The sequence below is a fragment of the Thalia democratica genome, chromosome 2 (assembly GCF_965202585.1).
Source record: "Thalia democratica chromosome 2, ktThaDemo2.hap1.1, whole genome shotgun sequence".
Classification (NCBI taxonomy): domain Eukaryota; kingdom Metazoa; phylum Chordata; class Thaliacea; order Salpida; family Salpidae; genus Thalia; species Thalia democratica.
In genome coordinates, this window is record NC_139166.1 from 33,195,154 (window position 1) to 33,267,242 (window position 72,089).

Consider the following 72,089-nt stretch of genomic DNA (forward strand, 5'->3'; position numbering starts at 1 on the left):
CTCCAAGGATACGGTTTAATGTCTTGTCCAGGACGACGTTGTATGTGTATGTAAGAAGCAGATTAATTAATTTTTTTTAAATATATTACTTTAAATACTTTTTTTTAACGTAAAAACTTGTTCTGATGCAACTTTTAAAATTAAATACTACTAAAAAATATAGTGCCTAAGTAAACCATTTAAACCTAAATAACAGTTATTAGTCTAATAAAGAAATTGACTTTGAAACTAATTTCTTTTCTTTATATGTAAATCTTTTTTTTTTAAATACTGTTATAACTAAAAAATTTGAGATTTGTTTTCTTTAAAATGTTTCTTATGATAAGAAGTGTGTTTCAATGTTAAACACTGTTAAGGAGAGACGTAGATAGTTACGTTGCTGTATAATTGCAGCATTTTATTGATTTTAGGATAGTAAATTAATTATTCCACTCTAGCTTTAAGTTTTAACATTTGCCCTCTTTAATGATACTAAGCAGAACTATATTATATACCCTGTTTAACTACGACTTTTTTTTTTTACATATATTCGGAAATCTTTTTTTTATACTTTTAAGCATAGTTGTCAGATTTCAATCAGCTGAAAGCCACACGTATTTATAAGACATGTATTGGATATACATGTGCAAATTCAAAAGCTCTGGCAACTCTGCTTTTAAGTCATTACTAAAGTTATTAGAAACATTTGAATTTTTTTGATATGATTAAAAAAATCGTACAAATGTTAAAACATACGATTTATAATTAGTTTTTTTTTGTAATTTGTTATAGGAGAGTGTTTTAATCCTTTTTATTAAATGATATGCTTTACTAAGCATTGATGTATTGTATAAGTAAATATAAGTTTTACATTTTTTTGAAGAATATGAAACATAGCGAGCTGTTTACATTAATCTAATAATAAGTATTGCTAGTTAATAATTCTAATTTCAATAAAACTATCAAAAATATTCATTTCAATATATATAAACTAAAATTATTATATCTAATTACTAAATGACAACTAGGTCTGTTAAACGACAACTTATAGTCAAAGTTTAAAATGCTTTGAACTACGCTGTACAAATAGATACTTTTGACCCAGGTTCAGCATGCGTAGTTACGCGGCAGACGCGTTAGATTATTCGGAAAATGTAATTAACTTACGTCTAGCACTAAAATATGTTTATTTTGAATAGTGATGTACCAGACTCACTATCCAGGTCCGGATCCGGCCGGATATTGCCCTTTTTGTCTGATATCCGGATCCGGCCGGATATTACCATTTTTGTCTGGTATCCGTTTCCAGCCGGATCTCGATTTAAAAAAAAAAGGTTTGGATCCGGTTCCGGCCGGATCCTAATAGAGATCCGGCCGATTCGGATCTAGTTAGTAAAAAAGAGCATACAAAAAAGTATTTTTTCAAAAACAAACCTTGAGTAAACTAAAAAGAGTCATTTTTGTCAGTTAAAATTAAACACTTACCGTGATTGGCTCATTTTGTACACGTGACTAATTTACATTTGTTTACATTTAAACTATGAAATAAACTTTTCAGAAATTCAATTCCTTATTTGTTTATTAAAATTAAAAACTTTACTACCAAATTGTCAACCTTATGGCTAGCTGTTCTACTGATTATTAGATTAAAGTAATTTTTTCAGTTTTTAAAAACCTCATTCTGGCTAGTTTATATTCACTCTAGCTAGTTTTTTTTTGACTTAAACAGTGGCAACCCTGCTAGTTTGAAAGTTTCTAAGAATTTTTGAAAATCTTAGGCTGCCTCAGGCTAGTTTGGTTTTTTTTTAAAACTCAGAGTAGTTTTTTAGATTTTGAATGAGTTTGAGCTGATCCAGTTTTCAATATTTTGTGATTTTCTAGTTAATTTTGTTCAAGAACTTGATTTTAATTGATTTTAGATTGGTAAGGCTATAGGGGGTCCCCTTGATTTTTACAAGTTGATCTTATTTAATAGATTTTAATCTTAGCTACCAGATATTTTTTACAGCTTAAGAAAATTCAATGTAGTTTTCGAGATACAAAGGGTTAAAGCCGGCCAGCTCAATAAATTTCTTATAGAAGGGGCAAACTAAAAAGGCGAAAAAAAACCATTTCATTAAAAATATATCTCCTCCTACAGTTTTTAAGCAATCTTATTCAAATTTTCACAGTTTACTCTTTACTAAATTTTAAATCATTTGAGTGTTGGAATTTTTTTATTTTGAAAAAAAGTCTCTTTTATTCATAAAAGGTTTCTTTTTTGAAACTTGGACCTTAAATTTGTATTTTTCAAATTTTTAGAAATTCCAACACTCAAAAGCTTTTAAACTATGTAAGGAATACTTCCTAAAAATTTGAGGTACCTAGCTTAAAAAACCTAGGAGAAGATAGATTTTTAGTGAAATGGATATTTCCGCGTTTTTAGTTTGCGCCTTTCATTAGGTTCCTACAGAACTCTCCGGCTTTGACCGCTTATATCTCAAAAACTATATTGAATTTTGTAAGCTATAAAATGCATCTGGTAGCTAAGATAATAAGTCTATTAAATAAGATAAAATTGTAAAAAAAGTGTTTAACCCTCACAAGCCTTAATTGTAAACACTACTTAAAATTTTCAACCTTGTGGCTAGCTGTTCTACTGATTATTAGCTTTAAGTAATTATTTTTTTAGTTTTTAAAATCCTTATTCTGACTCAGGAATGTTTATAATCACTCAGGTTAGTTTTTTGAATCAAAGAGTGGCAACCCTGATATAAGCTAAAATTAGGTGATGTTCTGGTTGCCAAAAATCATGGAAAGTTTATTAGTTTGAAACTTTAGTGTAAGAAAAATGGAGAAACTAATGTAATTTTGATTAAAAATCATTTAAAATAAAACTAACTAAAAAATGATAAGTTTTAATTTTTCGTGGAAAAGATTGATATGTGTTTAAAATAAGTGTGATTAATTAAGTTAGCTTAAGATTTTTTACCAGACTTTAAATTTTATCAGCATGATTTGTACAAAAGACAAATTTTAAAAATATAGAAATTAAAGTTAATGCATACATTTAATATTATTATTTACAGTGTTCATTTTTGTCTAAGATTATTATTGATTATGTCATTTGTATGGAGTTATTTTACCGTAAGCTCAGAAGATGATGCTATTGCTGTTTGCAAAATTTGCACAAACAAAATCAAAAGGGGTAATAATCCTAAAAGTTATAGTACTACTCCTTTACATAGACATTTATCTGCTAAGCATAATGTGATTTACACAGCAGCGAAAAAAAAACTTCAGCAGAAAATGCAGGAAGCAGCACTGGTTCGCCTTCAGCTACAAAGAAAATAAAGCTTGCTGCTATGAAGCAATCAACCATGAATAATTTTAAAAACTTCAAGCCTTGGGGAAAAGATGATCCAAAAACAATTATGGTTAATGAGAAAATCATCAATATGATCGCTTTTGACAACCAGCCGTTTTCAATAGTAAATGATAAAGGGTTCATTGAACTCTTGGCACATTTAGAGCCAAGTGTTTGATCCCAAGCAAAAAATATTTTAACGAGGTAATGCTTCAACGGGCTTACCAAAATTTGATCAAAAAATGCTTTATTCACACATTACAATTAATTATAAATGATTCATTGTTTGCGGACGAGGGTGTAGAAGTTTTACTATCAAAAGCACGAAAAATTGTTGGCAATTTCAGCCATTCCTCCTCAGCTTGTGAACAACTAAGATTAATTCAAGTTGGTCTAGATTCCACAATAACAAAGCAAACAGCCTTGCTACTTGTTCAAGATGTCCCAACGAGGTGGAATTCGACCTACCTAATGCTAAAAAGGTTAAATAAGTTAAAAATTAGTGTCCAGAACTATGTAGCTAGCCATTTGCAAGCTCTTATCATTACAGAAAAAGAGTGGCAATTGGTATGTCAGGTACTAAAGCTTCTTGAACCTTTTCAATTAGTTACTAAAGATTGTAGCAAAAATGATGCTCTACTCTCTAGTGTTATCCCGCATGCACGAGTACTGAAGAACTTCATAGGTCACCAAACACGTTGCGTGCTAGATTTAACTGCTGCTACAAACCTAGCAAAAAAAATGGAAGAGGCGTGCGAAAACAGGTTATACAGTACCTCCTCGGATTTAAACCTGAATGATAACAGTTTACTGTTAACCACAACGGCTGTTGATCTGCGCTATCGCCTTTCAGTTTTTCCTTCTAAATTGAAAGAAAAAGTTAAGACACTGTTGCAAATGGAGGTCAAAAATCATAGCAGCTGTGAGGCAAATGAACGTTGTGACTCTCCTACCCATAAACCGTTAGAGAGTTCAAAGTCACAATCTTCAACGTTTGATCCAAATGACTTTCTTAGCTTTTACTCTACTGAAGAAGAAGCTCAGAACGAGCAACGAAATATAAAAAGTGACGAGGTTGTTGCTGAGATTAACAGCTTCTTAACCGAAGTAAATTTAAAAAGTCATGCCAAAGAAGCCGATGTTTTAGAATGGTGGAACTTAAACCGAGAAAAATACCCCTATCTCGCAAGCTTTGCAAGGAAATGTATGTCTGCACCTCCATCTTCTGTGTATTCAGAACGATTGTTTTCTGAAGCTGGCAATTTGTATGAAAATAAGCGCGATCGGGGAAGTACCGGGGAAGAAATAAATCCAAATACGGGGTAAAAGCTTTTACTTCTTCACCACTACTTAGCAAAATAGATATTTTAGTGTTTTTTATTGTTCTTTCAATTCAAATTTTTTTTACTGTTTTTTCAATCTCTATTTTTTTTTTGTTCTTTCAATTTTTATAAAATTTAAGTGTAAATATTGTTCAGAAAATTAGCAGACATACCAGCTACTATTTTTAACTGTTAATCTTTACTAGACCTTAATAACATATCATAAACTATTATATTATTTAATTATTTTAGCAGCACATTAATATTTTTTTTCTAAACTTTTTTTTAAACTACAATATTTTAAAGTTCAAAAGGATATAGTTAGATATAAAAGATAAACTTCACACAATTATACTTAGTTAGTAGTTAGTTATATAAAATTGCTTTATCGTACATAGTAGTTTTTATACTATTTACATTACAATACAAATAAGTTAGTGTATTAAGAATCCTGATCCGGCCGAATTTTAATTTGAAAAAAATATCCGGGTCCGGTTCCGCCCAGATCCTAATTTGAAAAAAATTCCGGGTCCGGTACATCACTAATTTTGAAGCAGGTTAGTATCAAAAAAATTACATTGTTTTTTTATAAAACTAGTTAAGTTTTAGAATCTATATTTTTTAAACAAATACATTGCAATAACGAAAAACTAAATCAAAAAAAAAAATATAATACACTCAACTTCCTCATGAGTTCGCTTTTTTGTACAAAGTTAAAGAGGAAGGTGACTGTACATTTATTTTTCAAGTCAGTATAAAACTATATATATTTATGAAATTGTTGTTCAAAAAAGATCAAATTTAATAATTATTTTAGGATAAATTAGCGAGCACTTAGCAGTGACGTGTGTAGACTTTTATCGGTGGGGTAGCACAATATGTCTTTTTTAATAACAAACATTTTTCTGTAGTAGATTTTAATAATACTCTTTAGAAATTTACACATTTGTCTATCTAAAATTTTCTCCGGTCAAATCAAACTCGATATATAGAGTTCTGATAAATCTAAGTTAATGTAAGTATGTATAGTTAACAAGTCTTTTGTTATCATATTCTTATTAATTTAACTTTTTTTTTTAAGTTATTTTTTGAGATTTGACTCACAAAATTTTTGTATTACTTTTAATTATTCGATTTTGAATTGCTATGTAACTAGTTCATGGGTCAGCAGATTTTTGTAATTCGCAGGTTAATTTTCGTTGAAAAAGTAAAAAAAATAAGTTACATTAAAGTTGAGTTAAAGTTTTTAAACTAAATCTAGAAGACTATAAAAATAAAGTTATAAACAAAAATATTTTGTTCCAACTTTTTACAAGATCAGTAAACTGAAATTAAATCTTCTACAAGACTAAACGTTTACTTATTAAAGTAACTGTTAAAAATGGTTACTTTAGTAATTTATTTTATAATTAAAAGAAATAGTTTGAAATATGTAGCCTTTTTTAAAATAAAATTTTGATAAATACAAGATATACATTGAAAGATCAAAATCCGCTAGTCAACACATACACAAAAAAAAGATTATTTGTAAGTATGAAATTTTATAATTTTCTAAGTACATTTGTGCTGTCCATTATCTTTACCCGATGTAAATATAATGAAATAATTATTGTTTTTTTAATAAGTTGCTGTAGAAGATAAATAATTTTAAGTTTGCCAAAAACTCAATTTTTGTAAGCGATAAACAAAAGTACCTTTCGGACATCTAGCTACATACCACTCATTTACTTTAACTACTTTAAATTATAAAAAATACTTTTTTAATTATTTTTCCTTTTTTTAATTATAAATGTTTCAAACTGTATTTATATAGAAATCTACAAGTATATTTGTAATGAAATAAAAAGTGCAAACAAAAACAAAATTCATGAACCTGATAGTATAATAATTTTTCAGTAAACAAAAAAAAATTTTGGAACACATTTAGCTTTAGGTAGTCAAAACTTTTTTGATAACAATAAAATGCAGAACTAGTTAAATCTATTTACACACTTTTAAACTATCAAAGAAAATGCCTTACTATGAATGTTGAAAAAACATATTATAAACTTTTGGAAACTAAAGTGGACAGTTGCAATAAGAGTTCAATCAATATACTCAATAGCGACCATTGACCATGATAAGATATAAAGTAACTACATGTATACGACTAAAAAATATCAAAATTACATTCCCATGCAAATATTTTAAATCTTGTTTAGAACAATGAAAAGATAAAAAAATGAAAAGAAGGAAAATAAAACAGAATAGAGCAATAAACTTATGAAATTGAATAACTTGATAATTATATTTTATTAAAACAACTTATAATTGTAGTATTCTTGAAAAAAAATTATAGTATAAATACATTTATTAGTTTAACTTCAGCAGTTAAATTGTCTTGATAAGTTTAATATAATCTCAGTTTTCATAAAAAAGACGCTGCATTTTACAGAATATAACACTTTTCGAAAATTTGAACTTAGTAATCAACCAAATAGTACTAATTAAATTATACTTAAACGTTATAACAATGTTCGACATAAAAGATCAGTTATGTTCCATGAATTGTGTATAATTTTTTCTTTGGCATTTTTTACTTAAATTTTATTTTATATTACTTATAACCATAGTTTCTGGATTTTAATGGGAAAATCGCCTCACAGTTATTTGAACAAAATTAAGTTAAAATAAACTTTCTGGTGAGTCCTAATGAGAACGAAAGCAGCTCGCAAAATGTCGTTTGATTGTTGTTGATGGTCTTGCGGTTAGGTTTAATCTTAATATAAAACAAACAAACTTCTCTTAAAAACTATACATTCCTAGAGTTCTGGCCACGCTTTTGAATTTTGAATGTGTATGTGCAAGGACTATTCTTTGAATTTTGAATGTATTGAAACTAGGTCATGGATAAGACATCAAACGTGAATGTAAAGTTTCGCAGATATTCGTTTACTTTGAACATTTTTTGGCAAACTTTCCTATTTAAAATTTTGTCTATTACGCTTACTATGCTTTTTTAAAGTAAACAAGAAATATCATAAACAATTCTTCTTGCTTATTTTTTTATTTTTATTTAGATTACACAAAAAAAAAAGATTTTTATTCAGCCTTAACAGTCTTACTAATTTCTACGTGTCTATTTGTTACAAAAGTAAACACTTTTTGAAAAAAAAAAGATATTACAAATTATTATTCGACTTAAAAAATATTAAAGGATTTATCTAGCTATGTAGATATAGCAATTTCATAAAACTAACTAAATATATTTAAATGAATCGTACTAAACTTTTTTATTTTATCAGAAAATACGAGTCTTTAAACTTAGAAAAACATTTAGTTTTTGCTTCTTTGTTAAATTTATCTGTTTATAAAGTTTCAATAAAATTATAACTACTTTATTTGAATAATATATATATTTTTAAATTGTTAAGAATCTCTAGCTGCTAAAATTGAGGTCTCAATTTCAACTATTTTTTATCTGATGTTTGCTCTGTATTGCATAATTTATTTTATTAGATGTTATTTTTGAAAGACTCTTAGTAACTCTTTATACATCTGCACATTATACAATAAAATATTTTAAGTTAAACTTAATTTAAATAATTTTCTTGTTTTCTTAAAATATCATACTGTTTGATTTCAACGACATAAATGCCATAATTTTTCCGTCAACTTGTTGCTCATGTTGAATAAGACCTTCTTTTTAATCTTTTAGGCATTCTATATAGTCTTGGACAAAAATTAAACTGTATCCTGGTGTATGACTCAATAACCGAAAGGTTTTTTGGTACACCAGGTCTTTGGGTCAAAATTTTTGAGCGCTTTTTTTTGACGTTCAATAAACTTACTAAACTTATTTTATTTCCATACGCTTTTGTAAAAACAACACTAAATATATTGCAAACTGTTAAAATATAAGAATTTTTAGAAAAACAACATAAGATACAAAAAGCTTTATTTTAATTTAAATAGAAAAGTATACCTTTTTTATAGAAATTTGATGTGACTACTTGTTTGTGAGAGATCCAAAATGTAAACTGTTTACCGTTTAAATAGTTTTAAATGTTAGGTTTTTTACATTTAAAACACATTATTGATACTTATACTAAACTATTTTTACTTACATACAGCCTTTAATGTTTGTCATTAAGCTAAAAAATAACAAAACTTCATCACAGATGAAGAATTTTTCTGTGACTGAATTTACATTTTTAAATTAAGATGTTCATCCTCTTTGATAAAAATAGCTTCTGTTCGTCCTAGGAAATATCTAAAATTATTACTTGCAATAAATTTTTTCAGGAAAATTTTTTAATGTTTGCAATTAGTTTAATTTTTAATTAGGTAAATTTTAAGTTATAAGAACTGCGCAAATGCTAACAGTCTTTAATGACATATAAATAATACATTATATTGTATAAGATAACAAAAAATTAATTATGATATTTACATGGAATATAGTAGCACATGAATTTCACAAATGGCAGAAAATAAGTTTAACTAGAAGTTCCTATACAAATACATTTTTGGTGTATTTCTTTAATCTGAGAAGAAAAGGTGGTAAAAATAAAGCAAGACAAATGGCTTAATTTACATTTTATTTAAAGTAAATAGAACTGAAACCTCCATTAAATTTGTAGGAAACGTGTTTATTTTTGTCAAAAATAAACACTTGCATAATTAATTAGAGTTTTAAATGATTTAAAAACAAGTTTAAGGTTATTTTTGTTTAAATTGAAAAAGAACAGTAAGTTCGACTTAAATTATTGGAATTTTTTTTATTTTTATAAATAATAAACACGTAACTGCTAGTTGGACTTGACAAAGAAATAAGTTTTATTGGTGTTTTTGTTTATTCAAAGTATTAATTTAAATATATAAATATGAAAAAAAATGTTTAAAACATTTTTTTGGTTTAAATCAAATTAGAATTGTGAGCTTAATTAAGCTTATTAAAAAAATTGTTTACTTTTATAAAGAATAAACACGTGTTTATCAACTAATATTCAATTTTTAAATGTACTTTAAAATAATAATAAAATGTTTTTAGTATGTTTGTTTAATATATACATAAATTTACAAGGTTTTTGTTTAGTCTTAACCTAAAATAATATACCTACAAAGCAGGAGAAATCGATTAAGATGTATAACTTAAAAAATAATTTTGTAAAGATCAAGAAGGGTTGGAAAAACTGCCAAAAACAGTCCAAAATACACCAATATCTTATTTTGAACACCTGCAAAAATTCAACTTCAACACTTTAGTGTTTTTTAAATAGAATTTGTTATAATTTACAAAAGTTTAACGTGCAAAAGTGACGCTGTGCACTAATTCGACCTTCCTCGTTTTTAAGCATAAAAAAACTGTTAAATCATTAAAAATTTTTATGTAGTAAGAATAAGCTTAATAGTTATCTTTAAGGATTTTTTATTTAGTACAGTAGTTTATCCAGTCCTGGACAAGACTTTAAAAGGTATCTGTGGTGTGCGACTCGATAACCGAAAGGTTTTTCGTGCACTAGGTCCTAGGACCAAATATTTTGAGCGTCTTTTTGTTGTCGTCCAATAAACTATATATTATTGTGTAACATCTTATGTTAAACCAAATCAATATAGAAAAGTTATACGATAGGTGCGAACTTTGAATGAACATGGTCAGTTCAAAATTAAGCTTTAAATTGATTAAAAAAGCTGTTTGTCATTTTCTGCTGTAAAGCTTTAATAATATTACAAACTTACAACTAAAACTTATTTTTTGATAATATAAAAAAAACTACTACTTTTAATGCAAACTAATTGTAGTATATAAAAAGTTATTTTCATAACTTACTCGATATAAAAATTTGATGCACACAAAGTTTATTTTTAAGAAATAAAAATTTAAAACAAATGTCATACCTAAGATTCTGTTGTATGCCTTGATGGTAGAAGTGCTTTAACTACCAAATAACTTGAGAAGTTTAAAGATTAAAACCGCTTGCTGACACTTATTTAAATTACACAAATTTTCAAATTAAAGATACAATTTTCAAACACATTTGTGGTTTATATTGTTACTAATGATCTTGAACTGCTTTTCATTTGGTCTTTTCATTTAATGATTCCCTATAGTTGAATTCTCAGTTGTAAAACATTTAACAAACTGCTCATATTTTTTCGAAGTATTATTTGTAATGTATTATTTTATCTCCATTTCATGTAAAGTTCTTTTAAATAAGTCTGAGTTAATAACTTTTTTATATCAAAAACTAAAACTGTGCTATTTTAACTAGTAACGAAGAAAACATCGGCGAAAATCTACAGAGCTTAAGCCTGGACTTTCAGCTACTTAAACAAAACAAAAATATTGTACTGGTTGGTTGCAACTGGCTGACGAGTTCCTATAAGAACGAAACCTGGGTTTTAGTCTAACGAAGGCTTGTAGTCTGATGATCGAAGTAATATGATTAAACTTTTCAATTTAAACTCAGAGATTCGATGAGTTTAAATTGAAAATAACTTTTAAATTTTAAAAGTATTTTCTGAAATACTACTTTTGAAACACAAAAAACTTGGTCCAAGTTTTTTTTTTTTTTTAATATCTTGACGTATAATCTATAAAAGATTATTATCAAAATTATTTTACATTTAAAGCATGTAATTTTAAAGGAAGCATAAATTTTAAATTATTTCGATAAAGTTTTTTAGTTCTATAAACTAATATATATAGGTATCCATGTATAGAATTTTTTTTTTGAATTAGTTAAATTTTTTACCAAAGTACTTCTTTGTTGTTAAACTATGAATTAGAATAGAAATCCTAAAAAAATAATTTGATTTAAGTTTACCTTAAGTCTTAGTTTACATTTTAAATTAACTAAACCGAAGATTGATTGATAATTATTCAAAAAAGTGATTTTTTTCAGCTTTTTTCCACTAGTATTTTTTGTCTATTTAAATTCTTTACGGTTTATACTTAGACTTTATCGAAATCTAAATGTGTATCTAACACATACATTACAAACTGTCTAAAACTATACTTTTTTACTCTGACTGCGAGAACTACTGATTTTAGTTGTCTTTAAAATCAATTTTTATTTCTTACGAACAAAACTGAATGCAGTTTACAATTGGCATCGAAAATAAATTATTTTTTTTATGTATTGCTTATATTTTAAGCTTATACCTGATCAGCAAAAACGTCATCGATTATAAAGTAAAACATTAACAGAAACGCTATGATTATAGAACAAACTGAGTAAATTTGACTTTAAATTGAATAGAAATAAGGTAAATACATCATGGATATATAAGTTAAACAGTTACAGTGTTACTTAAAAAAAAAAATTAGAGTTATTTTTTTATTTTAAGTCTTATTATGGTATGTAAATTTCAGTATTTTTTAAGTTTATAATTAAAGCTTATTCATTTTTAATACTTTAACAACATACATTAAAAATTATTTTTAAGTTTTAAAAACTCAAAATACTAATTTATTTCACTTAATTAAATATTGTGTACAGCAAGTTAATATATTGGGTTGTAAAATTTCGTAATCACTGTGTACTTTTAAAATTATCCTATTAGTGAAAAAATACTAAACAAAAACTATTGTTTGAAGTTTAAGCTTATTTTCGATAACAGTTATATTAAATGCATTTAGTAAGCAACTTTTTTTTGCTCAAGTAAATACAATATTAATAAGCTTTTTTTTGCAATTATCAGCTTTAATAAATTTAGTTACTAAAAAATACATTTTCACTTAAACACAAATAACTTTTTTAAATTTCCATCTTTTTGACTAAATTATTGTACTACTGTGCAGTATTCTATTTATGAAAAAATTGACCGTTTTTACCTTGGTTTTATATAATAGTTATTTTTACATCACTTCTCTAAGAAAAGTTTAAAGTAGTTTATTGTTTTCAAGCATCGATTAAGTGGCACATTAACAATTTTAGAGTGAAAGCTTTTAGACTCATTTTTTAACTCATCTCTGCAGGGAAATGAACAAAATATAAGAATATGACATTTCCTTATGAAAGCATGATTACTACACATACACAGTACACACACCATGAATGAGTAGCTACAGGTGGAACTAAAGAGCTTTTAGAACAAAACAAGCTGTAAATATTTTTTTAACACGTGACCAAATTGATTGAAGCGTAACAAGAGAAGCATGCTTTATATTTTTTACAATTTTAACATTTGCATTTTTTTACTTTTTATTGAATAGGCGTTTTTGAGTTTACAGCTTTTGCTTCATGTTATAAGCTTGAACTTTTGTTTTAAATTTCTTATTGTATAACAGTATTACAACTTGATCTAACTTTTCAAAATTGAATTTTTTAAGCTAGTTTTTTCAGGTGTTCAAATTTTACTTTTCAATGTTAGCAAAAATAAAAATTTTGTAATAAGGTTTCAAGTAATTAATTCTAAACATAATATTTTCAGATAAGATAAGTTCTACTATTTTAGATAATAAAGTAGGCTTATTAAAAATATCAAAACTTAGACTGTTGAAAATGTGCTAAGTGTAACATAGCACTTAAGAATAGCATTGTGTGCTTTTTTGTTTAAGGAAATGCAGGTTGATTATTTTTTAATAAATCTTTGTTCTAACTTAATAATTGTTTCTGATCTTTACGTAAATAGTGTGAGCTTTGTTTGCTTTCCAGTCAATATTTTTTAGCTTAATAGAAAAATTAAATTTTAGACTTTTTACAAAACTTAACAAGTTGTATTAGATTTTTAATAATGTTTTCTTTAACTCAAAATTAACTAAATCAGAACCTAAATTAAACTGCGAAGTTTACTTGGAAGAAGTTTTTTTAAGTTATTTTTATGAACTTTTAAGCTTAAACATTTTAATTTAATTTAAAATAAAGTTTTATGACTAATGTTAATATAAGAAAAACTAAAATTCTATAACATGGGCAAATCAATATTTAATTAACAATATTTAAATTAAATTCATAATATTTATTAATCAAAACAATATTTAGGTTTATTGGGTATTTTATAACTTTTACTTAGTACAGTAAAAATAAATTAATTTCAATTTACTTTGATTATTTTAATTAGTTGAATAAACTGAACTTTAGGACATAACTTCGTATATTGATTGACAGAATGAAAATTTAAGTATAAAATTTCACAAAATTGAGTGTATAATGTCGAACGGGCTTTGTAATCTTTTAGAAGCTGCAGAGTTCTTAGAATCATCCGTAAGTGCTTCAAAAGTATCTAATGCTGATAAAGCAAAGGGAGTAAACGGAAAAGATCATGAAAGATCAAAAGTTGTTGAAAGTAGTTGCTTGTTTTTACATTTCTTATTAATCATTACACTAGTACCAAAAACAGTGTTTGCATTATATGCTATCATTTAAACTAAAAGTTTAAGTATAGGCAACGAATTAAAGTAATTGATTTATATTTTTAAACAAAACGTAATCTTTAGTAAACTAAACTAAACTTTACAAATTTTACAAAGCTTAAATATACACTAAAAAAACTGCTTTATTTAAATTTTGTAAAAACCAAGTTTTGTTAAGTAACTTATTTTTTTATTAATTGCAGATTGTTTGGCAACTTCCGAAAAAAACAAATCAGATTTTTTAGAATTAAAAACTGCTTCTTCTTCTCTTGTAAGCAATTCGTTTATTCAAGCTTTAAACAGCACTGTCACTCCTGATATTTCAGAAGTTATGAAGATAGTCAATGAAAAACCTAAAGTTCGTTGTTTATGTCATATTTAATTTAGTTGTTGATTTTACTGTAAATCTTAAGTTAATGTAAGTTTCAAGATAAATTTTAGTCTACCATGAAAGTAAAAGTATACTTTTAAAGTTTATAAGCTTTTGAATTACATTTTCAAATCTTATAATAAAAGAAAAAACTACTTTCACGATTTAAACGGCACAATGTTTTAAACCAATTAGTGTATAAAATAAGGCTTCAATAAAGTTTAAAAGACTTCTGATTACAAACAATTTTGTAAAGGTTCTGGAAGATACTGATCCTACCAGCAATGACGCAAACACAGGCGAAGTTGAAAGCGAAGCAGCAAAAGTTGCTCAACAACAACTACCACCTAATCAACCAATTTATTACCAGCAAGGAGGAATGGTATACCAGCAACCTCCCCCTGCTTATCCTACTCAACAGCCACCTAATAATACAGCTTTCAATGCACCACCTTCAGGTTTGAAATTCTAAGAGAAAACGGATATCTGTGAAACTTTTAAGAATTCAAAATAGCTGAAGAAAAGCTTTTAACTTATATACATTGTAAACATTCCGTCATAAAGTTCAATCTTGGCTTAACTGCTTAGAAAAATTTAAAAAGTTTTTTATTACTTCTTTAAACTGTAAAAATCAATTAGAATTAATCTATTAAGTAAAACACCTTATTTGTGCTTAGTCAGTATTACAAACTTAGCCACCCGCGGTCATAACGAAGCAGGGGTAACAAGTGCGCCACCCTATCTTTACACTGTTGCCCCCAACACCGGACAATGGACAGATCAACAACCTCTAATGTACGTAACCGAATACGGGGGAGTCCATCAGCAAGCTGCTTTAGCTCCGCCTGTTACCAAGCTAAAAGCTACCGCCAAAGAAGGAACAAAACAACGCAAGCAGGCAGCAAGTAGCAGTGACAAAACCAAACCGGTTACAAAGTTAGTAAATGAAAAAGTTATATATACTTTTTTAAGGCAACTCGTATACAAATTAAATTGTGTGTCACATTTTTTCGTTGAACTATACAAATAAATTGAGCAATTTGTACAACTAAGATATCGAAGTGATATAGTACATGTAAGTGAAAGTAAATTGTAGCAATGAAACTGAGCTAGCTTTAAAAAACGTGGTACAAAATTACTTTAATGGTCTTTTTTAAATCTTTTTACATAATTTACAGTCTCTTTAGACAATATTCTTATTAAAAAAAGCAAATATCTACGTTCTATTATTCCAAATTAAAGAGTTCATTAGTTTAATTTAATCTTAATTTTTTTATATAAAACTTTTTACAGTTTTGTTTCAGTTCTTGTATTATTTTAAAAAATCAAGCTAATGTCTGTCATGCATAGTGTATATCTTTAAGTTTTTTAGCTAATAAATTACGATAAGTAATACAAAATAAAGACAAAAAATGTTTACGAATTTAAAAAATTTACCTTATAACCAACTATTTTGTAATGCATCTGTTCCTAAAAAGTTTTTTTTTTCAAATCACGTTGAACTAGTCTTCAAAACAAACTAGACTGACCTTTCATACTATTCTCGTGTGTTGGTTTAGCTCACTGCTTGTTTTTATGTTATTTAAATACCTAATTAGCTTGATTTATAGAAGTGTTATTAAAATAAAAAGTAGTAACATGATTTTAAAAAGTAATAGTTTTAATATTTAAATATCTTTTTCGTTGATAAACCTTTTAGTTAGTGTTATAATTTTTAAAACCTTAAGGCATTTTTGCATAACAAATAAAGGAAGATAATTTACTATTGTAACTATAGAGATTTAAACTTGTTTTCAGAAAAGAAGCAAAAGGAAATCTATCGCACAACGAACTTGAAAAGAACAGGTCAGCGATTTTTTTGGTTTTATTGTATAAAACTAAGTAATTAAGTTACTTTGTACTACATTCTTTAATATTTATACAAATTACAAATATTAGAAGCAATATTATACTTCTTTGTTTTTCTTTATGAAAAGTAAGTTTTGCAAAGCATTATAAACTTTTTAATAACAGGAGAGCCCATTTGAAACAATGTTTTAACGAGTTAAGACAAGTTATTCCTACCTTGAAAGGAACCACTCGTAGAGATTCAAACTTTTCTATACTCACTTCTGCTTTTAAACACATCCAGGTAATGAAACTAACTAACTTTGACTTAAAACACAATTTTGTGTTAATTAAGTTGTCTTTATTACTTGCATGCCCTCAAACTTAAAATATCAATTATCAAAAAAGTTTTAGCTAGATTTTTCTTTTAAGAAAAAAAATTAAAATTTATTACGAAAAATATTTTTGTCGAGACTTAAAATTTTGATTTTTTTGATGGCAAATAGTGTTAATAAACAAGTTAAAATTAATATAACGCACAAGTTTAATAACTACATATATAAGTGTTATGCATATGAGGTAATACCTCGTCCATACATTTAGTGGTAAAACTTTTAACACTTGATGAAAGAGAGCATACTAGCTGCATGTAAAAACAACTAACATGTTTGTGGTTGGCGGCTTTCTACAATATAACACGTATAAATTTTAGCAGCGATTGAGCCTCAATATCACGTTAAAATGTTTACAAGCATTCTATCTTTAGCTAAAACAAAGTTTAACTTTGTGCTGTGTTTTTACTTGAGTTGATATAAGTATACTTTGCTTATAAGACTGTAACAAAGTTTTTCTATGTTTATTTTCAAGTGTATATCTTAATTTGATCTTTAAGCAAAATTATAATTAAAGTACTTAATAAATATAAAAAAATATTAAGATTTAATTGTATATATGTTATACACGATATTTATTCATAAAATTAAAATCAGTATAAAAGACTACAAGTGTTTTGTTAATACTTAGCATCTTAACAACTAACAAATTATATTTTTTTAATGATAACCAAATTTACATTTTTAGTTCATAATAACACTAAACAAAATATTCTTTTTTTTAAGAACTATTTATATTGATTCTTAGTTTATTTTATACGCATTTTTGAAAATATTTATTTTTGTGTAAGATCATTTTTCGTCAACTACTAGCTTTTTTTAACGGTGCAAATAGTGTTATAATAAAGTAAAAGAAAAGTTTTGAATTTAGTTTAAAAGGATTTTCCCGTACTTTTATTAATTTAAACTCGAAAATTGTTATGAAACAATCAACCAATACAAACTGTTTTAAAAACTTAAACATAAGTTTAGTATTCTTTCTTCAATCAGAAAAATAAAAGCTATAAACAAACAACTTGTAAAGTATAAAAAGCTCAAACTTTTAAATTAAGCTAACAAAAACGGCTTATCAGCTTCTAAAACTGTTAAAAAGACAGTATTAAAAATCATTTTAGAAATTTGGTTCTGCATGTTTTAAAGTTTTTACGAAGTATCATAATAAAACATTTTTTTTGATTGCAATTAGTAGTAAAGTATTTTTACTAACATATTTATAAAACTTATTTTATAAAGATTATATGTTGGTAAAAAAGTACGATTGCTGTTTTTAGTATGCAATTGTTATGTAAGTAAAATGGTTAAAAAATAGTTGATTTATTGGTTTTTAAAGTTATAAATGTATTTTATTGATACAGTTTTTTTTTATTGATTTTGATGATCCTATAAATTCATTTCGTGAATATAGTTCTCACTTTTCAGGGTTTAGAATTTAGAAAAAGAGTGTAAAAATTAGCGAAATGCTTTCATTTTTTTAAAAATACAGTTTTTTAATTATTTTAGAAACACAAATAAAGCAAAGTGTTTTTAAAAAGGGAATCTGTTTACTAGAAAATACTGTGGTGATTGTGTTAAAATTTATGCAGTACGACTTATAGCAGTAAATTTTGAAATCTTAAAAGTAAAAAAAAATCTTAGACTTTGGAAGATATGATTTTGTGTAAGTAAATATGAATTTGATTTAGTTATTATTTTACTTAAATATGTACTATATTGGCATCCATTTTATCAAAGTTCCACAAAGCGTTGTTGTTAACTTCAAGTAAAAAGCTACGGTTTTTAGTGTTTAATGCTCCAATTTAAATTTGTTTTATAACAATGTATGAAATAATATATATAACAAATGAGTTTTTTTTTCATCTTTAATTTCTTAAAAGCAAGTAAAAATAAAGTATTGGCAAACTTTTGTTATCACGTGTTGTATATGTAGCGGTTCTAGTCAATACATTTTGTCTCTCAGTGCCCAAAGGCATATCATTTAATTTTCTTATATAATTTTCTTAAGCACTGTTTTAACCGAAATATTCAGTATTTTAACTATATCACGTTTATAAATATCACGTTTTTACTGTATGGTTGCCTCTCAGCCGTTAAAATTTTTTTGATTGTACGTATCAACATTTAACTTAAATTCATATGGATAACAAATAGTTCTATACTTCTTAATAGCAAAAAAAAAAATATTTTACGGTGAATTTATTATTAGTTATAAAGACTAAAAAATTTGACCCTGTTGGGACCAAAACTAATTTGTTATATACTACTTACTTATTTTATTACTTACCATTATACTTTTGCAAGTTTTATTGGATAAACTTTTTAGTCATACGTGATTAAGTATAAATTAGTCTATATAATAAAATCCTTAAACTTTAAAAAAGAAAACATTAGAAAAGTTTATTTTCTATTTATTTGAATTAATTAATAAAAAAAAGTTAAAAAAAAACTTACTTGAAGATTTGGAAAAAAAAAAATTTCAAGCTACTATACTTAAAGTTTACAACATACTTTAAAGGTTTTTATTTACTTTAAAAATTCACAAAATTTAGACTTGTGTATGATTATCACATTGATATTTTTATTGACAATTACTTCCTATAGGTAAAATACTAAATAAAGATTCCAAAAACCAACTTTAAAATTGATAAATACCATAAAATAGTGATAGTTACAAAAATAAAAAATAAAGAAAAAATTTAGTATGATTTTAAAGTAATTCGTTTTTTAATTATCTTAAACTTGAATCTTATACAACTTAATACTGTTTAAATCTTTAATGAGACTATTTTAGTGAATTTTAAAGCATTTTAGCCTCTAAGGTTCCTTAACTTATGTTTAAAATGTACTAATATTTTCAACTTAATTTGATTGCTCAATTAGTTACTGCTCACAGCAAAGTTTTAATTAAGATATATTGAGTAATTTCACTTTTTTATATAACTTATAGATTAACCAATAATTTCCAAGTTTCGTTCTTAAAAAACTAAAAGTGCTTAACACGCCTTGAACAGACAAAAGGACAAAAACTGCAGAAGAATTTAAACAATTAAAATGAAACGACCATTGAAAATTAAAACAGCATTTAAAACATTTTACAGCAAACTTCGGTACCCTTCTCTCAAACCTTTCATTCTCTCGAACTTCGACAAACTTTTCAGTCACGTGATCTAGCAAGCTGCTATGCGTTTTAACGCTGCGAGGCATTAATACCTCAGTACTAGTACTTGATTTGCTGAAATGAGCCACGTGTTAGATAATTTTCACCCGCTTACCTTGAACAGCGTCACTTGTATTTATACAATACAGTTTTCGCCTGTAAACACATCCCATCTTTTTGTGCAAACTTTTCATACAAAATGTTCGTTTTTAAAGGCTTCTGTCTATAATGCTTAGTTCTCTCACTGAGTTTATTTTTATGTCGTTTACTTTGTTGTAATTTTTTTAATTTATCATAAGTCAAGAAACTTTTAAAGGTTACGAATCAACTTCTTTTTTTGCGAGTAAATTTTTATTAAAAGTTATGTTGTTACAAAAAAAACAACCAAATTACTATGTTGTAACCATTGATAAAAGTTGTTTAAAAGTTATTGAGTTTTTTAATACTTTAAAATAAAATGATTAATTAGATAGGTAAGGTACAAAATATACTGATTAATGTTAAGTAAAATGCAAGCGATAAAACCAGGAATAACAAAATTTTACAAAAAAAAATAAAACATTTCCACTTTAATTTCCTCTGTTAAACTTTGCACACTGTAGGTGGGTTTTAAAACGGTAAAAGTTTGCGATGAAGAAAGTAACAAAAGCATAAAGCGAGTTTGAGAGGAGGCTAACAGTGCACACTGCACACTTTATAAAGCTCATTATTAAACCATAACTTCACAACGAGCTGCTTCTTTCATTCTCTTGTTTTATCCTTCTTCTGTTTCTCCCTCTAAAACGCTGGGCACACGTTAATGCTCTTTCACGTGCTACATATACAGCTTTATAGCAGTGGAAGTCAAGCTTACAGTGTAAGCTTACAATGCGTGTTTTTATATAAGCTTGCGTCTGTTTTCATTCTCTTTTCGTTTCTAATGGAAAAATTGTGTACTAATTGTAAACTTTTGTTTCTTACTTTAGTTTACGATTTTTGACTTGAGCTAATAAACTAACTTTTAAGAATAATTTGTCAATATTATCATTTAAATTCAAAAATTTTTTTGTTACTAACTTTGCTTTAAGATTTATTAAATAGGTTTAAGTTTTATAAATTATTCTGTAGACTGTACCTGAAAAAAGTAAACTAAACGTCTGTGTTCTAAAATCTATGGAAAAATTTGTAATGAAGTCATGATCATTAAAAGAAATTCAAATTTAAGTGTAATCTTTGAAGTAGTATTTATTTGCGGAGTATTTTTATTATGTAATTTATTTAAACTTAAATTAGTAATCTGTTATTTTAGTTATGCAGAAGAATACTAAATACTTAAATAAGTTATTAAAAAATATTTAATTCTAAAAAACAATTTAGAAATTCCTTTGTAGTAATTGTTTTTTCATGATAGTTTGTCAACCCCTAATTGTAAGTGTGCCTAATGGCAAATAAGTTTAAATCTTTTTGGTTGTGAGGAAACAAGCAAACTTTAAAACTTAAGATTTTTTGAGTAGTATAAGAACAAAAGTAATTCTATTTTTAAACAGAAAAAAATGCATAAACTGTTTATTTTATTCTTTAAACATAAATACCAGAAGTTAGTGTGAGCTTTTGTTTTTTTTTAGTTTTATGTAACAAATATGATAAAGAAAGGGAAAAATTCAAAATATATAAGTTTTAGTGATAAAGTCAAAGTAAACGACTTGTAAAAGTCTTTAGTGCCAAAACTTAGAATTTCATGTTTCGTGTGTCAATGATAGAAAATTTCTTAAAAAAAGTTTTGATTACACCACCTGGATCATGAAATCACACGCTCTTGGTAACACAACATGAAAACTGTTTGTAAATTGACGACTTCGAGTGTCTTCGGTTACCACTGACTGATGAATATCAATAAAAACTAAACCTAGGTCCAGCGAGATCTTATGGTCTGACGATCCAGGTGGGATGATTAAAATTTATGAGCATTGCCTCACGACACATGTTTCGGCTCAGAAAATTTTCACCAACTTTTTTTTCGATCTTATCACCATCGACCATGCGAGCTGTCTTGTTGGTGGACAATGTATTATACATTCACAGAAATCAAACAAAGCTGCCGTAAATGATCTTACCAGCAAACAGTAGCATTGTGGTGAAAAATAAATACTGTAAGAGATTGACGACTATAAGTTTCTGCGGTTGCGACTGACAAATGAGTTTCAATAAACACGAAACACAGGTCTCAACCTACCGAGAGCTTGTGGTCTGATGATTAAGGTGATATAATAAAAACTGCTAAAAGTGATATAAAGTATTCGTTTATTTTTTTTTTAATAATGAAAGTAGCTTATCTTGTATAAAAAATTAAATCGACTTTTCTAAACTTATTAAAAGTTTTTAACAAAGTTAAAACTCTTTTTGATCGTTTATGTCAAGTGCAGGTTTTTAATAGTTGGAATTTAGTGATACATACCACTGTTACAGAATTTTGTTACGTAAAGTAAAGTCTAACGTTTCGTATGAAGATATTAAATTATTTTTATGTGTTTTATAGTGGATTCAACGTCGTTCTGAAGAGTTTCAAAGGGAAATTGCTCGCCAGAACAAAAGAAAAGCTTCAAGATTACTTCATTTCGATTTTTTGTACAACGAACTGAAAGAACAGCACGGAGTTGAAGCAGTAGATAAATACCTTGAAGAAAACAGAACAGAAATACAAGGTTTAGTTACTTTTTTAATAGTAATTTTCTTTTAATTACAGTGACTTTTGGTTTAAATAATTCAACTAATGTATCAATTTAAATTTTATTAAATTAATAAAAGTTTTTGAGTCTTAAGGGTTTATAAGTATAATTTGTTTTTTTGTAATGAAAATTGTTTTGTGAATTTTGCAATATTTAATTCGTATTCATTTTATTTACTTAAAGAAAACTAAAATAACTTAAACAAAACTTTGAAAACTCAACTACTAAACTAAAACTACATAAGTGTATTTTTATATAGTATGATCAACTAGAAAAAATATAATTTAAATTACGTTTTTATTACAAGATTGTCAAAGTATGTTTTGTAAATCAGATTTGGACACAGTTCCAGCTCATCTTATACCAAGAGTAGAACTACCAACTCTTTCATCTGATATCGGTTTGTTTTGTTGTAAAATTTAATACGGCAAAGATATTACATAAGTATTTATAGATAAATATTTATGTTTTTAAGTAAAATTTATATTACTATAATTAACAACAACTTCATCTAGTCTAAAAGCAGTTTTTTTTAAAGTTTGAATAATTTTAGTTTTTTAATTAATACTCTTACAGTCTCAAACAGATACAAAGTTCTATTTTTCTAAAGTTACTCAGTTATCTTTTAAAGTTATAATGAAAAAAGCTGATTTACAATTTTTTTGAAAACATTTGACAAAAAGTAGTACATTAGAAATTTGTGTATGTTATAAAACCTACTTTCATAGAAGTAATAGAGTGTTAAAATAAATTTTCTTAAAACATTTTTTTGTTTTGGACAAATGTTTTTTTTTTACACCAGATATAAAATAATTATTTTTAACAAGCTTAATATTAAAAAAAATATTTACAGTTAAAATATGATTTTTAATGAATATAAGTAAATTAAGCTAAAAGATAAATGACAATTAATAATTTTTAGTTATTAAAAAACAGAAAGTTAAAACAAAATTAAACTTTAAAATAAGTACTTTTTTTATTAAACTATAATTATTAACCAGAACATATTCATATATAGTAACCTAAAAAAATTTATGTACAAAAATAATTTAACATTAGAAAGTTAAAAATTTCTAAATGATCTGATCTAACCGGATCTTAACTTAAACAAAAAAGATCCTGATTTGACCGGAACTTGATTGCGATATAAGACACGGAAGTGAATCCTAATTTGTGACTTAAGTATATCACTATTTATGATACTAATTCTTGCAGCTGACAAAGGAGTAAAGAATGACAACTTGAAAAGAAAGAGCACGAGCGAAATGTACTATCCGCCAGCTATCAAAAAGTCTGCAAAACACCAAACAAAGAATCTTAAAGAACACAGTAAAGCAGCTAAAAGCGTTCAGGAGCACCCAGGTCAACACCCCACAATCAGGCTGAAGAAAGCAAAGGACAAAGCGCAAGACTGGACTCAGATAAAACAACAAGAAACAACAAATGGAAATAAGAACCAACAGAACTTCCAGGCAAAACCAGATCAGAAGGCGACATTTCTCCACAACGTAGGTACAAGCAGTGTAATTGGTCAACCGCAAGTCGTTTATATGTTAGCTCCACAATACAACCAGCAGGCGGCAGCAGTGCAGCACCAGGTATTTTGAAAAAAATTGTTCAAATAAGCTTATTTATAAGAGAAACCTTTGATGATTAACTAAATTTTTATAATCTTTGTTTTTTTGTAGAAAATTAATAAGTTAATTTAGAACTAAATTATGTTAATAATAATTAATGAAAAACTCTAAATTTGTTTAATTTCAAAATTTTTGAACAAAATTTATCAGAAACACTTTGGAATACACTGATAAAAGATTAAAACCCAAACAACTTAGATTTTGTTTAAAGGATAGCTAACATTTATGTTATTTTTCAAAAAATATTCATGTTTTTTAACACAGGTTATACCTCAGATTCCTAACATCGCAGCGAGCCGACAACCGCTTCCTGCTGAAGCCTTGCAATCCAATAACAAACTTGCACCAAACGCAGCTACATATCAAAGTGCGGTAAAGGCAAATCACATTAGAAGTGTGACACCAGATCCAGTTTCAAATGGAAATATTTGGTTTAGTAAGTCATTTGGAAGTGGAAGCCCTCCCCTTCACTCGGAGTTCAAAGCGCATGATAGAAAAAAAAGAAAGAAATCTTCGAGTGAAGACAATAACTCATCAGAAGATCCAAAACTCACCAAGCTTCAAGAATTTAATGGTTAATATAACTAGTATTCAAAGTCTTGTTTTAATCTTTACTAATTATTTTTTACCAGTAGAATACCAGTAGAGTTAGTCAATTAATTGAGCAAAGTTGTTTTAAAATATTTCCTATACCTTAAAAAATGGTAAGTAATCATTTTTAATACTAATATTAGACAAAATATACTGTTTTTTGTAAAAATTTTTTATCTTTTAAGTGTTCTTAGACAATTATTTTACTTACAAATATACGTAATTGATGCTAATTTTAAAAACCCGAACAGATTTTACTGCACTTTTGTCTTTTAGTAAAGTATGTGCATTGTGCATATTTATATTTTAGTTTTTAGGTTGTACATTGAAGTAGTAATAAAAACTTTAATCTTTTTTTTTTGTTGCTTAAGTTGTAGTTAGGTAAGATAAGTACAAACAAGGTAGTGTTTAAGTAGTACAAAGGTCCTAGATGTTTAATTACTTAAGTTTTTATACTGTAAAATACAATAAAATGTTATGTAAGAGAACATAAATATACTGAATATTAAAACAAAAATTAAATTTTTTATTTTAAAATTAAACTAATCTGTAAAAAGTATTAAAATGAAATTAAAAGAAATTTTGTTTTTTAAAACTCAACTACTCTATTTTTTTATTCCAAATATATGATAAAACAATGTTTTTACTCTTTAAATGATATTATTTCAAAGCTTTCACTAGTTGACGAGCTTTTCACTGAAAGTTTACTTTTAGGAAAAAACACATTTTCCTGAAGGAGCTATAAAGAATATAGATTTTCCTTTTACAGCACATGTTTTATAATATACGTCATAACTATTTACAACATAGCTATAATTTTTAAGATCCAACGGCTGAATCTAAGTTCCCTGGTTACGACGTGCAAGTTAGATACGACGAGAAGTACAAGTCACAAGCTTCAAGCTCCGCTCCTAAAAACAGTATCGCGTCTTCCGGATCGATATCCAGTGCAAAATCAACATCTTCATGTTCTAGTTACACTTCCCTATACGTCGCAGCTTCTGCTGATAACCTCGGTGACCTGGACGATGATGCTGGTAAAGCTCAGGAGAGGAGGATGAACAATCACTGGAGAAAACGGATAATCGAAGCGAGTTGGCAGGAAAAGAAGGAAGAGGATGACCACATAAACACAAATAATAACAACAAGAAAAAACTTGAAGAAAACAAAATTTCTCCTGTTAAAAATACGAATAAAGACGTATCATTAAAGAAAATTAATGAAAAAAATGGTTAGCATTATTAATGAAAAAAACTTTATACTAAGTTGTTGTACTGTTTTTTTTTATAATGCTAAAGTCTGAAGACTGTAGTAGACTGTTATTTTTTAATGCTTTAGTATAATTAGCTATACTATAACAAATAGTAGAATTATTTTTAGGGAGTTTACGCAAAAAATTATCAGTCTATGTAAGCTAATTACATAATACCTCACCATACCTAGGTTAAAATCTTATAGCTGTAATATTTAAAAATGCATCTTGATTTAGTTTTTTTAATAAAAACTAAAGTAAACCAACATAATATTTGTATACAAATCTATATTTTTAAATAACAACAAATCATCATTAAAACAAATGTGCTCTCAAACATTTTAATATGCGTGATAATAAGAAATTATACAATTTTGTAAGCTTCTTTTGAAAATTATAAATCAAAAAACTAAAATTACTTTCAATGTCAATAATCTAGTACCGTTTTTAAGTTGGTTGTTAAAACTAAAAATCTAAATAATGTATTATTACATTGCTTTAGTTATTTTAATTTTTCTTCAACAAGTATTATCTTCTATAATGTAAAAAAATAATTTAACTGTTATGTTTCTATCACTTTTAACTTGAATGACAAACTTAAGAACTACGCGAAATCATTAAAAACTAGAAAGTTTTATTAACGTAAAGTACGTAAAACAAAACTTAATAAATAAATACATGAAAAACTAGAACAGTAGAAAATTGTAAGCTCAAAACCCTCTGTACGACACAAATAAATATTAGCTTAGTACAAAATTTTTTACTACATATCAAACATAAAACTCAACAGTTTTCAAAAAAGCTTTATGCCAACATTATAGCTTGATTTTATTATTACTAATCATAAAAGTTAAATAGACCATTTAAATACTTTTAAAAGTTTTAGCACTGGATTAAGAACAATATTTTTTTATAGAATAAGTTGGATTTCTGTAAGTTATGATTTAAACTACAACTTTTACTAATTATTACAATTCAATAATATATTATATTTCGTTTTACATAAAGTAATATAAGTTTAGTTTATTAAGTAAATGGCTTTCTATACAAAATAGTTGCATTAAATAATCAGTTATAAAGTTAGACTTAGAGGTTAGTGTTTCTCTGTGAAACAAACACATACCATTTATCATGCTGATAACACGCAAACTAGACAGATCATTTACAACTTGTAGCTTGGTTATTGCGAAATATTCTATATCAAAAGAAATTTACAGTAAATACTATTTTGTGTGTAATTTTTTTATACGTATTTTAAATACTTTCTTTATGCTATTTAATCATTTTGCTGGTAGTTAGACATATTTAAAAATTAAAATTAAAGTTTTTAAATTTTTAAAAGATATTTTTAATATCGTTCCTTTTTTTAGTGTTTTTACTTGAATAATTCAAAAATTATACTTAGCTTCATACAAGCAATGATACTTCTAAACTAATACAGCAAAGATTATATTTTTAGTATTTAAGTTTCATATACAAAAAAAAAACTTGGTAGCAGTTAAACTGAATAGTTTACTTATCTACTAAACTTTTTACTATTGAAGTTATTTTTTCTTTAAGTAATTAATTTTAATGTTTACAATCTATTAAATATTAGATATTTTTGAAAGATATATTATACTTATAAATAACAACTCTTAAAGATATCTTAATTTTGTCAAAACACTTTTTCTATCTAAAATAGACTTAAACAAGTCAGTTTTTGATCAGTAAATTTTTACAATTATTTCTTTTTTGTGATAATAAAAACACCAGTTATAAATAGTTATAGTAAAACTAATGTAAAGTACATATTTTTAATATAAATGGTAATTTATTTCAAGTTAAAAAAACTTCACATAACAATTTAGTATTCTAAAAAGTATAATTATACTAAAGGGCTAGTTTTTTTATAGTGTAAACTATCTTACATATGTATTAATTTCATTTTAGAAACAAAATAAAAAACTTTGCAGAGAAAGTATTAAAAAAACTTTTATTCAGTTTATAGCTTTTAATATCATTTATAGTTAGTTCTAGAAACAGATATTGTACTTATCTAGTTAATTATGAGTGTAAATAAAATATGTTTTTACAACTTAATACTGTTTAAACAGGAAAGGTTTGTTCGAACTCCACACAAAGTTCAACTAACACTGATGTTTCTTCTAGTCAGGTGACTCAAATTTATTATTATTAGCGGTGTTATGAAAAGTCATGAATGAAATATGTATAAATTGAAATTGATATATAAAAATGTAAAAACTTGTTTAAAAGTAACTTATGTCTTTTTAGTACAGTCTTGTAGTAGAAAGTGTTATACCAAAGCATATGTTTAATACTAAATGATTTGTAAAATCAATTTTAACTTGGTTAAAAACATAAAAATATTATTTCAAAGATGTACCTACTAAAATAATCGCAGTTTTAAAAAGCGTTTGATAATTAATACTTCTGAACTATTTATTGAATAAACATTTGTAATAATTTTTAATAAATTGAAAATAAAAAATGTTATTTATATAAATGCCTTATATTACCTAGTTATTTATTATTCATATACATAACCTTATAAACAAAGACTTTAGTAAATTAAACCTTATTACACTTGTAAAAAAGGTATTTGTCATAACTTTTAAAACTTAGTAATTATTAACTTTTTTGAAATAAGAGTTTAGGCGATACGCTAAAGTTTCGAAATTACTAAACAATTTATATATATTATAGTAGTAGTATAAATATAAAATTATAGTCTAAAAAAATATATATGTAATAAAAACTAAGAGATAAGCAGTAGCATACAATTTTATATAACTAAGTTACGTTGCAATTTTAACAAAAGAGTAAGCATAAAAACTAAAAAGAAATAAAATCCAGCACATTTTGCTCTTCAATTCAAAATTCTCCCAACTTGCCACGCTGCAAATATTTTACTAAAAATTTAATCAAAATGCAGCTCTCTAACGCCACAGCGGTGAAATTCTCAATGTAAATTAAGGACTAGTTTCAACCGGCTGAAGTCACGTGACTTGAATTTTCGACCAAATGTTTTTCGTTTTTCTCTATGACCGCAACGCATTTTATGATTAAATAAAAGATATAGAATCTCGTTTCGTGTGTACCGACTTTAATTTTTGAGAACTACAACAAAAACTTAAGAAAAATTATGTTGTTATTTAGATTTAAAGGTTTAAATTATTAAAGAAAATAAACTTACACTAATAAATGTATATCTATACTAAAAACAGAACATTTAAAAAAACAATAATTAAAATAATTTAGATAGAGAGCATGTTTTGTAAAAATTGAGATTCTAAAGATAAAAAGTATAGCAAATATATTGAAACTCTTTTACAGTAAAAGATTTTTTAATAAAATAAATTACCATGCTTAATTTTTTTGTTTTCAATTTAAATTTTTTTTGGAATAAATCAATTAAGTACCGTAAAGTTTGAAAGACAAACTACTTTAAAAAACGAAAAAATTTCATCAGGTTCATTAGCTTGAGTATATACAAAGTTTTGTGAGATTTATTACTATAAAGTAACTTAGAACAACTTTTTGAACTAAAATAAAAAAAAAAACTATTAAAAACAATCTAGTTAAAACCTATATTTAATAGGCGTACATTGTCAGATAAAACGTAGGTTTTGTTTTTATTATTTATATGTAGCTATAATATAAAAATAACTTATAAAATTTAAAATAAAGTATTTCTTTTAGAATTATGTAGTTTAATTTTGTATTGTTAATGTAAAACAATTTGTACCTTACAACAATTTATATGGTTTCAATAATTAAAAGTTAAACGAAGCAATGAATTTTACAGACTAAAACAAATGCAGCTACTTCAGTAGCTTCAGGAAATGGTAAAAAACCAATTAGCTTAGTAATAAAAAATGGCTCAAACCAACAATCAAATACTAATACGAATGCCTCTAAGCAAGGTAAAATGTAGTTTTTTCATATAGTTTCAAAAGGTATTGATTTCTTAAGTGATTGCAATGAACTTCTTTTTTTATAAATGTATCTAATATTAAATAAACTATATATGATCTGAATATTTGTTGCTTATGTGTTACACATTAAGAAATATACTAAACTAAAATTATGGTTACAGAAAATTAAAAATGTTTAGTAAAAACTTATGAAAACAAGAAATTTTTTGTATAGTTTTAAACATTTTTTTTGGAAAAACTATAATAGTTAACTATGAATTTTAAACCAGGTACAGTTGTCACCTCTCAGCAATATTTAAAGCAACCACAAGTGTCACATAACAGTCAGCAAATTCAGACCAACCAGGTCATAATGACCCCAATTCAAGGAAACCCTGAAATCCAACAACCAATAATAGTCCAGAACGGTAAACAAGGTCAAGGACAGATCGCGTACCAGGTTATCCAGCCACAGGTCATTCATGGAGCCAATAGTCAACCTGTATTCTACGCCGCCGCCCCACAGCTGACGCAACAAGGGGCTAACGGAAAAGTAGATGCTCCACAACAGCAAATGCAGTTAATATCTTCGCAACAACGACCCACTCTTGTACAATTAGCCAATGGACAAACAGGTTTTGTGTCTGCACCTATTCAGCCTCAGCAATCTGCTTACATGCTGCCTCTAAGCTACATGATGCTTCCCCAGCAATCAAGTAACAATGGTAACAATAAGCAGCAGCAGCTAGTTGCCGCTCCCATAATCATGCAAGCTCCACAGCAGGTTAATAGGTCTTTTATATGTATATTTATAATGTTTAAACATTCTATTACAACATCTTTAAATAAACAGATACTTTGAACAACTCCGTATAAAACAGTTTTGCTTATGTTGTGTGCTTTTGTAATTATAGTTGGTATCTTTTTTAGCTAGTCAGTGGTCACTCAATAAAGTCTTATTTTAAATGTCTATTTTAAAAAATATTTGGAGTTACAGTATGCCTCATTATTAGTTGTAAAACAAAAGTAAATTTAAATATTATTTTTAAATAGACTAAAAAACTAAAACATTTTACATGTGTTGCTACTTTACTCAAAACTGAAAAGAAATGTAACAGTTTAAACCAGAAATTCATAGCTTCAAATTTTTAGCCAATTGCAACCAAAACCAATGCAGAAGTACAAAATGGAAAACCAACGAATTCAAACGACAAGCAGCCACAGCAAATTGTCTCCCACCAACAAATACTGCTTCCGCCCAATGTCCAAATGCAGCAAATAACTAATGGAACTGCACAATATGTCATGACTTTGCCCCACAACCCTAACAATAATGCTAGTAACGGGGGATACGTAATGGGCTACCTTCCAACCGCTCCTGTTGGTCAGAACGTTGTTGGAATTGCTGCCAGCAGTCCTCAAGTTCCTGTTGCACAGCAGCAGTTTGTACAAAGGCAGTGATACGAATATTTGCTGGTATACAAATGCTTATTTCAATATTCTAATATATGGCAAATAATTTTGACTTGTCCTGTATATTAGATTAAGCATAAAAAGAAGTTTTAAAGTAAAAAAAAGGTTAAATTCAGGTCTTTTTTAATTTTGAAATTTCTTAAACTTAGTTTTCGACTTATATACCATAAAAACGACTATAAGTTAAAAGTTTTAATATATTTTTTCTCCCTCACACTTTTGTAAGTTTTTAATTATAATTTCTAAACTTAAATAAATTAAATTATGATATGTTTTATTAATTACTATAGACATAGAAAAACACTAAAGGTAAATACTTTATAATATATAATTTTTAGCTGTAACACTAGTATTAACTTATTTACTTTATAACTGTTTTCAAATTACGATTTTTTCTAAACAGTTTTGTTATAGTTATGATACTAAGATTACAAAAATAAGTGCTCGTTTTAACAACTTTTTTAATAAATACATGGACCATTAGTTAAAAACATAAGTAAATTTAAGGTTTGCCTTTTATTTATTTTATTTTTATCTACTAGTTAACGCTTTGATTTAAAAAAAAAATACTTTTTACTAAGACAAAGGTTTTGTTTATAAAAATTTAAAACTGCTTTTACGGTTAACTACATAACCTACTTGTTCAGTAAGATTTAAAAAAAAAAAATTAATAATAGTTACTGAGAATTTATCATAAAAAGTATAAGCTTAAGGATTAAAATAAATTAGATATATTAGTTAGTATTTTTTCACGCTACCAAAATATGAGATATACATCAAATCAGTTTATTTTAACTTTATAATGTTTTGGTCATAAAATGATAAAAAGATTCATTTTTCCTCTATAACAAAATTAAGACTTAACGAAATTTTTCTACGATTTATTTTAAATGAGATACATTAGTAAGCTTAAATTCTACTTAATTTTAGCCGCAAAACATTTCCTTGAAACTCTTTTATGCAAAGTGTTTACCAATATGCTTTAATTTAATAAAAAATATAATTTATCTACTGGCTAAACTTTATATTCATATCATTTGCTTAATTTGTGAGTTGACTTTCGTAAAAAATAAAATAACTATTAGTATTAGCTATAAAAATACCTTTTCTAGAATAATTTAAGCATTAACCAAAAGTACCTTTTATTGTTTTTACCTCTTTCATGTTTAGTTATCTTGCAGCTTAATATTAATGTTTAGTGTGTTGTTATTTATTTCCAAACATTTGTTTTCAATAAACCATATATTAAAAAAATGAATATAACTACTAGTTTAGTTGTTAAAAAATATTTAGATAATATAATGAACTTATTAGCTTTAACATAATACTTAAAAAAATATAATTTTAACTTTTTTCTCTTGCTTTGCTAAAACTTTTAAGTTTTAAATCAAACTATTTTTATAATCAAAGTAAGTTAAAATTAAATACAAATACAAGTATTTTCGATAAGCATCTTTTATTTACGGCTTGCGATTATAAAACTTAATTGTACTCATTATTTACTAAGATTATAATAAATTAAAAAAAACTATGTAATTAACAAAGACTTCGTTTAAAATGTATTAAGTATACATAAAACAAACTTTAAAAACAACATTCTGTAAAATTTCATTTTAGTATGTTTTACGATTTTAAACTTTCTTTGATATTTATCTAAAGTACTCTTTTTTTTCAGTAAAACAGAATGTTTTAAAAACTATGAACAAATTACAGTCAACACAAGATACATACATTTTAATGTGATCCTAGTGAATAGAAGTCCTACTTGCGGCTCCTTTTTTCGTTTTAAAGTAAATTAAAGTTGTTTTATAAACTGGAACAAGCTAGTTTTAAATGATAAAAGTCTCAAACTATGATATAAAAGCTTAATAGACCACATAGCAAACTGCAAGAAACAAAATGTTTTGTAAGTGAGGACCGTATTTAGATAAAGGTACATCTTTTTGGTATTAGCAGCTACGTTTCGTACCTTTAAAATAAAATTTATTTTCAAGTCATCGTTTTTTATTTTAATTTTTAGTTTAATTTAATTAAAATACACTTAATTAAATATAAAGTGTCTTATAAATGTTTACTTAAAATTTTGATAACTAATGGACATTTAATAACACCAAAACCTATTTAAAAAAATAATTTTATCTACTTATTCATTTTGAACAAAACTTTCTATTGTAAAAAATAAATACAAGCGGTTTATTAAAAAAATCAATAGTTCATATAACTAAAGATACAAATTTTTTTTATATATATACTTTGAGACACGAGGTAAAACCAAACATTTTAAAATTATTCGATATACTTTTTATACAAGTTCTGTAAAGTATGAACAAAATTTAAAACAAACAAGATTAGCATTTTCATAAAATATTTTACATATAGTCTTACATTCACTTTTAAAGTTTTGTTAAACAAACAAATTCTGTATAAAAAATAAAAACAATTGTTTAATAATCGTTTTAGTAGGTAAAAGCGGTAAGCATTAGGTTTTGATCAAGAAATTAGGTAGTTTCTAGTACATTTTGACTTATATTGTCACTTATTTTTGTTATGTTATCAGCTTTAACTTACCATTGAAATTACTTTTAAATCTAAACTCCAACTGTAATAATTAATATTATTTTTAGGTATTAACTTCTAAAATATAACCAATAACGTATCATAAAACGTTTTGAGATTAAGCAGTTTTTTATTGTTAAATCAATGGTCTAAAACAATTTTTGATTGAGAGTCAGTCTGAAGAAATTTGCTTGTAATTTTTTGTAAAAAAATGTAATCACGTTCATCTCCAGATAAAAATTTTTTAGTTAAAACTTGTGTAAAAACTTAAAATTAAAAAAATGTTTCAGTGCTAACATTTTGTAAATTTTTATATGTACATGCATGGTTGTATGTTTTAGTTGTTTATATAAAAAACAGTTTTAGGACACCAAGTTCTTTTTTGTTTCATTTAAATAAACTTAAATATAATTAATTTAAATTTTCCAAAGAACAATTGTTCTTAACTTATTTAATGTTAACCTTTTACTTATTTAATCTGTTTAAATAGTTTATATTTAACAATACCAGCTTAATATTAACAATAAGTTTAGTGAACACAAAAAAAATCAAAACCGTGATTTAAGGATAAGGTCATTTAAAAGATCTTTCGGTCATTGATACTAATTACTTTAACTGAGCAAAATGTATTTAAAACCAAAAACGTATATTTATTTTTAAAGAAACTTTGTTTTTCAAAATGCTTTTTATTTTAAATTTGAACTGGCTGAAGATAAAGACAATCTTTTTTGTCGTTATAAAACATATGTTCCAGTATTTTTAAAATCGTAAATTTCAATAAATTATTTAAAAGCCCTGCAAGAGGGCTCAGTAGAAGGTGTTCAAGTTTGAATAATAACCTTATTATATATACATATATATATGTATATATTAATAAAACAACGTTTTACAAACACAATTGTTTCACTTTTCTGTTAAACTAAACAGATCTTCAGTTTGTTTATTGTGATAATATTTTAAAACATAAGTCAAAGTGTACATGAAATAAAGCAAAAACTTTAAGGATCGTTACGTCACTAAGTAAATAACTAAAAAGTATAAGACACACTAAGATTGCATATATGTTCAAAACTGTTTAAAATAAAAGCTTGAAAAATGTTTACAATTACTAAAAAGTTCATTTCGTTTATTTAAAGCTAGATTTGAGTTAAGTTTTGAGATCTCGTGTTTTTCCATATTGCAGAGAGTACAGCCATGTTTTAAATTGAATTTGTTTTTCGTTCATGCTAACATTTCCCATTTAATGCTGAAGTTTTTATTTCTATCCTTCAAATCCCAGATATATTTATATTATATTTAATTGATTAATTTCACGTACACTTTGACTTAAGTATAAATATTTATTTATATAAAGATGTACATTTTACAGTTTAAAAAAATCAACATTTTATATTTTGGGAGCACACAGACCTTAAATATTTTCACAATGTAAAATAAATCAATAGGTCTAAGTTGTTATTCTAAGCTAAAGTTAATATTACAATTTAAAATGTCATTTATTTTTTTATTTTAAATTATTCTGAATAAATATTATATCGTGTATTTTTAATTTTTTTCAATATCATTAATTCTTTTTTAATGTATGTTTTCTTCTTTATGTGTATCTTATGTTTGTAAAAGTATAATTTTCCTTTGTTATATCGTTTTGTTTTTGCTTTAGAAAAAATAAAATTAAGTTTGTAACTAGATGTCTGGAACGTATTTCTACACACTAGGTCCTTTGAGCAAAACCTTTGAGAATTGAATGTTCTGCCGTGTTCAATAAACTATTGTGAAAGACAGCAAATAGATTAAACGTAACTAATTTGAAATTTATAATGATTTACGATGACATATTAAGTATAATTTTATTAAAAATTAATTTTTAAATAAAACTTTTAACATTTTGCATACTATTTTTAACTATATATAAATTGTACTAATAATAATAACATTTTTAAGCAACTAAAAAAGGTGCAAATATTTCTGAATTATAAAATAAAACTTTACTTTGATAATAATCAATACTGTATAATCAATCTAAATTAAGTCTATTTACTATTAGATGGTAAGGTTTTATGGACTCATAAATTTTTACTCATTTAAGAAATTTTTATTCATTTGTGTTTTATTTTGTTTTATGAAAATTTTTCTTAGTTTTAAGTAGTGATCTACCGCATCCATTAAATTATGATTTGATCAATATATATTTTTTTATACTTTTAATTTGTTAAACTACACTTTAAAATTATTTTTTATATCAATTTTCATACTTTGGTATGTTCTAGGGATAGAAAACTTTCTATCCGATGGGCAAAACTTACAAGTAAAGCCTTTTTGGGTCGAGGATATTAGAAAATAAATCTTAGCGGGCTGCGTAACTTTAAAAATGTTTGATTATTTTTTTAAGTCTTTAATTGGAAAATTGTATTAAAATAGACATTTTTAGATACTACTGTATACGAAAAATATTATCGATAGCACATTTGAATATATAAAGAACATTTGTTGTAGCATTATTAATTAACCGATAAAAATAAAAACGCTCAAAATATTTGGTCATAGGACCTGGTGCACGAAAAAACCTTTTAGTTATCGAGCCGCACACCACTTGGATACCTTTTAATGCCTTGTCCAGACAGGTCTTGGTTATAAAAAAGAGCTCAATTTTAGTTGTTTTTCACAAGTTTTTATCGAGCTAAAAAGTATGTCGCAAGCCAGAGGTTTCTATTTGGCGGGCCAGATCCAGTCTACGGGCCATACTTTGCCTATCCTTCACTAACGAGTGTCTTCTAGTTAATAACTAAAAGACCAGATGAACAGATTATGGTTTATTAAGCATTAAGTAACTTCAGAAATTTTGTAAATTTTTACTTGAAATTTTATTCATGTCATGTTTTGTATTGTTTAAATCTTATTACCATTTTTTACAATCTTTATATATGTTTTTTGAATCAAATTTTCTCCTCTATACCTTTAAGAGTATATCATTTTAATAGAACTTTTATTTTTTAGTACATTAAATAAGAGGAGCACTATTAATACTCATTTTAGATAAAATTGCATAAACAAAAGAACTGAAGTAATGATTTCATGTAGACATATATACAAGTTTCTACTTATAAGCGGGAAAGAACCCAAACGCTATTAAATGTAACTGGTATAAGTTCCATTTAACCGTAGATACACTATTTGACACATTTGTTATTTTAAACTTGATTCTTTGTTGTTACTTTTAATACCTTCTTTAAAATGATTTGACTATAATCAACATTTGAAGAATACTTTTTAACCTCCTTTAAACTTAAAATTAGCGATCTACCGGATCCGCTACTTATGATCCGGTCGGTTCCGGTTCCGGATCTTTTTTATAATTCAAGATCCGGCCGGTTCCGGATCTAATTTTTAATTTAAGGTCCGGCCGGTTCCGGATCCTAAATGTTTTAATTTTTATGTAGTTTCAATAAAGTATTAACTTAGAATTTAATTGATATAGTACTATTAATTAGTAAAAATTGTTTAATACAAATATTTCTTGTAAAAACATAATGTTATTGTCTAAATTTAGACTCTAAATGATTTATTTGAACACTAGGAAAAAGAACGTTGTAATAAAACAAAAAATCTACCCATACAAATCTCACTTAAAATGTTAAGTTTCAAGCTACTTATACGACTAGTTTTGAATTTTGTACTTGTATGATATAAAAGAAAAATAAATTAAATGTTACAATGCTTAAAAAAATAACGAACTTGTAATTTAAATAACAACTACTCATATCAACGCCAATAAGCTACAAAAAAATATATTCTTGTTTTTCAAGTTGTAATAAAAAAAATAAAAGTTTTTCGCCTATTTTTCGAAGCAATCGATTCCGCTTTTTTTCGTACAAGTTACCAGTTTCTGAAAATAACCTTTTAGAATAAACAGAAGATGGTGGTGCCGAAAGATACCTTCTTGCAAACCTAGCAAGATTTTTTCTTGTTTGAGGTCCACAAAAACAAGACTTCAGCTTCATTTACATCTTCAGCAGATAAATTTTCTCCAGCCAAAAAAGACTTAACTTCTGTCTAAATTTCCTGATCAACAGAATCTTGTTGTTTACTTTTGTGAATGTTTGCACTTATTTCCGATTTAACTGTATAAAAGAACAACAAAAATTTTTGGATAATTTTTATGTAGTTGACCTTTAGGTTTATTAGGCGGTACTAGAGGAACTTGACCACATTGACCAGTCTCACGACAGCTTTGATTTTTTACTTCTGATTTCAGTAGCCTTACAACCTTCTGTTTAAGGTTAGCAGGGAAAAGTCAAGTCGATACCGTGGATTAACAGCTGTTGTGAGTAAAAACAAGTCGTTATCATGAAGGTTTATTCGTTTGCTGTCATTAGTAGTATAAAATCTTCTTTCGAAAGCCTCTTCTTTATTTTCTGCCAAAGTTGCTAAGGTTGTAGAACTACGTTGACCTGGCGGACTACTAGCTTTATGATTTCAAAGCTTTTTTAATACTGCTGCATGCGGGATTAAACTTGACAGCAATGCGTCGTTTTTACTACACTTCTGTGTTACTATAAAAAAAGGCTCGTGCTGTTTATTAAGGAGGCTAGCAAGTTTCTATTCATCAGCTGTAAGAATATGTTCGGGTTTAAACTTGTTCTTAGCCACGTAGTTCTAGAAACTTGTTTTTGATATTTCTAATCTTTTCAGCATTAGGAAGGTTGAGTTCCACCTTGTTTCAACATCTTGCACAAGTTACAAGGCTTTTTGCAATCACACTGATGAACCTAAAAAGACCTAGAATTTTTTTCGTTAACTTGAATAATTTAAAAAAGTTAGAAATACATTTTAAAGCATTTGATAAAACTCAAGATGACTCAGTACAGTTTTATTGGAAAAAAGAGTGGCAACCCTGTAGAAATATAAGACTAATCATATTAACTTTAATATAATCAATTTCTAACAATTGCATAGTTTATTACTCCTTAATTAAAAATGTAAATTGCATGGAAATTTTTCAGCGTAAGTGAGAAAACCCTTATTATGCAATTTGCAGTCTTTGCAGTAAACTCATTAAAAAGGTAATGTTAACTCGTACAGAACTTCTTCTTTACTAAAGCATTTGAGTTTAAAACATCAAAGAGAAATTTCAGAGGGTAGAAAGTCATCATCATCATCTAATAAAGCAGTCAACGATAGTTTGTCCCCAACACTAAAACAAAGGAACCTAACAGCAATTAACCAAGCTAGTATTGAGAGTTATCAGCCTGTTAAACAATGGAAAATAAACGATAAAAGAGCAATTAAAATTCATAAAAAAATTATGAACGTGATTGCTATGAAAACCAATCATTTTCAATTACTAGCGATCAAGGTTCCATAGACCTGTTGGCTGATTTAGAGCCAGGTCACTTTATTCTGAGCACTAAGTACTTAACTGATACAATTCTTCCTCAGACTTATGAAAGTTTTAAGATAAAAACTGAGTTACTAGAAACTTCGCATTTGTCTTTTACAAGTGACATATGGGCAAATTCGAAGATAAAGACATCATATCTTTCTTTAACAGCGCTTTGGAATTCAACCTTCCTAATGCTGAAAAGATTAGAAATATTAAAAACAAGTTTCTAGAACTACGTGGCTAAGAACAAGTTTAAACCCGAAAATATTCTCACAGCTGATGAATGGAAACTTGTTAGCCTCCTTAATAAACAGCACGAGCCTTTTTTTATAGTAACGCAGAAGTGTAGTAAAAACGACGCATTGCTGTCAAGTTTAATCCCGCATGCAGCAGTATTAAAAAAGCTTTGAAATCATAAAGCCAGTAGTCCGCCAGGTCAACGTAGTTCTACAACCTTAGCAACCTTGGCAGAAAATAAAGAAGAGGCTTTCGAAAGAAGATTTTATACTACTAATGACAGCAAACGAATAAACCTTCATGATAACGACTTGTTTTTACTCACAACAGCTGTTAATCCACGGTATCGACTTGACTTTTTCCCGCTTACCTCAAACAGAAGGTTGTAAGGCTACTGAAATCAGAAGTAAAAAAATCAAAGCTGTCGTTAGACTGGTCAATGTGGTCAAGTTCCTCTAGTACCGCCTAATAAACCTAAAGGTCAACTACCTAAAAATAATCCAAAAATTTTTGTTGTTATTTTATACAGTTAAATCGGAAATAAGTGCAAACATTCACGAAAGTAAACAACAAGATTCTGTTGATCAGGAAATTTAGACAGAAGTTAAGTCTTTTTTGGCTGGAGAAAATTTATCTGCTAAAGATGTAAAAGAAGCTGAAGTCTTGTTTTTGTGGACCTCAAACAAGAAAAAATCTTGCCAGGTTTGCAAGAAGGTATCTTTCGGCAACACCATCTTCTGTTTATTCTAAAACGTTATTTTCAGAAGCTGGTAACTTGTACGAAAAAAAGCGGAATCGATTGCTTCCAAAAATAGGCGAAAAACTTTTTTTTTTATTACAACTTGAAAAACAAGAATATATTTTTTTGTAGCTTAATGGCGTTGGTATGAGTAGTTATTATTTAAATTATAAGTTCGTTATTTTTTTAAGCATTGTAACATTTAATTTATTTTTCTTTTATATCATATAAGTACAAAATTCAAAACTAGTCGTATAAGTAGCTTGAAACTTAACATCTAAACTGTTATCATGTTATGTAATCATGATTTAATCAGTTAACACGCTTTTATTGATATAGTTAAGGTAAAAATATGCTACTAAAGACCTTTTATACAAAATTTATTTTCAGTATAACGCTTAAATCTGTCCAGGACACAGTAAATATTTGTTTGTGACATTTCTACGACATGAAGTTAATAAATAAAAAATCAAATGATTGTTTAGAAAAATCTACAAAGCCTATAAGCTTATATATGCATTAAAACTTTGTAAATTTTTCTAAATAATTATTTGACTTTTTTTAAAATACCTATTAGAAAATTTTTCTTTGTTTTTTCTTCAAGCATTATATAAGTTTTGTGGCAACGAGAACGCAAAGATAAATATTTCTTAACCTACCACATACATCAATTAAAAAAATGTTAAGTAATAATAAAAATGTACATCTGTTTATGCTCGATAGATTACATGCGTCAATTCAAAGAACGTTTTGTTACAAACTTTATGTTATTGCTTCTTTAAATAAAGACATTTTTCACAAAAAAGTGTCTGCTGGTTTTTTTTAAACAGTTGAATCTGGATCCAATTTAAAATTAAGGTTTGAACCAGATCCGGATCGATATTTTAAAATATTATCCGTTAAGATCTAGGTCTTAACCAGGGGTCGGCAGGCAGTTGGTGGTCGCGGGCCAAATTTCAAGTTTACAAAGTCTTCGCGGGCCACAGTTTTAGTTCTAATGACATTTGAATAATCTTTTGGTTTTAGTTTTAGTCGCACTAGAGAAAAGTTTTACTTTTATTCACCTTATCATTTTAAATAACTTTTAGCTATACATAGAAAGACTATTTAAATTAAATTAAATAAAAATAGAATAAAATTTACATTGACTAATATACTTAAGTGTTAATAAACTATGTACTTTCATAAGCACTTACTAAGTTAAATTTAATACTTTTGTAATTTTATAAACAATTTAACTCTCTATAAAAACCAAACTTGAAAGACAATTTATTAGTTACTTTTATACATTTTTTATATTATCAACCCCTTTTTTCATATTTCTAAGAATATTAACTTCAAAAAAAAGTTTTTGCGTGTTAAATAGTTAACATTCATTAAAAAATTTATTAATTAATTAATTTAATAAAATTAATACCTGTTTGTATTATAGAAAGCTAGAACAAATTCTTTAACATAATTAATTCTCCAACACTTAAATAGAATATCTCATTAGTAACTAGTCTTTTACATGGTTGTCACTTAAAAAGCAAAAGTGTCTGAGTTGTATCAAACCAGCCTAAGTTCATTAAAAGTTTAAAAAGCTATTAAATCGTTGTAAATCAAGCTCAAGTACCTAGTAAAAATATCATCATCATTAAAAAGTACACAAAGTGTAAAAAAACAAAAAAAACTACAATTAGTAAACTACACTACAGTCATAAAAACTTTTCTGGGAATTCTAAGATTTATTTTAAGTGTTTGAAATATAAGTTTCACACACATCTGAGTTTTCAAGCTTTTAAAATAGCCTGTTTATGTAGCAACCTAGTTAAAACAAAGTTCACAACATAAAGAAATAACGAAACTTATTAACACTAAACAAATTACATGCCAAAAAAATATAAGTTAGCTGGAATGGACAATTAACTTTCTTAAACACTTTTAACAAAAGTATAAAACTTAATTGAGTCATTAGCGAAGAGAAAAACCTCTTTTTTAATTAAGTATTACAGCAATTTTTTATCTGCAATAAGAATTTAAAAATATTAGTTGTAAAATAAAAGACGAGCAACAAAAAAAAAACGTTAGTTAGGAGTTATTGCGAGAAGCGATAAAAAACAAATCACCAAAGTCAGTTCCAACAAAGCACATGATTATCTTCAGTAACTACAGAATTATCAGAAAAAAGTTGTTAAGACAAGTTATAAAGTAGCAAAATTTATTATTAATAATGAGATACCGTTTATAATTGATAACTTTTTTAAAGAATTTTTGTTGGCTGTAATGAAAAACTTTTGTTTATTTCTTCAATGACAACAAAAAGTCCTATTTAGGAAATGCATTAAGGTTATAAAGTCGCATAAATCAAATTATGACTTTAATCAATATGTTAAGATGAGAGCACTGATATAAAAACTATTGCTCATCTGAAAATTTTTATTAGAGATGTTTTTTTAACTTTGACACTTTAGTATAATTTCTTGGTTTAGTTCAAACACGAAGCACAACGATCAGTAAAATTTTACAAGTAAAGGTGCAATGCACCAAAAGTTTTACAGAAGTACAATTCCTTCTTTTATTTTTAGTATAAAGTTTAATTAAAGTTTAAAAAGTCTCTTATAAAATATATCAATATTAAAAAACACTGTTAAGCTACTTTAGTATATTTTTTAATAAAGAAATGTTTATTTGCTAAATTTTTTGTGTCAAATCGAAATTTTACTACTTTACATGTAAAAATAGTTTTAAACTCCAGGCGTTTTCAAAAATTCTCAAATTCAAGTTTTTTTCCAAAATTTTTAAGGATAAATTTTCAAGTTTAAAGCTTGAACTTAATATATTATAACATATACTATAACTGAAACTTACACTTTGGATTGAGCAAAACTTACATCATAAGTTTAATTTGCCGATCTTTTAAGCAAAAAAAGCCAGCCTGAATTAACAAAAACATTCCTGATATTTTTGTATACAAAAATCAATTCTAGCCAAAAACTTATAAAATGACTTAGTTGGCCTGAGATTTGAAGTCTTCAAATAAAGATAGTCTGAGTGTGTGTCAATGTTTATAAACTATCCCTAAGTCTAGTTTATATTAAATAGGTAGCTCCGAAAAACAGCAAATGTGTGTATTGATATGCAAACCATAAAAGTTAACTTAGTTAGACAAAATCAATGTTTGAAAAATGAAAATGCATATTTAACAAAAACTATATTAGTTTATGTCATATACATTGTTTTAATTGTGTCTGTACAAATTTAGATATTATATGTAGAAAAAACAAACTTAGAAAATTATGCATAAACTTACAATTATGACAAAAGTTAAATTGTTAAAAAGTTTATTACTTAACAATTGTTTCATGCTAGTGCGATGATCACAAGTAAAAGTAAACAAACTAATAAGTTGCAACGGACAAACATTTTATATAGTTTTAGATAATGTTTTTTGATTGATTAGTTTTAGATGGCTCCTTAATTGTGAAGCTCTTTAAAAATTTATTGTTAAAACAACTTCAATATAAACTAAACTAAAACTAAGTAAAGTATTTTATAAAAAGTGGTTTAAAATATGAGCATTTTTTTAAGTTGGTGTGCATATAATTAGTTCAAGTGCAAAGAAAACTTCTAAAAAATTAAAATGTGTCAAAACAAAACTTAAATAAACCTTTTTTTCTTATTACTATGTTATTTTAAATGTTTTTACACTAAAACAAAACATTTACAACTAAAAAGTTTATAAAAGAAATTTAGGTATAAAAAATATTGGAAAGAATATCTAAGCTATAAAGAAATGGCATTTTAGTTAATTACTGTGCATTGCTTTTGTACAAAATGGAAAACATTTGCATTTAGTTTATTTGATAAATAGGTATAATATAACTAACTTATTAAATTCAAGCACTCTTTTTTCAGATAATTACTTGCTGTTGTAAAATAGATGTTATTATAAAACTCAGAAAAATATCCTGTTAGAATGCTAATCTGTCTTTTTCACATTTTTAAATTAAAGTAGAAACTTCTTCTAATTATTTTTAAATGTTATACAGAGACTTAAAACGAAACTAAACAAATTAAATCGAATTACCGAAAAAAAATTTACTTGAAATATATTTTTGCTCGGCGGGCCACTTTTACATGCTCGCGGGCCACAAAATTTTCTTTCGCGGGCCGCATTCCATTCAAAAAAATAACGTGCTCGCGGGCCGCAGATTTACCCTTCGCGGGCCGCAATTGGCCCGCGGGCCGCAGTTTGCCGACCCCTGGTCTTAACAATAAAAGGCCGAATCCTGGATCTAGTATATAACTTTTTTTTTTGAATTAAGGCTTACCGTTTACCGAGTTTACCTAATTGTAAGATCTGCTCAATCAAGCACGTCTGTTTAGTTTAGATCCTGTATCAGCTGATGAAATATTAAAATAAAGTGTATAAACTTTTTTAGGACTAAAAAAATCGAATAAGGGTAGAGCAATTTCAAAAGATAATGTTACCCAATAAACTAGAGAAAACCTTTAGTTAAGTTTAACAATATTCAGCGTATTACAACTTAAAAAATCAAACTTAAACTCTATAATGTAAAAAATTATACCCAAAAGTTTTTTTTTTGTTTTTTTTAATAAATATTTTTTTAACTTCTTTCTAATTTATACTTTTTATTAAGATTTATTATCAAATAATTTTATAATTAAGGTTTTATTAATTTCCAACAAAACAATTTAACCAAAATCAGTGTTTTCTAAAAATGTAGTTTACATTGTAACTTGATAATTTTTACTTTTAAGCTTGATGCTTTAAGTGTGCGGTTTTTAATTATATTTATACATATATATAAAATTATCGAAGGAAATTTTATGTTTTGTAATGAAAATTTTAAACTTTATGTATTTACATTTAAGCTTTTTACCTCTAAAACTTTAGTTGAGTGTTGTTTTTTATAAAATTTAAAATGTTCTATACCTCTCATACAAATGCTTAAATTATTTTAATATTGTTATATCCTACGATTTTTATGGACATTAAAAGAAAATGTTTAATATTAAACAAAAAATAGAACAAGTTAGCAAAGAGCTTTATTAAACACTATTAAGTTTCTTAAAAGGCTAAATTTTAAACGAGCTAGATTTTTAGTACTATTACAAATATTCTTTTATCTAATATGTAGAAATAAAAATTATTTTGTATGCTGATACTATAGCTCAGTTAAAATCGATCCGTTACTAGGTGTAGACCAGGGGCGTAGCGTGGGGAGGGACACTGGTGCATGCGTGCCACCCAAAAAAAGAAAAATGTAAAAAAAAAGAATGTAATATCTTTATTCTTTATAGTTTATTTTTTCTGCTTAATTTGCCTTTTTTCAACTATGTTTATCTAGTATTCAAAAAGTTAAACGAAATTTTGAATATCAATTAGTAACAAGTTTGGAAAGTACATGTTATTACTCAATATACTGATTCGGTGCGTAATTGCAAATGCGCACCGATGTTGATGAAAAACTCCATAAGGAAAAATTTTATAAATTCATTAATTGCATAGGAATTTAGACTCAAAAAGTACGCAATTAATATAGCGCACCGCTGTAGTATAACCTTATGGCAGATTATTTTTCTACAAAAAGTTTACAAAAATACGGCACGCTTAAATAAAAATTAAACAATTTTACAATTTTTTTTTATGCTACATTGTTAAGACTACTGCTAGTTTTCTGAACTTTATTTTTGTAAACATACAAGATAAGCGTGTCGGCCTATGAGAAATAAACTTTGTATGTTATTTTTATTTTAAACAAATACATTCAAATGAATTAAATTTAAAAAGTATACTTTTAACTATTTTACAAAGTTGTAATAAACTGTAATAACAGTTATAAAGTTGGTCTATTTTAACTTCTGTGTAAATTTATTAAAATTATGTGCAATGAGGTGTTGTTATCACTGTTGTATTATATATTAAAGAGATTGATATTTTTTTCGTAAATAAAACAGATACTTTCGTTTTATTGAATATATTAGTTTTCAAAGATATTAAGTTTACTATAAGTAATAAAAACAATTTTTGTTTAGTAAGTTGACATTTTTGCAAGTATAAGTAATTCTAATGAAATTTATACTTTTATTTAATTGTTTAATTTTGTAATGTATAAATATTTTTTAAAACAGTTAACGAACTTATTTTACTTAATAAATTTATTTCAATTATATTACTTATAAAAAGTTTTTTTATAGCTAGTTACAAAAGTTTTAATTTAGAGGTTTTTTGAGAAAAAAATTTGCGCACCCCCTGACCAAAATACCACGCTACGCCACTGGTGTAGACTTGTAAAGTAATTTTTCATTATGCCAATTATTCTTATATCTCAGAACCGAGCCAAACCTGAAGACTATGCTTTTAAGTAGGTCAGTGTGTAAAATGAGACTAATATTTCTCAGCACTTTTTTGTTGTTAACCTGTTTGGTACCAACTTAATATGAAAACAAGACGCAGACATCGTTAGTGAAAGGTCTACTTTTATCTTTTGTGAAATTGATAGGACAATGTTTAGTTGCCATACAGCAGAATACATAACCAGCACAGGAGGCTGAAAAAATATATCACGTAAAAACTGTTTTTTTTTTGTGACTAGAAAAACCAAAATATCAAAGTAGAAAATGAAACAGAATTTAATTTAGTTGTGTAGAGCTAATTTTCTTTTTCCTTGTTTTGTTTTTTTTGTACCTAACTATTTCAGAAGCTATTAAGTGCGCTCGAAATATTTAGTTCTAGGACTTTGTGCACGTAAAAACCTTTCGGTTACCGAGTCGTACACCACGGATACCTTTAACGTCTTGTCCAGGACATTAGATAAACGATTAGGTATCTATGGAACAATTTATAACAACATTACCAATAAGTTAGCACAAAAGTTTTCTCCTAGTTTATTTATATCACACATATTAAACATATTATTAAACCATACTAACAAAATCTAAGGTTAGGGATGGACATTAAAAGACCTGCGGCATGGACCTGATTTTCCAAACAGAAGCGTTCGACGTATTTTTAGCTTAAAATCAACTTGTATTGATCTTTGGAAAATATTTCATTGTACTTAGTATTATTTAAAAAAAACAGTTTTCCAAATTCCGCGGTGTGCTGATATTTATTTTTATATATGCCAACTCGCAAAATACTTCTTGTAAATTTGGTCTATCGACAAAAAAAAAGTTTTTCCACTCGTTTAATACAATTATAAAAAAGTGTAAAAAAAAAAATTATTTTAACACCATTTTTTTATAATTCTTAATTGACTGGTTTCGGTACCGAATCCTTATTTTTAAATTTATTGTAAATTACTTTCAAATACTTTCAAGCCCCTAGTATGTCTTTGTACCTTTTTTTTCTTTTTAATTTAATTAATTTAATTAACAATTAATGTTGACTTTAAAATCAGATTAATTGCAGTCATATTACAAATTTTTGTTGACTTAGCAAACTAAAAGTTGCAGTATAAACTGTGATTTTAATAATTAACAAGTGTTTATCTTTTTATGTCAACAAACTTCAAACATCTGCATTTTTTTTTCTAATAACGAAGTTATACAACTTAAATAAGCTTAAATTTCTGAAATGAAAAAGTTCGTTTTAATTACTCTTATTTTACTGGGAGTTTTTTTCCTTATAGGTTAGTTATTATTATTATTACTATTATATTTTATTTTCTGTTAAAGTTAAGTTTTTTTATTTAATTTTATAAAAATAAGTATAATTAAAATACTTGATTTTTATTAATAAAAATAGCGGTAATTTTTTTATTTGCTGCTAGTTTTTCAAAAGCTTCCTATTTGTAAAGTATTAAACAAAATGAAATCAAAAAACATTACAAAAACAACAATTTGTATATTATTTAATGGTCAAACTTCATCTATTCTTCTTCTTTTTTGCCAAGTTTAACTTTCAAAGTAAATCCATGTCACTTACTTTTTTTTAGCTTTATGTGAACAAGCTATTTTAGTTGTATTTAAAAAGCAGTTTTAACACAATTATCTTTAACAGGAACAGAGTCAAAATCAACGCATTACACAATTAAAGTTAGTTTTTATAATTTGTGTAGTTTCTTAAGAAAAAAAAACAAAATAAAAACACTTAACATAAAATATATCTTTTAAAAAGCCAAGCTTTGCACAAGTTTGTTTGTCTAAATGGCCAGTATATATACTTTTAATGGAGAATTACTAACACTTTTTGTATCTAGCTTGTTGACTAATGTATATATTTAAAATACTATAGCCGCAATAAATTATTAAGTTTAAAAGATAAGTTTTGCGTTGACATTAAGTTTTAAAACTTATGACATCTAGGCAATTAGAAAGCTAATGAGATACTGTTTTATTTAAGATAGTTTTAGACTTACAAAAATAGTAAAAGTTTGAGTTTCTAGTGAACGACTACAAGAAATTAAAAGAAAATACTTGTATAAACTTAGATTGTTTTATAAAACCTTTTACATAACTGTTTATAATGAATAGCCGACTTTATCTATTCACTTATAGTCTTTTTAATTACAAAATTTACTTTATCTATTTGTTTTTAGGCCTGTTCAAACTACGGGCAAATCTGTGGAAGAATGTATGATCCGCATTGTGGCAGTAACGGCAAGACTTACTCGAACAAATGTCTTCTTTGTCTTCATAGGAAAAGAAGTGGCAATAAGTAAGTAAAGTTTGAAGTATTAGTAAAATATAATAAGTAATTTCAAACTTAAATTCTTTCTTGAGTACTAGCTGCGTGATTTTTAGCTAGCTATGCAAGCAGCAATCAGCGGCGTAATACTTTCGAGAACTACCTGTTTTTAAAATATTTAACTAGACACAAAAATTTGTTTTTTTTTCGAATATAGTATTACGTATACAAAATAAAACAAACATGAGCCGAATAAACTGATGATAAAATTTTTCATTTGTGAAGAATTTTTCTAACTTATGCATAATACAGATTGATAAGTATACTTTTTTTTATGTTTGTATATAAAATGCACAATTCAAAGTATCTCTTTAAGTTTTCTCATATGTAGTACTATCATGAATTAAAAAAAAACTGGTCGCTCGTATTAAATACAACCAACAAAAACATCGGCGAAAGTCTGCATAGCAGAAGTCTGGACTTTCGTATGCTGTGAGACAAGCCGTTGCAAGGCAAAAGACAATGCTGACGTCACTGATCAATGCCTAGAAACTGCTTTATTCTTCCATTCATAAACCGTTTGTAAATTGAAAATTGCAAGTTTTCGGTTGTGACTGTCTAATAAGTCATAATCAGGACGAAATCGGTCTCAGTCTACCGAAGCTTGTGGTCTGATGATTAAATTGAAATGATCAACTCTTTTGTTAAACTTGAGCTTATTTCACGGCGTACGAAATTCCAGGCTTCTGCTCTGCAGACGATATTTTTGTTGGTTGACATAATAACAAAAAATAACATAAACTTCAAAATCAACGTGCGTTTTATGAAACGTTTAACACTTTGTCTTGAACTTTTAATTTTTAGCAAATATTTAAAAAATAAATTAAGTATATATATTTTTTACTTATAAAAAAACAGTTTTACAAAACCATTGCAAAATAGATTACTATTTATACTATTTTTTTATTACAATGAAATATTAATAAATCTATTTTTTTCCTACTAGACAGAAATTTGTTTTGACAATAAACACTAACTAAGCAAAAGAATTAATTTAATAAGAATTTAATGAAAAACAAGATTCGTTTAAAAGAAGAAAAACACTTAACCCTGCTTTTTGCGTGATTTTTTATTAAACATCGAATTATTTCTTGGATTATAATTTTCAATTTAAGGAAAAACTACTTAATTTAATATGTCTAGTTCGAAAAAAATACTTTTTTCTAAGCAATATAATATCAGTTTAAAACAAAATATAAGTTATGGCAAATGCTAAAGAAAACCTTCAGGTTATTTAATTTCATCATTAAATACCTTAGCTCTAGATTAGGATGGGCAACGTAAGGCATTCGGGCCGGATCCGTACCGCTAATGTTTACGAAATTTAAATGCAATCAGGCCAGAGAGTGATAAAACTGCCCGAGACCATGTGAATCCAAGCTGCGCAGTCAAATGTTGAAATTTGTACTAGATATTCTGGGATAAGAAATTAAGAAAAAAAATAAATAAAAAAGGTCTTCGGTACAATCTATAAGATACTTGAAACTTATACTAGATAAAAAAGAACATAAGTGATTATTTTTTTGAAATCAATTGAACAGTTGAGTAATTTTCCAGAATTGAACAAAAATTAAATGCTCCGGCCCACCAAGATCTAAATTTTTCACATATGGCCCGCCACCTAAATATATTGACCAGCCCAATTATAGATGATAACAAAAAACTACTGAATTGGTATGAATGCGTAAAAAAATCAATTACTATTTAAGTCATTATCTTATTGTGTTTAAAATAGATTTTGAATGAAAACTTGAGTTCATAATGTTGTAGTAAATAAGTTTAGAGCAGAGTATCCAAAACTTTTTTTCAAAAGGTCCTCTTTAAAGAAATAAAAAAAGCTAGAACCCCCTCCACCAAGACTTCTTAAAAAATTACCAAGGCCTAAGACGTTTTTTTTTCTCTTTTTTATTAATTCCAGAATATCTAGTGTAAGTTTCAAATTATGACTTCGTGGACCCCTGTGTTCCTTTACTGCTCATGGCCCCATAAATTTATGTAACAGCCCCTAAAGACTCCACTTGGCCCAGTTTGTATAACCCTGTTTTAGAGTGTCACCTAATATTGATATTATAAAAACCAATGATAAGAATGTGAGAATAACGGCAGTGTTATAGACTGAAAAGCCTTTTGGTATATGTGTATTATTTAAATTCTGCAATATATATATTTTCACCAATTTAGCATTTCTTAAGTTTACTAAAATCAAACTAAATTATTTGTACTTGTTGTAATCATTACTTTTTTTTTTATTTATACATATAATTTATATATATTTGTATTTGAATATATATATCTTGTCCTGGACAAGACTTTAAAAGGTATCCGTGGTGTGCGACTCGATAACCAAATAGTTCTTCGTGCACCAGGTCCTAGGACCAAATATTTTAAGCATCTTTTTTTTATGTATATTTATATTCCATTTTTTTTTTTTATTCTATACTTTTTTATAATTTTGTAAATAGTTTTTATTAACAATTTCGTCGTCATTTTTTAGTAGAGTCATTTTTAGTGAATATCAGGACTTAAAGAATTTTTATGTTATATTTCTCGAACTTGTTTTATTCGAATCGTTATTAGCAAGCAATATTAACAATAAAATGTTTTAGACGATAAATGTTATCTGAAAGAAAATACAGCGCTTTTTGGGATAAAATTGTATCACTAACCAAATCATCAGTCGCTTTATTGAACAAAGCAAAACATAAATCAAAACGTACACACTTAAAAAAAAGTACAACTATGACTACGTCATTATCCAACCATTTTTAAATGATACACACTAAAATAGCAAAATGGCATAAACGTTCAAGTTTATTAAAAGTTGTTAAAAGAGTGTTGGCACTCAACGTTATGTTCTTTTGTTTAATTCAAAGCTAGGTTATGTCCTGACGGCGTAATGGTCCTAATGACAGCTTTGAATTTGGTCTGAGTTGAAAATTGCAAAACCGAAACCCAGTGGTCGACACATAAACAAAAAAGAAAGTTTCATTCCGTATTACAAAAAGTGTGCCGTGTTTTAAATAAATGTGTATTTTTCGTGCTAGAATGTCCCCGCTATTATAAAAATCTGATTTTTTATTTTAAGTCAAAAATTTTTTTGAAAGAGTGGTTTTAAACTTATGTTTACTATTGTCAAAAAAACGTTTATGTTTCTTTGATGTTTTGCAATATTTATATATTCGACATAGGTATATATTAAAAACATGTAAAACGAATAAATAACTTTGTGCTGTTAAACAAATATGATCTCTTTATCTCAATTTCACAACCTCAACCACATTTTAAATAATAAAAGAAAACATTTTTCATTTTTTTCTTAATTTAAAACAGAAAATAGTATGAAATTTAAACTTAGTTTAGCATTAAGCTTTAAAAGCACACACATTATTTATATAAGTACAGTAACCTCTCGCTTATTTACGCACATTGTGTCCACAGAAAAAGTGCGTAAAAATATGAGAGATCGTAAAGATTTGAGAGGTACCAGATATACTTAGTATAATGGCTGTTTTTTGATATTGTTTCTAGTTAAAAGCAGACTGGGGACTTTTCCACTTTTTAAAATTTGTTTAATTTATTTATGAATATGAAAACAAAAGATAAAACTATACATATGTTTAAAAAAAAGGATTTAAATTTATATAAAATAATAGTACTTATAGCAAAATGTTCTAATTTTGATATTAAGTAGATTTTACCTTTATTAATATGTGACTTATTTGATATGTAAAATTTATATACTATTCTACTTAGCAAGTTTAATTTATAATTAAGCATTTGTTTTAAGTGTAAGCTCTATATTTATTAAATATCACTGCTACTTTTTGCTAGGAAGTTTCATTAGATTTCTTTTTAGATGTTTGTTCATATATAGGGCAAGAGTGCTGTATTATTTGTTTGTGTTTTAAACTCTCATTATTTTTTATACTTTCATTATTTAACACAGTCGTATTTCTTTCAGAATTTTAACTTAAACTCTTATTGTTAACAAAATTTCTAATATATTGAGGTATAACTAATTGTTTATCATTTAGTCAAAAAACATAAGTTTACAAAGTCTAAAGATATAGAAAGTTGAGTTAGCATTTAAAAACACATTTTAAATAAAAATATAAAATAAACCTAATTTGTGTAATAATAAAAAAAATAGAAATTTTTATTCTGAGTTTTTTAGAATTCTTAAATGCGTAACTAAACGAGAGTGCGTAACGTCACGAGTGCGTAAAGATGCGAGAGGTTACTGTATAGAATTATGTATATGTTACAGCCATGTAATAAAAACTTTAAGGATTGTTTTAATTTGTTTTAAAACCGAAATGAAGTATTTTAGTTTGTTTTATTGTTAAAGTAGTAATTTTTACAAAGTTTTATAAAACATCTTATAAACAGTTAAGATTACTCCTAAAAACTTTTAAGTATGTACTTTTTTAAGTTTAAATATTGAAAGAAATTTTTTCATTCCATTTTTGAATTTATTTAGTAAAAAAAAACAAAGTCACTTTTAAGCAAAGTTCGATAATTGGTAATAATAAATATTTACTTTGTTTTGTGTAACAAACAAATTTAAAAGTTTTTTGTTAGGTAAACTAAAAAAATTTTTACTCAAATCAAGCTATGCATTATTTAATTTTGTCAAACTTAAAGTTTTGCTGACAGTTTAGGAATTTTTAATTTTTTTCTGAAGTAAAAGCAGTATTTTTTAAATCAAAAACTATTTTAATCGATTTAAAAAATAAATTGTGGCATCTACAAAGCAAATGCTTTGTACAAGAAATTAAAGAAAATATTTTATGATAGTTTTAAATTAAAGTTGTGTCTTCTTTTTTACAACAATTGTTTTTATAAAACTAATTTGTTTTATTTCAGATGCATTGCATATCAATAATAAATAAAATGCTTAAAAAAATAACAAGCATGTGTACTATACAATTAAGTTATTTATAATGTTTAAGTACACCTTTTGCTTATAAACTTGCTATTGTCTATTTCTATTGTTTCTTGTAAAAAAGCTTCTGAACGTACATTTTCACTTTCAGTTTATAGTCTTAGTAATTTTCTTAGATGTGAGAATTTTATACATAATTTGCTTGTATTTGGAGTTTCTGTATGTACAGTTTTCTTAAAGTGATGTATTGAAGTACTCAAAGACTTTTCTATATTTTTAGCATGTTTACTTAAGTATCTATTTTAGTAACATTAGAACCTTTTTATTTTTGATAGAAATTATAGTAAACAAATTTTAAAGTTTACTAAAATTATGTATTAAAAGACAAGCGTAGAAATATAGAATATTTAAAAAAGCAATTAGGTTCCAATACAAAAAAAAAATTTTGAAACTACATCTTTTATTTACTATAAACATTTTTGGTAACTAATATAACAAAATATACAATTTTTAATCAACTTTAAAAGCTCAAACAAACAGTAGACTACTATTTATTATTAAAATTTTAATATAGTATACTCTTCTAATTTTAATTTAGTTAATTTTCAATTTTAGATTGTTTTATTATTGTACTCATTTTTTAAGACAGTTTTTTTTTTCAGAAGTTTGACAATTTTTAGACGAGGAAGATGCTAAATCAACAAACTAAAGTTATTTCTGTGCTTATTGTGTAATATTGACTAAACTAGTTTAGAAATAAAAATTAAGAGTTATCTATTATAAATTTGTTTAGAAATAAAAGTATATATCAAAAAACTTAGCAGTATGTAAATAGAAATAATAAATAATGCAACTAAAATGTTAATAACACAAAAAGTTTAGTTATAAATATTAAACTACATTTCACTACTTACATATAGATTTTTTTAAGAACAATTCAAAAATTTTATACTAGGGTTAGATTACGTGCAGATCCGGCCATTAAAATATTTTACCCGCGATGTATTTTTTTATTTTTGTAATACATACTTGTAATGAAAAATTAATAAAATTGAGTCTTCTAATGAAAAAAAATAAAACTTTTAAGTGATTTTTAGTACACATAAATGTTTATTAAAGAATAGTTCTATTGTAATTTTGGTTTTAATTTTGTTTTGACTTTAAAGTATAACTTAAAAATTCACGTGAACTGCTGAGGCAATTTTTAATAAGTCCAGTGCGAAAAGATTTTTTTTTTGGTAAATCTGGCCCGCCGGGCGCCGATAATAGATGTTTTCTGTTAACTTAAAGCTTAGAAACACATTTATATATATTTTCTTAATCTAAAACAAAACTATAAAAATAAGAGACTATAAAAAAGTTTTATTTTACTAAAAATATTTCAAAGACGTTAGAAAACGATTACTCTTATAAATAAAATTTTCATTAAAATAAGATTCTGACTTACTATAGAAGTTAAAATATAAATTACTTCTTGTAACAATGTTGGAACCTTTTTAGATATTCTAAGTAAATTTAAAACATTACTATATTTATTACTTTTTTTCCTGTCTGCAATTTTAACAAGTATCTTTTTCATAATATATAATATAAACTAAGCTTATTTAAAAGTATAAGTAAAAAATCAAACAAAATATAATTAAACTTTTACATATAGCTTAAATTAAGCAGTTTTGTTTTAAAATTTTGTCTTAATTTAGATCATGTATAAAAAGTAATAACTTAAGAAACCATAGTTGTACCACTAATTTAACAAAAAAAAATTTTTTTAATAATCTTGTCTATGATGCTAAAAAAACTTACGATTTCTTATAAAAAATAAACCTTTCCAACTTTTAACAATCAAACTCATATATTAAGGTAATTATTGTTAACATAACATACAAATTAAACATAATGATTATTAATGGGTTAGTTATTAACAAATCTAATAAGCTTTAATGTGACTTGTAAAAGATAAGTAGGTTTTAGGATAGGGCTTAGTTATTTGCGTTTTAAAACAGATCGATTTTGAAAAGTTTTTTAAAGCACCAACATCTAAAAAAAAAACTCTAATTGACACAATACACCTCACATTAATATTGTTTAAATTAAAAGAAAAGGGGTTTGTTGAAAAAAATCAAATTATAAACTTTTTAGTCTATATCTTGAAATTATTTTATAAAATGTCATTTTTTGATTAATTTTAAGTTAAAAGTAGTTATTTGACTACGACTTCCATTTAAAAAAATCTTAAAAAACTCTTTAATACAGTAATAATTTATTAGATTTAGATTTTTTACTAAGGTCCAGAATCCAGATCTGTCCGAAATGAAATTTCAAAAAAGGATTCGTGTTTAGTTGATTAAATTAGTATTGATTTTTTTGTGTAGAGACAAAACGTTTACAACAAAAGTAAAATTAATGATACTAAAAGATATAGAAAAACATTTAAATTACCAAATATATTCGTCAAACCATTCAACAGTAAATACTGATAACTATTTAATTGTGACTATTTTTACAAATAGTAATTAACTTATACCATACAAAAAACTATAACGGTTGGTGATGAAAAACTGGCAACTATGATTAAGGAAAACTATTCCTTCTTTTTAAAAACCAATCTTACCAACACTTTTTTTCTATAATGCTGTTAATTTTTATAAAAGATTCATCCTTAAATAAGTTAACTGTGTATTACGTTTTTTATAACTTTAAAAATAAATTAATTGTTTACTGAAAATTATTTAACAAGGAGTTGAAGACATTCATCGAATATAATTTAATTGTTAGCAAGAAAAAAATTATATATATAATTTTATGAAAAACATCAAAAGTGCTCGTAGAGTTTGGTCCAAGGATCAAGTGTACGAAAAAACCTATTGGTTATCGAGTCATACACCAGTTGGATTTAGTTTAACGTATAGTACAGAAATAATAGGTAACATATAAATCTATTCTGTGTTTATATTAACATAAAACACTGTGAAAAGTTTAGAATATCTCTAAATAAGGCCGATCTTGATTTATATATATAAACCGATCTGACCGGATCTTAAATCTGAAAAATATCTTTACTTAGCCAGATCTTGACTAACTATAAAAAGTTAGATTTTCTTTAATTAAGTGTTATCATTGTTTTTCCCTATCTATAAGATTTATTTGAATTTTGAATTATAGCTTTTTACTTATATATATTTGTATGTTTGCAAACGTGTATAAAAAACTTTCTTTTAAGTTATCGGATATTGATTTTTTCATTAGAAAAAATCTTTAAAAAAAATTTAGTATGCGCAAGATTTTTAAAGAAGTCCATTTATCACTTCAAAAAATTAATTTCAAATTTAAAAGAAACTGAAAACTAAGAAGAAAATTACTACTTTGATCCTTGATATTTAAATATTGTATTTAAATTTTTTAAGCTTAAAACATTTTAATTGTTTATCCAGGCAACTACCACAACAAATGAAGCAATAAAATCTCAACTCCAAATACACATGATTTTTATATTACAAACTTGTCCGTAATTTTCAGTCAATAGTTTATTTAAATAAAAACTAAAAAATTTTAAACTAGATAAGACATAAAAATACAACTTGAATGAAATTTTTAGCTTAATACAAAAAATTTTTAATATAAAAAAGATTCTTAAACTAACTATCTGTGTGGCCTGGTAATAGTTCTTTTTAGACTCTTTAATTTTAAAATAGGAAGATTCAAATCCAGTGGTTAACACAAACAAATAAAAAAATAGTTTCCTTTTATATATCTTTTTTTTTGAAAATATTGCTTGATTGGTTGTAATAATGTCTTAGGGAAATATCTTACTTAAACAATTTATTAATACTTAAAAAAATTACCAAAACATTACTTTAATTAAAAAAAGTTGTTTTTTTTTAAACTATCTTTTTTTAATACTGTATTAATTACTATTGAAAATATGTTTTACTATTAAGTTCTTTAAGAAATATGTCTTAAAATTTGAATGCCTAAAAATCAAAACAAAAAGAATATTTAGAATTACATAATACTCTAAGTTTTAGATAAAATTGATTTTGAAATAGGTTCATACATTTTTTAGTTTTTTATCAATTTCTTTTTACAAAAAGCTCTTTTTTTAAGTAAATTATTTTCCTATCCTGTTTAAACTGGCTTATATATAAATATTGTTTATTAAATATAAAAAAAGGGGCTCAAAAAGTTTGGTCTAAAACCTGGTGTACCAAAAATTCTTTTGGTTATTGAGTCCTACACCACAAGTTATAGTTTATACTCAAAGTAATCATGAAAGAACTAATGTTAATTTTTGTAAGATAATGTCATTTTGCTGTTTACTTATTGCAGAGTGCTTAAAAACTTGAAAAACCTCAAGTAACCTATAAAAACCTCGAATTTGACAATTAGGCAAAAAAACTTGGAGAAACCTGGAGTTTGAGAAATTAAAAAAAAAAACACCTGGAATTTTAAATAATTTTTACATGTTAAGTAGAAAAATTTTGATTTGACACTAAAAATCTACCATATAGATAAAAATTTTTGTTATCATCAAATTTTTTTTTATTAAAAAAGATATTTGAAGTAGCTTTACAGTTTCAATTCAATGGTTTTATACTATTTAAAACAGTTTTTATCTAAAACTTAACTTTAAACTATAAATAGACCCAAAAATATATACTTTTAAAAACCTTATGGAAATTTTGAAAACCTGGAGAAAATTTGTCAAAAACATTTGGCAATTCGTTATTGTTATGATTGTTGATATGCTAGTATTTCTAATTTAAAATCTAATGCAAGTTAGTTTTTTTTTCTAATAGACTTTAAGTAATTTTAAATTTATTATTACTTATATTTTGATTTAAACTATAACATCAGATTCAGCAGGTGTTATAAATCCAGGTATTTACAACCTTCTTCTCCTCTTTTTATATGTTTACCTTTTTATAAATAGTTTAAACACTTTACAAATTCAATATTTAAAAAATCTATCATCACATGTAGAGTTTTTGATTCAATAACTTTTTCAGTAAATAGTCTAACAATAATAAACAGGGATAGCAAGGGTTATAGGAAACCAGTCTAAATCTGCCCTTAGTATACATTTTTACAAATTTCTGTTGTTACTAAAATAACAATTTTATAAAAAAATGTTTACATAAATCTCTATTCTGTTAGTGTAACTTATACAAAATATACCAAATATATTATTTTGCAACTTTGTTTCAATAGAAATGTATGTATATCCATTAAGGGCAGAGGGAGGTCTAATATTTTTTTACAAAAATTAACATTGGCCCATATATGAAAGCTTAAAGTATAAATTACAAGTCGGTTTTCATATCATATAGAAGTTTCAATTAGTTTTTGAGATACAGACGTTTTTGTAAAAGTGTTTTCATTACAAACGTATGGACCATTTCCAGGGTCAATTTTTGTGGAAGTTTTAAAATTCACTAAAAACTTATCTCCTTTAATTTTTGATCTAGAGACCTCAAATTTTCAACTTACTGTAATAGAGTAAAAATTTAAAGAGGATTGGTTAAAAAATGAAGGAGTATATGGGTTTTTAGTAAAATAGTATTTTTTTGTGTTTTTAGTTTGTACTTCCATTAGGAACCTATTGAGGTTACCAACTTTGATTGCTTATATCTTGAAAGTTACTTTGAATTTTCTTAATTGGTTAAACAAGTCTGTTAGGTAAGATAAAACTCTACAAAACAAGATCAAGGTAGACCCCCTATGCCCTTTAGAAAATTATTAAATTTAAACTTGTGTTTATTTTAATAAATACTTTTTAAATTGTTACAAGTTACACTTGTCACTACTTCTTTGTTATAAAATTCTTTAGGCATTCAAGCTATAAAAAATATAAAGGATGTACTAACTTTAAATCTTGCTAATCAAAAGTTCATAAAAAAAAGTTCTAATTAAAAAATAGATCTGGAAAAAATTAGCAAACAGTTTAGAAAACTGTTTTAAATACTATTATTATTGTCTTAATCTATTTAAGTAAGTGTGTAGTTTTTTTCGAAATATATAAAATTTATGATGATATTTAGTGGTCTAACATTGTTAATACTAGTAACATTTCAAAATAATAAAATTAAACTAGTTCCAATTATAAGTAGTCTTACAATATTGCTATTACTGTAAGTTGTATGTTATTTAAAAGTTTGATGTAAAAGTATATGTTCATTTTTAATGATAGTTTAAACTTTCTGCAAATAAATAAGTTTTAATAACTTTTAACTTACAGCTAATAGTTTACATGAGAATTTTTATCAAAGCCCAAAGTACCAAACTTGTACCTTTATTGGCAAGCTTGTCTGGACTTACATTATGTTCAAATGATCAAGTGCAAAGCAAAAGTTTTGTAAGACAAAGTGATGTGCCTGGAGCTCCATCTGATGTTCCAGCACTTAAAAAAAATGAAGTTAGTAAAATGTTCTCTTATATAGTTTTATAAATATATATTTACCACAGATGTTCTTGTGTTAAAACTTTATTTCAACTAACGGCGTTTCACTGCTCTCAAATAAATTTAAGAACTTAATTAAGAACTAAATTAAGTTGTTCTTAAATTTATTTGAGAGCAGTGAAACGCCGTTAGTTGAAATAAAGTTTTAACACAAGAACATCAGTGGTATATATTCCGATAAGCTTAGCTTATCAGGATCTCCAGGATTTAACGCCTTTTAGCGTTACATCTCATAAATATATATTTATATATTTTTTTATTTGCTGACATATATTTCACAGTTGTTTAATTTCAATTGTTAGCTTCTAATAATCTTATTGCTTGATTAATTAAAGCTTACGTTTTCTACTTTTTGTTAAGCGTTTTTGTAATTTTAATAAAAAGTTAATGAAATGAATTTATAATGCAAAATATTTTTTTTTTTATAAGATGTTAATTTATAATATAATAGTTATAATTTGTTTAATTCAGAGCTTTGAATCTATATGTCATAGATAAATTATCAAGTTAACATAAAGGTTTAATCATACCACGTTGATCATTAGACCACATGCTTTTGGTAGACTAAGACCTGGGTTTTGTTTATTTAAACTTGTCAGTCATTTGCAACCAAAGCCCTGTGTTTTAAATCTACAAACGGTTTGTGATGTTTACCATGAAGTTAGCTTTTACTGGTATGAACAGCGGTGTCAGCTCTCTCTCTCTTTATGTTAACTTGAACTTCTCCTGCTGCATATGAAGTCAAGTTTTAGGCACTGTAGACTTATGCTGTTTTTTTTTGATTACAAAAAACTATCAAGTTACTATTTCAGATACCTTTAACAATTGTAATTTAATGACAGTTTTACATGTGTATATAAAGTTTATGATCACAATATTTTTAAACAGCTAAATAAGCTGCTAAGAATTGCAACTGCGGAAATTAAAAAGATTTTAGTTGCTAAAAAAGGATTTTATTCAATAAAAGGATTTTCATTTGCTGTATGTATTGGAGATGGAGACCCAGGAGTTATAAGTTTGATTTTTAATTTAAGAACATTTCAATATTATTTCAAATATTTAGTACTTTATTTCAATTTGTGTTTGTAAACATTTGTATTTGTTGTGTAAACACTCGTATTTTGTGTACTGAAGTTAAACTTGCAGTACTATACTGAAAATTCTAAAATATTATTGTTGTTTTTATTTGTTGAGATCTTAAAGTTTATACAAGTATTTCAAGTAGTTTTATCAGTTAATACAAGGTAAAGTTGTAATCTAATAAATACAACTTATGTAATTAGTATAGTAAATTTAAAATTTTAACTTTTTGGAAATGTTTGTAAAAATTATTTTTAAGACTTTAAGTTGTAACCCAAAACGTCTCAAAAAATTAATTAATATTCAAAATATTTTATTCCTGTTTTTGTATTCGTCTAATACTCTAATGTACTGTAGACATCAGGTTAAGGCTATTATATAGTTTAATATGTGACATTAAAACTTTTTGTTCTAAATAAACTTATTTTCAGATTTTGGAACAATGGATGTTAGTACTAATAAAGAAGTTCACACACTTACAAAGTTTCACCTAGGAAATTTATCAATGCTTCATACCGCTAATATGTTTTTATATGAAGACATTGTTAAAGGAAGAAATTTGTTTGCTTATGACATTAAAAATACTTTAAGTCCATCTTTTGACAGTAGAAACACTTGGGTGAGAGTTTAAAATATTTCTGAAAGGTTTTTTATAAATAATTAAAGTTTGTTAAATATTTTAGCATTATTAGGTTCTACTAGTTACACTATGATCAAATATTTTTTTTTTCAAACTTTAGTTTATCAAGTATAGTTAATTTAGGTTTTGTAGTACAAAAAAGATCGATTGTAACTACTGTCATGCTTATTTAGTTGTAATAAAAAACTAGTTTTTTTTTCGAAATTGTGACCAATTTTATGGTTTATTTCCACTAATACTTTATTTTTAGATCTGTATTAGGTTTAAAAAAATTTAATGACTGGAAATTTAATAGAATGTTCATTCTACGTTTTTAAACTGATAATTTGTTTTTAAATACCACTTGCAACTTAACAAGAATATAGTTTTAATTTTCATCATTTTTTAAAACCTAAAGCTTTTCGAATCTTATATCTGATTATTTTTCAAAAGTTAAATGAAATATTAAACGATTTTTAATAATGATATAAAATTTCAAACTAATTATAAAGTAGTTGTACAAAGTTATAAAAAAACATGCTATAATTAGTAATTTGTTTTGTTTTTTAGATCCAAGTTTTTATGTTTTTGACAATATTATTTATTCTGATGCCAAAGTTGAAGCAATAATTGTACTTCGTTTCTTTTCAGTTAAATGACGTTTTAGGAACTAGTATAACAACATATGGCCAGTTATTATTCCATAATAGAATTTTTATACCTGTATCACAAAAAGACATAGATTACCTCGGCACAAGACATTCCACAAATGTTCCGCCAAGCGTCTCCCCTTATACTGATTGGAATGACTATATAAAAGATATTGCTTATACAAAAGTTAAAAAAAGATACACAGGTATATTTTTCTTACAGATTTATTATGTTTCTTAATCTTAAATGAGTAGTGTATTACTAAAGCCTAAGCTTAGTCTACTTATGCTGAGATATACAAATGTTATTTTACAGCTATAAGCTTTGATATGATCGTTTTAATTTGAAATTTTCTTAAGCTTTATTTCAATTTTTTAACACCATCATTACCCAAATCATCCTTAACAAAAAAATCTAGTTTTAATAATAAATTCTTAAGGTTTCAATAACTTAGAAATTTGTTTCGTTTTTAATTTTTGATATGCTTCAACTTAATACTTTTTATAATCAATCAATTTTACACCATAGTTCCTAAACCACCATACTCAAAAACAAGCATGTTTTTTAATTTTTACTTGTTTATTCTAACTCTCCTTACTCAAAATTTTAAGGGCATAGGGGGTTCAACATTTTATTTTTTCTTTTTTACAAAAAATAACATTGGAAAATAAAAGATTGAAGCATAAACTATAAGCCAGTTTTTATAGAATATATATAAGTTTTAATTAATTTTTGAGATATAGGCATTTTTGTAAAAAGTTTCTAATACAAACCGCAATTTGTTCATCGTTAATTTTCCCAGAAATTCAAAAATTCATTAAAAATCTATCTTCTCCTTTTTCTGCTGAAATATCTTGAACTAAAAAGTTTATTTCTGTTTATTAAAATAGGTATCTTAATTTGACTTTAATCCTTTAGTTTAATTAAAAACATATTGTTGGAAAATAGATAGTTTGTTTTAACTTTAGTTTTATTTTAACCTAAGTTTTTATTTTTTGAGCATCTTCGATTTTGTTCACTAAACTTACTACTACCGTTGTAGAACTTATAGTTTAGAAAAAAATCGATAAAGTTTTTAGTTACGTATTTTTTAATATTCGTTTTCCTTGAGCACATAGTTTGCAACTATTATAATCTATATTTTCGCTGTTTTTTTTTCACAAGTAGTTAAAAGTTTGTATGATATAGTTTCTAGTTTTCATTTAGGTTTTAATCATGTAAGTTTATTAATTAGTTAGTTGTTGCATTTAGTTTAGTTTATTGTAAAAAAAAATTCCAATTTTTGTTGTAAATTTTTCTTTCTTATAAGTTTAAATTTATATGTTAAGTTGATTCGTTTTTATTTCTTATTATACTTTTTATTTTAAATGTTGTGTACGACTTGATGACGGAGAGATTATTTCGTACACCCAGTTCTTGAGACTAAACTTTTTTTGAGCACCTTTGTTTTTACATTTTGTTCAACAAACTTACTTATCAATAACCAAGGTCTTGATTATAAACTTATTAATTATTTCAGATGATAAAGCAGACAAAGTAGACCACGAAGACTTGAAAAAAGTCTACAGCAATTACATTGATTACGACTCATACGGACCAGAACGTTATTTATTTTCAAAGCACAATTATAACGTTCTTGTCTACTTACTAGCATTAGAGTGTGGAAAATATAACCCTGATACAATGTTCATGTCTTATTTTGACCGTACGGAAATGTACGATAGTGATGTTGCTGGAATGCTTAAAATAAGACCTCATAGAGCTAAGTGAGTTTTTTTATTGTTTGTAAAATAAAGTTTAGTTGGTTATTATTTAGAAATAGTACTTAATTTTGCAAGCTAGCATAATAAAATCATGAGACTTATTTTTTTAAACAATATGAATGTACATTATCTCTGTTTTACGCAATAAAAAAATAATAAATATTTTGTTACAACTATGAACTATTTTGAAAAATCACAGATAGGTTATTACTCGAAGGTATAAGAAATAACTCCCTAATAATAACTAAAACAATTTCTTTCAAACTTCATAAAAATTATTTAAAAAAACTACAATTATTCTTTTCTGTTTATAGCCGGTTTGTAAAGATCAAGACAATACAAATTTTTAATTTACTTTTGGAATAATAAAATACTTACTTTATATCATCTCTGAAAAACAAATCCTTCTTCAATATATTAAGTTTTATTAATAGAAAACTATTAGTCGGTAAAGAATATAACAACAAAAATATGTACAAAATATAATATAATAATCTACAGAACTCTACATCCCCTTAGCTCATTTTAATCGAAAAACAATATTTAGGGGAATGAAATACCAAAACATATTTTTAACTTGAAAAAAATTAAACGAAAATGAAAACAGAACTAAGTAAGTATGATAGAAAAACCTAAAAAAAGAACTCTTAATTGTAGAACTAAACAAAAAACAACATAAACAAATACTTTCTTAAAACAACCTAAGTAATCTTAAATTTTAACATAAATTTCACGCTAACTCCTTCTTAGCTTATTAGCTATTTAAACAGAAGCAAAACGATCAGGACTATTAGTGACAAGTGAATGTTTATTAGCAAATCATGCACAAGTCCTATCAGTAATGAAGCTTTAGAACGATGCACAATTCCACCTCAAGCTGGTGTAGAACTACACCCACTACATTATTGTTTTTGATTTATAGAAAAGTACATGAAATTTAAAGTACTTTTATTTTGAAGTTAAAAAACATTTATAATGGATTTCCCAATCTAAGATATGACTTTGTTTAAGTTAGTTTATATGTCCGCAATCCCTATGACGCCTGCGTCGCCACTGTGAACTTTTAACAATGTTATTTTATTCTAAAAACTTCAAGGTCCGAAGTTAGATTAAATTAATAAAATATTTTCTAGTGTCCTTTACACTCAAAGTAAGTTTATTATATAATAATACAAATTATTAAGTTGAAAATTTATTACATTTTCCGCAAAATAACTCTTGATTTCATTAAACTTCTAAATATATTTATGTATTTTCTATTTAGTTTGATATTTTATTTGTTTTTTATTATTATTTTTTCACCAACCAATGCTTTTTTTTTTGCCTTCTTACCTTCTAATGTGTTCACTGCTTTATATAAAAGGTAAAAATAATTTTACAAAATTCGAAAAAAAAATTATACAAAAAATTTAAATTAGATTAATTCAAAAATACTCAGACTAATTTCAACTTATCTTTGCTTCATGGACAGCAAAAATAAAAATAGAATATGTACTAATAAAGGTAGATTTTTGTAAGTATTTATATATCTTTTGCAACTAAGAATATATTAATTTAGGTTACTCATTTTATTTATTTTATTCACAAAGTTTCAAGTTATAAATGAATTTGAAAAGTATTAATTAAGTAGGCAGATTAAAAACAAGTTTAAAGCATCATGACGTATGAATGTAGGGTTTAAACAAATACGAATTTTTAGAATGTTGCAAACAAAATTTAAATAAAGGTATTTTAATTAGTAAATTCTCAATTAATTTGCTTTTCCATTTAATGTTTACATTTCATTTTAAACACGCAAATAATATTAAATTAAAAAACAAAATTATTGACAATCTACCAGCTAACATATCTTTACATAAGTTTCGTTTTCTACATTCTAAAATTCGTAATTGTTCAAACACTATATTCATAAGTCATAATACTTTAAACTTGTTTTTAAACTGCCTACTTACTAAATATTTTTCAAGTCACTTCAAAAAGAAACTTTGTGTAATTTCGAAAACGTTTGTGAATCAAAAAATTCAATAAAATGAGCAACCCAAGTTCATATATTCTTAGTTGCAAATGGTATAATAATAAAAATTAATGTTCATAAAGTTTAAGTTTAACTAATAAAAATAAAAATTTCTAAACGTGATAACTTTTAGATATAATTATAAATAAAATTTTACTAACTGAATATCAATGTAAGTTTTGTTTAACTATTTGGTACTAAGCTTACAATGTTTTACCTAAACAGGGCTCATCAGAGCTTATTAGTGACCTTATAAATATTTCTAACTAAATAACCACATTGCAGACACTACCAACTAAATCCAAGAGAAAATTGTGTAGAAGGACACATATTACAGCCAACCAGGTATCATGATCCTTCCATATTACTTGGTGCTCACGGATTAATGGCTACTGCTAGAGACATGGCTTGCTTTGGTAGCAAATTAATTAACGATTTATACGGAGATTTGAACGATAATGCTAATAAAGTTTGTTAATTTTTATTTATTTGTGTTACTTCTTTTATTTAAAAAAATTGTTTCTATTTCGCCATGCATAAAACCCTATTTCTGTAATAGCTTTATTCCCTTGCTTCTTTAACACTTTTAACGTTACACTGGTATTAAGTTTACAAAAAGTTTGAATATAATGCACTACTTACGGTAAGTCTTATAGCTTAAAACTTGTTTGATTAATTTCTAACAAAATAAAGAGCTATAGTTTGTCTGGACTTTTTTAATTTATACGCCACATCTTTTCAAAAATTTTGTAAACAAATTTGATACATTGGATATTTTTTAGTTTACTTTTATTTTAACATTTTTTTGTAAAACAATACTTTTCTCTTTCACTGAAGTTGAGACCTATATTTATTGATTCAAAAAGTAGGGTCATCATTGTAGATAAACATGTCGTAACAAACTTTTAAAAAGTATAGAAATAAAAATTTTATGACCAAAATACAAAAATATATTAATTTTTTGTTTATTGAAAAAAATCAGTTAGAAGTTTTAAGATTCCTTACGACAGATTTTTTTAATTTTGCAAGAAATATTTCGTGAAAAATTACAGTATTTATCTCAATAAACGTAGAGGAGATAAATTTTCAGTGATTTCTATTTATTCGCCGTTTTAGTTTCCTCTTTCCATAAGGATTTATTATAATTTCCGACTATAATCGGCTATGTCTAAAAAATAGTTTGAATTAAAGTAACTGTAAAGAGCAACTTATAATTTAATTAAAACACTATAAATAAGACCAAGTTAACACTACGAGTAAAATCAAAAAAGTGATTTACCTCTTTATGGCCTTAACTGTAAGTAACTTGTAATTATTCTACTGGATCTGGCCGGATCTTGGTAAATTAAAAGATCCTGTAGGTCATTACTATTTTCAGATAATATGGTTAAAAACTTATAAATTACAATCACCTCTTGCGAATTTACGCACATTGTGTCTACAGAAAAAGTGCGTAACTAAACGAGAGGTTTTTTGTTGTTTTTGTTAATTTGTAGAGGTTTTTTAGTATATTTTGTATTTTTTGAGCATTTTAAATGCATAACCAAACGAGTGTGTAGATTAGCGAGAGGTGACTGTGGTAGATTTTTTAAATAAAATTTATATCAAAATTCTGAAAATAAGCAAGTTTTCTACATAAAATTATTAATAAATCAATCATTTAATAGTTTTTTAGTAAAACAGGGTTGCCCCCCACTCAAAATAGTTTGAAAATTTTTAAATATCAGGACAACTTATTCTGATTTTTTCAAATCAAGCTGACTCAGCATAGTTTCATTTTTTTATGAAAAACTCAGGATAGTTTTAAGATTTTTAAAATCTCAATACAGATTTTTGTCTAGATCTTGAATTAGATTTAGTTAATCCAGTTTTAATATTTTGTTATGTTTTATAACCAGTTTTGTTCAAGAGCTTGATTTTATTCATTTTGAAAAACTTACTTATTTTTTTAACCTTGCGGCTAGCTCTTCACTTTTCTTAGAAATAACATTGTATTTTTTGTTATAAATTCTATACATATATAAATCCTGTTATAAGCTATACTCTTCCTTGAAATAACAGACAAAATTTTATGTTTTCTAGTCATTTAGATTTTTTTGCTAAAACATTAGAAGTGGTAAAGTTAAATCAAAGTTCTAGTTTTCTTTCGTTAATTTCCGTAAATATTTGGTCTGAAAAACTTTTCCAATGCCTAATTTTCGTACTTATGTAAACGCCTTCATATTTTTATCGTTCCACAAAGGTATAACAACATTTTGCATAGTGCAAGACACTTATAACTAAAATTTATTAATATTAAACATAGTATAACTCAAATAAATCGATAAAAGCACATAGTTTGTTAGAATAAAAATATTGTAAATAAAATATCATGCGACTTTCTGATAATTATTTTCAAGTATTTTTATTGATTAAAGTAAATCGGATGAAAGCCGAATCCATTGGTTCTAGGAAGCTTGTCTTCCAACACACACTGCTTAGATCACTAAAATGTTTTTAGACTGTTTTTATATACAGTCTTTTTCAAAAAGTTTCAACTATTTCTTTTAATAGAATTTTGAAATTCATAATGATACAATATATCCTCAAATCTTTAAGTAGTCTAACACTGTAAACACTTTTAAGCTATTTCGCAAAGGTTTTATTTGTATGAGTTATTTACACAATTATAAAGTCTTAATTGTAATTCTTTCTTTATTTGCACCTTTAGTTCATCAGATGGTTTTCCTGCTATATAAGTAAATTTTAAAAAATAAAAATGATTTTTTTGTTTTATCGAATGTATATTGCTAACACAGAAAGTTGCCTACTACCTACTGAAGTATTGTTATCGTTTCCTACCTACACAATGCTCAGATAATGACCAATCTAGATGCAGTAAAGTAAGTGATTTTATTATAAATACCCTACTTTATTAGTTTCTTTCCATTTTAGTATTTTTGTTTTCAATTAACATTAAATGATCTGACAGTCGTTTACGCTAATGATTTTATTAAAAGTCTGATCGTTTAAAGTTTAGTGTAATTGTTCAAATTTAGTAAAAGTTTACGCTAATGACTCAATAAATAGAAAATTATCTCAAGTCATAAACTTCAATGAATTAAAAAATAATAATTTAACTGATAAGTAAAAAATATAAAATTACAAATAATGTTTAGATATTTTACTAAGTTCTTAGATATTACAATGTTGTTTAACGTAAATGTTTTAAATATTCATACCAAATTTTAATAGTTACTTCCAAACTTGCTGATTATAACTATTTCGCCGTGATTCAAAAAAAATTGTTTATCAGTCTGCAGTAGTAATTTTACTAAAGTTCTTTAAAGTATTTATTAGATTACTGCTTAGTATGTAATCATAGTAATTACAAACACACACTAATAGGTAATTATAGTACCCAACATATGCAAAAGTTTTCTTCAACAGTATGCTTTAGTCGGAAAAAAGTATTTTAGCTGTTTTCATTTTATTTAAGATGTTTATGAATTCTGAAACTTTTATTATTATTGCTATTTATATTTTTATGGTTAATGAAAAAATAGGTTTTACGAGTTTTTATTAGTTAGTAAATTGTCTGATCTTTTAAAACAAAAATACACAACAATAAACTTGTATTTTAACAAAGGCTATTATATAAATTTATTGCTTTTTATTTGTTTTAAGCGTTTTTATTTTTCTGAAAACATCTAAGAAAAAAACTTTTTTGAAAACAAAAGATCCAGCTAGACGATATTATTTATAACATTTAGTTTGATAATCTAGTCATCCAAAAGGTCATTTGCCCATATGCTCTATTCAGCCCACTGTTGGACCTCCATGTGGCCTAATAAGTTAAATGATTTTAATGAGCTATTTTCTTACATTATAACGTCTCAATAAATTTTGGATAGTTTCGGTTAAGTATTATTTATAGTACATTTATTTAATGAAAAGCCTTAATTGCACGCTTTATAGTTTTCTGTGGGATAATTTTGATAAAATGAAAAATTCGTTCCACAGGAATTACTCAACGATGGTATGCTGTTGACATCCAACAATTTAGGAGCTTCAAACATATTTTATGTGAAACCAGGCAACAAACAAATGGATAGAATATCGTTTGCATTTTTATCTAACAACGGTGGAATCAGCCATGTTCACTTGAGAGGAATTGCAAGCATGATAATTGAAAAGTACGAAGAACTTGCCAGGTAATTTATTTTTTTAATAAAACGCAATGCATGCTTTTTCTAAACCAGGATTTTTCAAACAGTCGGTTTAGTTTTAGGTTTTAATCTTGTTTACAGAATTTAAATTTTCTATTTCAAAAGAAAAATTCTAGTTAATTAAGTTAAAACTCCTGTTTAATATCATGATACTGTATTGGATGAAATTAACGTAGTTTAAAATTTTAGTTTTAAAAGTAAAGTAAGTTTTTTTAATCAATTTTAACCATTTTCGTTATTTATTTATAATTTATACGATATCAAACGCTGATGAAGTCTTTAAATAATATTTTAAAAGTAATCTTTATTAAAAAGGAAATTTCATGGTGATTGCGGTAAATCTAATGAAAATTACAACGTTTTTGATGATGAGTCTTGCTTGAAAGAAGATTATGAGAAGTACCTTAAAAGCAAAAGCATATTTGCTAAACAATGTGCTTCTAAACAAAATAAAAATTAAGCTTTCTGAAGTTTCATTATACTTAAGTTCTAAGTATTTGTTTACTTATTTTTCATATTTTTTAGAACTAAAATTGTTATTAAAACACTTACCTTATTACTTTTTTAAAATATTATTATGATGTATATATTTATTAAATTAATAAATAACATAACTTAAAAAAAGTTTTATTTTTAATTAAAAGTTAGTGTACACTAAACCTTACAGTCGTGCATTATATCATGGGCGGAGGATTTTTTAACGAAATAGCACAATTAGTTTTTGTTAAATAATGGAGTGTTTTCTCAAGTAGCTACTGATTTAACACTTTTTAAAAGAGTTTAATTATCTACTCAAATGCTAAAAGACTTATTTATTATAATGTAAACAAATAATCATAAAGTTAGTATTAAACTATTTTATAATATTTTTAATCGTTTATCTTTATTTTAAATTTTTCTTAAAAAATTGTTTTCTAAATAGTGTCTAACTTAATAAGTTCACCAGTTTTAGTATACTGTACATTAACTATTGGCTAAAACTTAAATAAAATACAAAACAAATTGTAAGTTTGAAAAAAGAACTAAAAACCTTTTAAGTTAGAATATTCTTTAAGTTTAAAGATGTTTTTTGTATGTAAACTTTTGGTTGGTATTTTAAACAAACAAATTATAAGATAGTGTGAGGAGTTTAAAAAATAGTAAGTAGCGTTAGTAGGTATTGCAATTGGTTGAATTTAAAACAAAATAAATTTTAAAGTAAAACAATTTTTAAGTAAATATTATTTAATAGATAATAATTTTTTTTTGCAGGTTTGTAACCTTTTTCGATCCAGCTATGTCCCTTCTAGGATTAAATGAATTTAGATAATTAAAAAGCGTTTTTATTTTCAAACTCTAAAACTTAGTAAATACTTCCTTATTACGTGGATTCATATTTTAACAGTTTTTTCATACCTCAATCTTGTCTTTTAAAGCTAACATAAAACTTTTATTTTTTAACTATAAAGTGTGAACCCTGATTGAAAAATAAGAGTTCTTAAACTAATGAAAAGCTA

General features: G+C 25.8%; 1 protein-coding gene across 3 annotated transcripts; it reads left to right on the plus strand.

Moving 5' to 3' along the window:
- Positions 1-13,751: 13,751 nt before the first annotated feature.
- LOC145829200 (uncharacterized) lies at positions 13,752-31,604 on the plus strand. Of its 3 annotated transcripts, none has more exons than XM_082936932.1 (15): positions 13,752-13,920; positions 14,191-14,345; positions 14,614-14,815; positions 15,053-15,293; positions 16,155-16,202; positions 16,371-16,488; positions 22,246-22,411; positions 22,770-22,835; positions 23,651-24,033; positions 24,337-24,646; positions 25,488-25,895; positions 28,013-28,071; positions 29,725-29,842; positions 30,124-30,617; positions 30,986-31,604. In XM_082936932.1, the coding sequence occupies exons 1-15, from the start codon at positions 13,785-13,787 to the stop codon at positions 31,292-31,294; spliced, it is 3,213 nt and encodes a 1,070-aa protein (XP_082793058.1). In that variant the 5' UTR covers positions 13,752-13,784; the 3' UTR covers positions 31,295-31,604. The 3 variants fall into 3 exon arrangements, with proteins under 3 accessions (XP_082793058.1, XP_082793059.1, XP_082793060.1); XM_082936933.1 differs by having other exon boundaries at positions 24,349-24,646; XM_082936934.1 differs by having other exon boundaries at positions 31,011-31,265.
- Positions 31,605-72,089: the final 40,485 nt, after the last annotated feature.

Coding starts and splice junctions, on each gene's coding strand:
- LOC145829200 (XM_082936932.1), top strand. CDS start 13,785: ATGTCGAACGGGCTTTGTAATCTTTTAGAAGCTGCAGAGTTCTTAGAA. Junction 24,034..24,336: donor CGGCAGCAGTGCAGCACCAG/GTATTTTGAAAA, acceptor TTTTTAACACAG/GTTATACCTCAGATTCCTAA. Junction 29,843..30,123: donor TACGAATGCCTCTAAGCAAG/GTAAAATGTAGT, acceptor ATTTTAAACCAG/GTACAGTTGTCACCTCTCAG.